Below are 72089 nucleotides of genomic sequence, written 5' to 3'. Positions count from 1 at the left end.
TCAGATAGAATCTGACCTTTTGGAAATAGAGTTGATGTGTTCACGCATTTTCAGGTTGCTGTTCAAGGTTACAGCGAGAGATTTCTCAGAATCCACTATGGTCAATGTGCAGTTGAGTGCTGATATCAGGAAGAACAAGAACCTGGAATAATGTTGCTGCTTGCCTAAGTGGGGAAAAGCTTCCATCTCAACCACACTGATGAATCAAACAAAACAGGAATGAACAACTATAGTTTTTCAGGCTAACAGAAATACTTTTATAACAAAATCATTAGTTTTGGAAACATCTAGCAAACCTTTTATCAACTAGTAGATAATCTCTCAGAGCCCCTTAATATTCCCCTAAATAGACAACCATCTCTTGATTTTTGTGACTATCTTTGTGAATAAAATTGAAACATTAAGGAATTAGATAGAGCAAAGTGATTATCCACTTACAGGCATTTACAGGTCCTTAGATGGTGCACTTTTTTACCTTTGGCAAAGGATCTACAGGGCTTAAACAATACTACTAATACCATCCGCCAGTAGACCCCTGTCTGGTTGTCACTTGTAAGAAACTCAGTCATGTAAAAAACCCTGTTTGCTATTCATTCTCAGATCATCATTGTTCTAAGGAAACATGCCTTCTCTGTTTAAAGATATGATCATTTTTCCACTGATTAAGAAAACAGAATAGGATATCACAGTATCAAAAAACTATAGAGCCATCTCACTCTTATCTTTTGCTGCCAATGTGCTGGCAGGACATAGTGAAACAAATGTGCAATGACCTGAAAAGCCCAACTTTCTTGCCAATTCAGAAACAGGTTTTCACCCAGCCCACAGCACCAAATTAGTTCTTTTCTCTGCACTAGAAGACCTGAGCGGTGAGCTAGACTCTGGCCAATTAAATGTTTTAATCCTTCTGGTTCACTTGGCATCCTTTGACACAATCAGTCATTTCATCTTATTCAACTGTGTCAAGGCATTCGGCACCGCAGTTTTGGGTCGACACTAAGCGTGGGCGTAAAATCCGTTTCGTGGGCGAATTTGCGGATTTTTGACGATTTCGCAATTCGCGAATCGCGCGATTTTACCCAATAATCTGCAAATTCTCAAGCTGCGAATCATTTTGCTTGGTCGCGCTTGAAAAATACAATATTGCGCGCGTGGCATTGACTCTGAGCCTGCCATGTTGTTTTCTCCCGGTTTTGCGTGTGCTGCGCCATTTTCGATGTTGCTGCGTGATCGCGCGAGAGTTTTTCGAACGCAATTACGTCATCGCGGCTTGCCATCTTGCACGGCGAGAGTTTGACAACGCGAGTACGTCATAAACACCCGCGACGGCGCACAGCTGACTTCCGGCGGGATGTTTGAACAGATCGCGTTCCCGAAATTGCAAAAATTGCTATTCTGCACAAGAAATCCACCACAGGTAGCATAAACCTTGTGAAAGTGATGATTTTGATCAGAATAACTCCTGAGATTGAAATTTGGCTGCACATTTTGGTGCAGGAGTCCAATTTTTGGGGGGGGGGTAGGAGGAAGGAAGTGCCCCAGAGTCTCCAACTTCCTGTTCCTGTCCAGCAGGCTCCTCCCAGTGCTTTTTCCATGTCCTGGTCACTTTTCATTTGGATCTTGAGCTGGAAGGATTACTCTTTGGGGCTGCTGCTGGATATTTGTATTTGAGGACTTTTTGGACTTTGTAGTTTGGATCACTTTTGGACTTGGGATTTTACAAGTAAGTTGCTGTTGTTTGTTTGGGGCATTGCAGTTGAGGCAACTCCAGTTCTAAAACTTTTTTCACAACTTTAAGAAAATATATATTGTGGTGGGTAACTAGCCACATTATCCAGTAGGCACAGGGTTAGTCATGGGTGCATGATACAACTGTTGCTGTGATTTTTTTTAAACTTAATTTTTATTTATGTCATGGAATTTTAGCTTACTGTTATATGTTGTTTTTTTGTTTTAATTTTGGGGTGCCTGTAAAGCGTCACTATCCAGTAGGCCCAGGGGTACTCAGTGGTGCATGGGCCTAGTCTTTCTCTGGGGTGTCTTGAATTTAAACATCATTGAGGGCATGGATGGCATAGGATTGTGGTGATTTTTGAGTGTTTTTCGATTTTTGGGGGTGTTGTTGGGGCCTGGCCATGTGGTGGGGTCAAGGGGCCATTTTGAAAGCAGGCAGTGTGCTCAGGCCTGCACCCACTTTGCCTTGCTTTCAACCATTATGCCCAAGGGCTACTCAATGGTGCATGGGCCTAGTCTTTCTCTGGGGTGTCTTGAATTTAAACATCATTGAGGGCATGGATGGCATGGGATTGTGGGGATTTTTGAGTGTTTTTCGACTTTTTGGGGGTGTTGTTGGGGCCTGGCCATGTGGGTGGGGGCCAACTTGAGGCCTGGTACAGGCAAGGCCTGGCAATGTGGTGGGGGTCAAGGGGCCATTTTGAAGGCAGGCAGTGTGCTCAGGCCTGTACCCACCCTTGCTTTCAACCATTATGCCCAAGGGCTTCTCAGTGGAGCATGGGCCTAGTCTTTCTCTGGGGTGTCTTGAATTTAAACATCATTGAGGGCATGGATGGCATGGGATTGTGCTGTTTTTCGAGTGTTCTTTTCGACTTTTTGGGGGTGTTGTTGGGGCCTGGCCATGTGGGTGGGGGCCATCTTGAGGCCTGGTACAGGCAGGGCCTGGCCATGTGGTGGGGGTCAAGTTGCCATTTTGAAGGCAGGCAGTGTGCTCAGGCCTGCACTCACTTTGCCTTGCTTTCAACCATTATGCCCAGGGGTACTCAGTGGTGCATGGGCCTAGTCTTTCTCTGGGGTGTCTTGAATTTAAACATCATTGAGGGCATGGATGGCATGGGATTGTGCTGATTTTTGAGTGTTTTTTTGGACCGACTTTTGGGGGGTGTTGTTAGGGCCTGTCCATGTGGGTGGGGGCCATCTTGAGGCCTGGTACAGGCAGGGCCTGGCCATGTGGTGGGGGTCAAGAGGCCATTTTGAAGGAAGGCAGTGTGCTCAGGCCTGCACCCACTTTGCCTTGCTTTCAACCATTATGCCCAAGGGCTACTCAGTGGTGCATGGGCCTAGTCTTTCTCTGGGGTGTCTTGAATTTAAACATCTTTGAGGGCATGGATGGCATGGGATTGTGGGGATTTTTGAGTGTTTTTTGACTTTTTGGGGGGGTTGTTGGGGCCTGGCCATGTGGGTGGGGGCCAACTTGAGGCCTGGTACAGGCAGGGCCTGGCCATGTGGTGGGGGTCAAGGGGCCATTTCGAAGGCAGGCAGTGTGCTCAGGTCTGTACCCACCCTTGCTTTCAATCATTATGCCCAAGGGCTTCTCAGTGGAGCATGTGCCTAGTCATTCTCTGGGGTGTCTTGAATTTAAACATCATTGAGGGCATGGATGGCATGGGATTGTGCTGTTTTTTGAGTGTTTTATTTCGACTTTTTGGGGGTGTTGTTGGGGCCTGGCCATGTGGGTGGGGGCCATCTTGAGGCCTGGTACAGGCAGGGCCTGGCCATGTGGTGGGGGTCAAGGGGCCATTTTGAAGGCAGGCAGTGTGCTCAGGCCTGCACTCACTTTGCCTTGCTTTCAACCATTATGCCCAGGGGTACTCAGTGATGCATGGCCTAGTCTTTCTCTGGGGTGTCTTGAATGTAAACATCATTGAGGGCATGGATGGCATGGGATTGTGCTGATTTTTGAGTGTTTTTTTGGACCGACTTTTGGGGGTGTTGTTAGGGCCTGTCCATGTGGGTGGGGGCCATCTTGAGGCCTGGTACAGGCAGGGCCTGGCCATGTGGTGGGGGTCAAGGGGCCATTTTGAAGGCAGGCAGTGTGCTCAGGCCTGCACCCACTTTGCCTTGCTTTCAACCATTATACCCAGGGGTACTCAGTGGTGCATGGGCCTAGTCTTTCTCTGGGGTGTCTAGAATTTACACATCATTGAGGGCATGGATGGCATGAGATTGTGGGGATTTCTGAGTGTTGTTCGACTTTTTGGGGTGGTGTTGGGGCCTGGCGATGTGGGTGGGGGACGTTTTGAGGCCTGGTCCAGGCAGGGCCTGGCCATGTGGTGGGGGTCAAGGGCCCATTTTTAAGCCATGCAGTGTGCTCAGGCCTGCACCCAGTTTGCCTTGCTTTCAACCATTATGCCCAGGGGTTCTCAGTGGTGCATGGACCTAGTCTTTCTCTGGGGTGTCTTAAATTTAAACATCATTGAGGGCATGGATGGCATGGGATTGTGGGGATTTTTGAGTGTTTTTTGACTTTTTGTGTTGTTGTTGGGGCCTGGCCATGTGGTGGGGGCCATCTTGAGGCTTGGTACAGGCAGGGCATGGCCATGTGGTGGGGGTCAAGGGGCCATTTTGAAGGCAGGCAGTGTGCTCAGGCCTGCACCCGCTTTGCCTTGCTTTCAACCATTATGCCCAAGGGCTACTCAGTGGTGCATGGGCCTAGTCTTTCTTTGGGGTGTCTTGGGTTTAAACATCATTGAGGGCATGGATGGCATGGGATTGTGGGGATATTTTAGTGTTTTTCGACTTTTTGGGGGTGTTGTTGGGGCCTGGCCATGTGGGTGGGGGCCATCTTGAGGCCTGGTACAGGCAGGGCCTGGCCATGTGATGGGGGTCAAGTGGCCATTTTGAATGTAGGCAGTGTGCTCAGGCCTGCACCCACTTTGCCTTGCTTTCAACCATTATGCCCAGGGGTATTCAGTTGTGCATGGGCCTAGTCTTTCTCTGGGGTGTCTTGAATTTAAACATCATTGAGGGCATGGATGGCATGGGATTGTGGGGATTTTTGAGTGTTTTTCGACTTTTTGGGGGTGTTGTTGGGACCTGGCCATGTGGGTGGGGGCCATCTTGAGGCCTGATCCAGGCAGGGCCTGGCCATGTGGTGGGGGTCAAGGGGCCATTTTGAAGGCAGGCAATGTGCTCAGGCTTGCACCCACTTTGCCTTGTGTGCAGCACAATGTCACGTGTGGCCACAGACAAGACAACTCAGCAACTCGTGCAACTGCGGCCTGCTGTTCTGACATCTCAAGAAGATGGCCCCAAAGAAAGTTGGCCGTAGCGCCTCAGCGAAAAAAGTCACCAGTGCCACTGCCAGTAAGAAGGAGCAGAAGAAGCAAGTGGCACCACCTACCAAGGAGACTGGTGTGCCCACCGACACCTTTTTTGGAGAAAAAAAACTGCGCCTGCAGCAGCAGCGGTGTCCGCCGGGGTCCAAGCTGGAAGCAGCACGTCCGCTTCATTGGGCTCAGTGCCACTACGCCAAGTTAGGTCCAAGACCACCATGAGTGCTGCTGTGGCAGCCACTTTGGTTGTTGAATCACCATCGACCAGTGATCTTGGCTCATCACAAGAAAATACCTTCCAACAACCACAGCCACAAACACAGGTGCAAGTAGCAAAAGCGCAAGTACATGGGCAAGGAGAGGCGCAAGTACAGCCGCAAGGAGAGGCGCGAGTACAGCAGCAAGGAGAGCTGCAAGGAGAGGCGCATGGACAGGTGCATGGAGAGGTGCCACTAGAGGTTCATGGAGCGGCACAACTGCCTACAACGCTTGTTCCTCCAGAAGTAGGGGCACATCAGGAAATTGCTATTCAAGAGGAGGTATCCGACGAAGCCACTCCTCCTGATGATGATTATCCATTGTCTCCCAGATCCCCAGGAAGAAAAATCTCAAGGAGGGATACTAGAAGTTCTTCTTCAAGCCCCTTTCCTTCTGATGATGCTGATGTTGATTGGAACCCACCAATGCAGGTCTGAGAGTGAGTCACCCCATGATGAGCCGACAAAGGTAGCTAAGCCTAAAAGGAAGGCTTCTGCAAAGCTTCCACTAATGGGTGATGACGACGAACAAGAAGTGGTATGTTCTGCTGCTGATGAACAGTCTGACGATGACCCAGTCATCACAGTCGTCACTCCAGCCCCAGCAGGCATGCAGTAGACAGTAGACAGACATTTTAACCCTAGCCCAGATGTCTGCTGAGCGGGATATGGATGGCATGGCACTGGTACCACCAGCGTTAACTACAACACCAACACGACCTACAGCTTCCATCTTTTTTAGTTGGAAGGGCCGGCATGGACCTCCATCCAGCTCGACCTCAAGTAGTGGTGCTGTAAGTGAACAACAGAAACAAATTCAGCCACGCCCATCCTCCACTTTATCTGGCATTGAAAGTCAAAGTAGCACCTCCATCACCAGCAGACATCACCAGTCCGCAGTTTGGGACTTCTTTACTGTTAGCGCAAAGGTGGAAAATGTGGTCATTTGTTCGATTTGTAAAGCATCAGTTAGTCGGGGTAAGCTTGGTACCAACTATGGTACCGGAGGCCAGAGAGGTCATCCCATGTTACACCACCCTATCCAGTGGGAAGCACACATGAGGAAGATCGAGGAAGCCAAAAGAAAAAAAAAATCCAAATGTATCCCTTGATATTGAATCTGTTGATGACGAGAATCTGATTGTGCAGGGGGGAAGTGAAGAAGCGACAGGCATTTTTTCTGGTACACCCAGTACCCCTGGCAGCAGCACTGCAGTGGTACCGCCCATACCCTCTACCCCTGCAACATCTATGAGGCACACTAAGAGTTCTGGAGGGACACCAATGCGAAAAACTCCATCAATGGGCCTAACTGGTTTGAAGAGGTCATCATCATCATCATCACGTAAAATGATCCAGCCTACCATTAGAAGCATGCTTTGGTCGGAGGCGCCATTTAAACGCAACCACCCAACGGTACGTCTGTATAACGCGAAGCTGGCTAAAATGCTAGCGCTGGACCTTCTCCCTTTTTCTTTCGTGGAAGGGGTGGGGTTTCTAGAATTAGTGGCAACAGTCTGCCCTAAATGGAACGTTCCTAGCCGGTCCCATTTTGCCACAGCTGCGGTTCCAGCACTACATCAAGATGTGCTGGAGGTGATTGGGGCAGCTTTGCAGAAGAGTGCTGTTCACACTATCCACTTGACAACAGACATGTGGACCAGTTGCCAAGCCCTTGATTACATGTGCATCACTGCACACTGGGTCTCTTTTGCAGGGTCGTTTGCAGGGGTTAGAGAGAAGTCAAGTGCAGTTGATGCTGACCTGGACACAGTTTTTCAAGCTTCTCGGAAACATGCAACATTAGCCATGTTTGCCATGGCGAAAAGTCATACTGCAAAAAAACATTTTGGATGAGTTTAAAAGTATGTTGCTTGTTTATCTAGGTTCCTGATCGATACTGTGACCTTATGCCCCTATTCGGCTATAAATCCATTTATTCCCTATATTGGCATAACCGTTCAAGTGCGATTTTCTGAAAAGTCATCTCTGGCCTCACACGAACAGAGCCACATTTCAGCATAGTTCCCTCTGCCACTTCCTTTGCGGCCAATTAGTGCAATGACAGAGCAGCAGTCACTATCTGATATTCCTAGATAACACTCCGAGTTCTTCAACAAGATAAAAACTTAGCAAACCTGGAAATCCCCGCTTGCTATGTTTTGATTAGTAATGGAACTCTAATGAGCAACTGATAACTATCACTTCCTAGTGACATCTTTAATTGACGTCTTATGTCCAGCAAACTTGCGTCAAACCCGGCACCTGTCAGGTATAAATATTACCAACGTTGCCTTAAGCAATGAGCTACTGTTGCTGATGCCAGCTGCCTGCATGACCCCGTGTTGGTAAATCTAGCACTCTGTCGCTGCAGCCTGCTATCCTGTGGTGGTGAAGCTGCTGATACCATTATCGCCGCTACAGCGCGAACTATGGTGCAGTACGCTTAAGGAGCTGAACAGTCGTCCCCCTGCGAAGACATCCAGCAGATTAAAGCTGCCCGTGGACGCTGTCCCCCCTCCTTCCTCGACGCGCTGAAGAGCAGCCGCTGCCTTTCTCGTGCAGAGAAATCCAGCTACAGCGTTTCCGGTTTACCCTCGCAGGTGACTGGGATATCGAGAGAGACCCCTGAAGGAGATACCAATCCTCCATCATTCTATTCAGAGGTATGGTGTTGACTAAACCCTTAGACGAGAATTCTTGAAACAAACCTTGGCAAAACCAACTTAACTTAAAGCTACTTACTTGCTCCCCTTTCACGTGTTAGGCTTAGGTCAGGCACACTGGGGTAGGCTTAGTTAGAAGCACCAGTTGAGTATGTTAGCCTAATGTATATATGACTGTATATATGTTTTATTACTTTTAAACCATTGTATGGCTAAGAAACCATATCAATGCTTTTACAGTTCTATTTCGCAATACTTATCTTACTGTACGTACTTTTTATAATAACAATTATTGCAATTGTGGCAATACATTTCTCTTGTACGAGAAGAAAGACTGTTCAATAAATGTTAACCCTTTATTGACAAACGCCCGTCTCTCTATTCTCTACATCTCGTGAAAGTAAACTGCACTAGACTGACTGAGTGAAATACATGTCTGTTGTTTCACACGACCCTAGAGATTGACTCTTGATCTGAGGAGCAAAGTTGTCATGTTGCACGGTTGTTGGAAAACTGAATCCCTTCTTGTCTGTGCCAGGGAAGCTGATCACTTCCCATGCAGAGAAGAAAGTTTCCAGTGACCTCTGAGCTAGTTGGTAACACAACCCAATTAAGTTTAGCATAGTCAGTGGAGGCCTGGAATATCCGCAGTTCCACGTCGATACTACTGTTTATGTTATTCCAATGGGCAGGGCCTAGTGGGAAACTAGGAACTACACTACATGGCGCCCAACGTTTGGTAAGGCGATAAACTAACGCAAGACTTATAGAGTAACTCAGTCGTGCATATTTCACACCCCTTTCTCCCGTAAATACTCCAATAGACGTCTGGAGTGGGTGAAAGGTTAAAATCCGCCCGACCTTAGTAGGAAGAGATTCCTATGTAAAGCTCTGGTTTATTCAACGTTGAAGGATACAGTGTTCCAAAATATTGTGCACCTAATCTTTGTCTCCTTGGAGACCTACTCTGCAAAAGCCTGCATTTATAAAAATGTCAGACAGTGAAGAACAAAGGGAAGCAGCTAGACTGGCAGCCCAACTAATAGAGGAAGACTCGAGTCTCCTACAGATTGACCCGGATGCTATCGACATCCCGGTCCACTTAAGAAGATCTATAACTTTAAAACTTATAGATAACGGACTGACACCACAAGGTGGTACAGTAATTTTCGTGATAGAGGCTCACGAGTATCGGCAGACAGAGGTATTCTATTCATGGATAAACTTTCCAGCGGTTAACGCTATAACAAAAGAGTTTCACTATTACAAAATAGAGAAACCTCCGGAAGAGTACGCTCCTTTCGAGGAGATTGAAATTCCACTTAAATTTCAAGAGCACCTGCTCTGGTTTAATGGCGCCCTAAAACACAATGATCACATAACTAGGCTCGGTCCACTAGGTAGACCAGGAGCAACGTGGCCGGTTCTAGCCAGCTACACACCACATCCTGACATTGTAAGAATATCTAAGGAAGAGCTGTTAGTACAGCTCAAAACACTAATTAAAATACATAGGCAATTAGTCCAATATGTAATGCGGACTGCAACAGTCCAGCCAGCTGTTAATATACCACAGCTGACCCCTCATCAGGGGAACACTAATAAAATTACACCACAGAACATACAGTCATGTCTTGGTAAAACACCCTTAAAACGGGAACAAATTCCTTTCTGGTTAGCACAGAAAATCACTCAAATAGAGGCAGTATTTCCTGATACTACCCCTATTGAGAAACACAGAATCTTGACCATCTGCCTTCCTATGGGAATCGCACCACACGTGGAGGACTGTGACACTTGGGGTACAGTCTTTGCTTCCATTTACACAAAAACACACGGTGTTCCGTCTATGGCGGTAATACCAGAAGTGCTAAAACAGATTCAAAATGAATTCGGTCCAGAGCCCGCTTTAAATCTAGGTATGAAATTACTGAAAGACTTCAAGCAGGTCTCGGCTATATTATTAGCCAATATAAGAGGAGAAGCAGCATCTGTGGCGATTCGCCAGAAGTTGAAGGAAACAGATATAAAAGATCCTGTTGAGCTTGCAAAAATCATAGAAAAATGCTATGAAGAATTAGGTAGAGACAGCTTGGGTGGGAAACCGGTAAAGCCCCAACTGCTCGAAAATCCTGAAAAATTATTTATTAAAAATAATTTAAACACTCCTAAAAAGAGCTGGGATGGAAATAAACAATCCACTCCAAAGGAAAAAGTTTTCCAGTCCAGAGGAAGGTCTCCTCGACGGAGGGAAAGAACTCCGACTCGAGAACGCCAGTCTCCCCAGAGGGAGCCCTCTGAGAAAAGATATAACCTTAGAAATAGGGATAATCTGAAAAAACCTGATAGATATCAAAGTATTGATACACGTCCCTCTCGATCTCTTCCACAGAATTCGGAAAGAAGAGGACGGTCAGAACCAGGAGAGCACACCAAGTCCAAAGACAAGGAACCTGCTCAAAATAAAAAATCTCAATTTCAGAAAAAGAAGGTAGCCAGTATTAGAGTAATCAACCATGCCGAGAATACTGAGGACACAGTTGAAAAACGGTGAGTGGGCATTGACAATGTTGGACAGTGCAGCAGAAATCAGTATAGCGCGCAAGATCTTGATGAGTCATCTGGAGACAGTGGACACGAATGAATACATTCAAGTTGAAACTGCCGACACCAGACTTAGCGAGCCCCATAAAATATACGAAATAACATTGCGTATAGAGGGTGATAAGACTAGGAAAATTAAGGGTCTATTTTGGGATAAGCTCTCAAAAGGCTATGATATTCTGTTAGCTGAAAAAGATTGGCCCCCAGAGTTTGTCAGGGAGTGCCCTCGTGGCGAAGAAGTGATTATGCCTGCCTTCTCGAATCACATTCCGATTCACAAAAAATATACATATGCAAGGAAATGGGCAGTAGCCCAGGCACCAGCATTGTATAAAAATCATGTAGGATGGGATGAGGAGTCTCCTTCTCACAAAATCCAATTAAAAAGTGAACCAACTGCCCAACGGCAGTATCCCATAAAGCAAGAAGCTAAAAAACAGGTCAGGGAGATCTTAGATCAACTTGAATACCAGGGGGTGATTGAAACATGCACCTCCCAAATGAACAATCCTTTGTTTCCTGTCTCCAAGCCAGACAATTCATATCGTCTAGTTTTGGACTACAGACATCTTAATACATGTTGCAAAACTTTTGCAGTACAAAACTCGCATAGTGCAGCCCTAATGAATAATATAGTTAGGAAAAAATACAAAACGACATTAGACATTTCTAATGGTTTCTTTTGTCAAAACATTGCACCGGAAAGCAGATATTTGACCGCTTTCTCCGCATTTGGGTCGCAGAAAAAATTCTGTCGACTCCCACAGGGGTTCAAGAAGAGCCCAGGACTATTCTCAGCTAGGGTAACAGAGTTACTACAAATCTATGATGATGAAGCATTATCTTACGTAGATGATATCTATCTCACAGACGACGACTTGGATACTCACTTGAAAAGAGTGAACACCATTATACTTGGGTTCGCAGCAGAGGGTTACAAATTCAACTTTAAAAAGTCTCGAATTGCCCATCTGACAGTACTATTTTTAGGGTACAAATTATCAAGTGAAGGGAAAAGCCTAGCGGATAACTTCTTAGAGAAGTGCGCTGTACTCCAAGCTCCAAAAACGCTGAAGAATTTACAATCCATTCTAGGTTTTCTGAATTTCGGAAGAACTTACATCCTAAATTACGCAGAGAGGGTTAAACCTCTCTACGAACTAATTAAACCTGATTTTAAACAAATCAATTGGACTCAAAAACACACAGAAATTTTGAGATCACTGCAAACAGACATGTTAGCAAAAACAAAATTAGATACACGTGACAACACACGCGATCTTGTAATCCGAGTCATCCCAGGACGATGCGGATTCACGTACCTAACCTCTAATGAGGGAGAAAAGGTACCTATTTCAATTAAATCTCACTTGTACACACAAGCAGAAAAAACATTCAGTCACACAGAAAGAACTGTGAACGCAGTGCAAATCGCATTAGCAAATGAACGAGAACTAGCACACGGCAAAAGGATTAATATCCTTACAGCGGAATCCACCTTCGAAGCGCTATTCAGCCCAGTAAACTTGCCTACAGTGTCACTGGATCCGAAATGGATACAGTGTATAGATTCTCTAGGAGCGGAAGATGTGAAATACTATTTCGCCCCGCAATACGAAGAACTGAATGATTTAGAATATGAAGAAGAATATCCTCTGCCAATCGAAATTCTGCCTCTCCCACAATACGCCTGTATAATCTATACAGATAGCTTTGTACAGCACTTCAACGTAGAGAAAAAATCCTACGATGCAGCATGTGCGATTATTAAAGGTCGTTGGCTGTGCGGTAGATTCAGACCGAAAGTAACAAAAACTGAATCTGTAAGAAAGTGTTTGGTTCAGAGAACTGAAATCAGATGTTTAAAGATGGCGCTCGAAAATGCAGAACGCGAATTCCCGACACTTATCGTGTGCGATTCTCATTTTTGCGTCAACTCTTACAACAACAAACTGCAGAGTTGGATCGAAAACGACTACAAAGATGACACAGGTGCCACAATAAAGCATAAATTGCTCTGGAACGAGGTAGCTCTTTTAAGTAAAGAACTACAAAAGACTCACGTGATTCACGCACAGAGTCTTCAACGTGATGGCGTTCACGTTGCAGGGAATTCATTGGCTAATACAGCCACCGCGGAAGCAACTAAACCGGCTTCCGTAGCCACAAAAAAGCGTACAGATAAATACATAGACGGGGAAACCATGCTGGCGGTAAAAACGACCGTAAAAGGCGACCGTGCAGCACTACCCGTAAACTATCCACTCAATTATGCATACATAATCGATGCAAACTCCGTTCCTTTTGCTCGAATCCCTGGAGTGGGGGACAGAGTAATTCCAAACAGGAGCAGGAGGGGCTTCCTACTACTGGAAGCACACATGGGGTTGGGTCTGAAACACCAAACAATCAAAGCCTCTCTGAAAGAATTACAATCAGAGTACTGGTGGCCAGGAATGAGTATAGATATTCAATGTTTTGCTCAAAATTGTGAAGACTGCAACAGAGATCGCAGTAATGAACAGGCCAGTGTAGTTTCAGGATCCCTTCTAGACAGCATAAGGCGGTCTATCTGCGCAATCAAAGAAGAGAAGCGCGTCCCAGTGTACACAGTTAAGACGAAAAGCACTTAAAAAATGAGGCCACCAGCGCTCGGCTGACGCTAGAACGGTTATAAAAGATTTGCGAGTCTTTATCGGCACATACGCAATTACCACGTTCCATTCTGACCAGGGTCCTGCTTTCAGCTCTCGAGCTTATAGGGAGGCCATGGCCAGCATGGGAATTGGGTTGCGGTATTCTTGTCCGTCGCACCCCGAAGGGAATAGTGTGGTAGAAAGAAAAAACCGTGACATAAAGCAATCTATAACAGCGAAGGTATTAGGTTCAGGCGCTGGGTGGGTCAAACATTTAATAAGTGTCCAGACTAGTCTTAACAACATGCCAAGAAATTCTCTAAAAGGTTTCAGCCCATACGAACTATTGTTCGGAATTAGAATGCGAGTTCAGGACCTCGATAGTCAGATGTCAGTGGTACAAGAAGAAACTACGCACTTTGATGTAAAGGATCGTTTGGCTGTTTTACAGGAACTTAATGAAACAAGAAAATCATTAAGCAACATAAAGTTAAAGCAACAGCCAAGTACCACTGACGAGGCACCACCCGCAACAGCCCCAGCAAGGCCTGTCTGGATTCCAAAGATTGGGGATCTAGTCAGAGAAAAGATCACGGTGAAGAAGGAATTTGGGCCTTCTTACAGAAAAGCAGTACCTGTCTTGGCAGTCACCGGAACAAGATCAGTTGTGCTACCGCCCCTTGCTGGTAAAAAGGAGAACAGAGTCGTGTCCATCGATCTGGTAAAACCACAAGCATGTGGCCTATAATCAACAGTAGGCCCAGTGGACTCCCAAGAAACAACAGAATACCCAAACTTGCAACAATCCAAGAGGTTCAAACTGAAAGACTAATCACATTCGATCAGCCTGCAGTGCACAATGAAGGACTATGCAATAATGCCATGGAACTCGTGCCTCTTGAAAGACAGATTGAAAGAACAATCCCATCAATTGACAGAACTGCCTCCGGTTATTTCATCAACTTCGACAACTTCTCTGAAGATGAAAACGACCCCGAAGTGATGCCAGAAACAAAAAAGTATTCTAAAGAAAATACAACAGGACTCCTTCAACAAATCAAAGAATTATATCTGGATTCACCGTTGATTGAGCATTGGATAATTTCAGGGGTATTCATACTCCTACTCTGCCTAATTTTAGTTTTAATTTTAGGAAAGTTCATTACAATTGAATGGACACAGCAAGTCAGAACATCAACCTAGTCCTGAAACCACACAGATCATCCCATGTGAAGAAAAGAGAACTGTCAACAGTAAACGTCACAGCAATTCCAATACCTGGTGGGGTAGTATGGGAGAAAACAGACTATGAGATCTATGGTCCGGTCGAAATCCTGAAGTATCCTCATCAACTAAAGGTTTCCTTAAGTGACTTTGTGACACCTAGTACATTCTCTGATGATTGGGACTTTAACAGTATTAATGACATGATGTCTGATTTAGTAATGTCAGCTAGATTCACAGATCATGATTATTTACAAGGTTCATCTAGTTATGAGCAATTATTCTGTTACACCCACTATGGTGATCATTACTTGCATAAATCTGCACAGCCTAGAAATGTTTTTATGTATAATCAATGGGAACATTGTTCTACACCACCTAAAAGCAGCTCTAAAGCATTTTTTGAGAAATTCAAATACTTCTCAGGGTTTAACACAAGTAATGCAGAAACATTTTATTACAAACTGTTAGATAAAACAGGAATGAAAACAATGCTGACAAATTCTAAATTGATATATTCAGAAGCATTTTATGACAAAATGATGACATTTGGTTTTGATTATTGGAAAAATAATATTGAAACGAAAACAATTTGGGGTACAAAAGATTGGCAGGTGCAAGGCATTGAAGCACTATTTAGAACCTGCATGATACCAGAACAAATGTTATTTTTAAATGACACAATACACCAAACATCTTGTCTTGGCCTAGCTAAGAACAAAGACCTTAAAACACCGTCTATACCAAAGCCAATACCTGAGAATACAACCACAGATATTGAGTTAGACGTGTCACAAATTTTACATTTCAACAGAACACATCCTGATTGGAAAAAGTGGTTAATCTGGCCTACAGACACAAATAGCTGTCAAGATAGATTCCTGAATAAAACACAGGGGTTAAAAATGACCAGATTAGACTCGAGATATTCCCAGAGACAACATCCAGGGATTATAACAACATACAGTGTAGGGAAACTCTGCCTAGAATGGCTAACCTCGTCCACACTGGCTGAAATTAAGCAACACTTGTCTTTACTAAAAGATGGTGCTGATTTGCGCGATTTCATTCTTGGACCACGCAAACAGCGTCAAAAGCGTTTCATAGCGACCAGCATCTATGCTGCTTACAACGAGGCTTGGAAAGTAAAGCAAATTGAAACTGCTGAAAAAATACGAGAAATTGATCGTATTAATTTGGAAAAATCACTTTCTGTAGTAGACAATGGGTTAATGACTCTGTCTTCCAGAATATATTCGTTGGACAATATTGTATCCTCTGCCTTTGATGTGATAGACAGAGATTTGCTGATGTTACAACAGGGCCAGTCTCAATTACGTTCTATTATAGAATTAGGCTGGACGCTGCAAAATCTTCGTTCAGGCTATGTGCCTTGGCGTTTAATCAACACAACGTCATTATTTTCCAGTTTTAACCTTACTGATAAACAGATCAGTTTGGCACAGAAAGGAGCAGACTATACAATCCTGAGCATCGAAAAACTCAAGAGATTACCATTGACAATGTCAGAGAGTCCTGTCATTGAATGGATAATACACGGAATTATCACAATTCCGATAACAACTTTCCGATTTAAAAAGTGCCTTGAATACATACCTGCTGGCCATTATGAACAATTGGGTAAAGGATATGTAAAATCAATATGGAAATTACCATACACTCATTCTTGCTATAGTGACAGCGACAAAAATGTATTTCTTAGTGGTGACAACTGTAAACATTCACTAAGCGGTATACTTTTGTGTCAGGGTATTAATTTACACGGAGCATGTGATGGAAATTCAAACAACCTTTCATGCCACCAGCTAGTCACACCTGCAACTCAGATAGAGCCCTTCTTTATGCAACTTTCGAATGGGAGTTACATTCTTAGAACGGATCACAGATGTTGTGGCCTCGTGCCAGGGAAAAGTTATCTAGTAGAAGTAACATCCATGGTCAAATGCTGTATGCAAGCATTGTTCCCGAGTGGGCCTCCAGACATAGTGACTCCCCTCTGGCCTCGTCTGAATCTCTATTCTATACGAATTGATACATTAAGCAAAATGAAATCTGTACTTTTACAGACAACAGTGCCTATAACGTCATCTAAAGAGACTTATGATCTTCTAGTTGCAAGGACAGCTACTGAAGTTCATGACCTTTTATCAACAAATTGCCCCGTGCATTTCGTAGAAATGTTCAGCCAACTCCTTAACATGTCTAGTGCAACAAGCATCCCAGGCATATTTAAGACAGTCTTTACGGGACTGCTAACACCCTTCCAGGCAACTTTGGGAATCTTTCCTAATTTTGTGCACTCCATTTTTGGCGGCATACCATTATTTTTGGGACTCGTCGCAGGGATTCTATTTTTGACCCTCCTGCTACGTTATGGCAAGCCTCGGCTCAGACATAGTTCCGATGGGAATGGAAGAGACAATCCTAGCAATGCGCTACCGGGACAGGATAACTAACGTCCTTGGATTGGCCAGGCTGAGAGATCTAAACATGACCTGGTTCCTTTCATTCAGACCGATATGGCAAAATTGCATTTTACCTGTGCTACGGTGTATGCTTTGCGGCGATGAATGCGTGTTGGACATCTGTCTTTCACTTCCATCAGCAGTACCAATGGACGTCGATACTTTGCTCAGTCCAATAACGGCTCACGCATTGTGTTGTCCCCAGCGGCTACCAATCCTGATGACGGCATTCGTGGAAAATCCTGTACTACAGCCAAGTGGTAACAGTGGAGCGAGTGACAAAAGCAACATCATCCAGGTACAACGTTCTGTGAGCATTGCTGGTCCTGCCTTCGATGACAGCAATCATTCTCACACCTGCCAAGTTACAGCGCTATCTAATTTGGTTGAACTATCACCTGAATTTGTAGACCAATTCTTTGAGAGCCTGTCTGATACGATGTTCTCACCCATAGAGAAACAATAACTTTTGAGAAGCTTTCCGACACACAGTGTTCCCATGAACTCTGAATTCGGCCTTCAGTTTTGATCAACAAAAACTGCCAAGAGCTTTGGAAATCTATTTTCTTTGAATTGGACAATTTTTTCTAAATATTGACCTTTTTTGGCACGAACAATTCTTTGCTTAACGTAAAAACTATTCTTAGAGAACAGAAGCTTCACACTTCTATTTCTAAACACATCTAGAGACATAACAACATTACACCAGCCTCTAGCACATATGTTATTACAATGCATTTTTATGTGATGATTTATCTCGCCTTTCTTCTGTCAGAGATACTTCATGTGTAATTCCTTAATCGTAATCGTTCATTGGTTTCATATGCAATAATTTTTGAATGATTACTATGCTTTAAAAAACGTACAGTACCTATATTTCATGTATTACAAGTACGCCTATTTCGAATGCATTTATGTATTTTGGGGTGGGCAATGTTACACATGCATCTAATTGCTTAGTTTTAGTAATTTTGATGGACATTAACCCGTGGAGTGGGTGTTGCGTGTTTATCTAGGTTCCTGATCGATACTGTGACCTTATGCCCCTATTCGGCTATAAATCCATTTATTCCCTATATTGGCATAACCGTTCAAGTGCGATTTTCTGAAAAGTCATCTCTGGCCTCACACGAACAGAGCCACATTTCAGCATAGTTCCCTCTGCCACTTCCTTTGCGACCAATTAGTGCAATGACAGAGCAGCAGTCACTATCTGATATTCCTAGATAACACTCCGAGTTCTTCAACAAGATAAAAACTTAGCAAACCTGGAAATCCCCACTTGCTATGTTTTGATTAGTAATGGAACTCTAATGAGCAACTGATAACTATCACTTCCTAGTGACATCTTTAATTGACGTCTTCTGTCCAGCAAACTTGCATTAAACCCGGCACCTGTCAGGTATAAATATTACCAACGTTGCCTTAAGCAATGAGCTACTGTTGCTGATGCCAGCTGCCTGCATGACCCCGTGTTGGTAAATCTAGCACTCTGTCGCTGCAGCCTGCTATCCTGTGGTGGTGAAGCTGCTGATACCATTATCGCCGCTACAGCGCGAACTATGGTGCAGTACGCTTAAGGAGCTGAACAGTCGTCCCCCTGCGAAGACATCCAGCAGATTCCAGCTGCCCGCGGACGCTGTCCCCCCTCCTTCCTCGACGCGCTGAAGAGCAGCCACTGCCTTTCTCGTGCAGAGAAATCCAGCTACAGCGTTTCCGGTTTACCCTCGCAGGTGACTGGGATATCGAGAGAGACCCCTGAAGGAGATACCAATCCTCCATCATTCTATTCAGAGGTATGGTGTTGACTAAACCCTTAGACGAGAATTCTTGAAACAAACCTTGGCAAAACCAACTTAACTTAAAGCTACTTACTTGTTCCCCTTTCACGTGTTAGGCTTAGGTCAGGCACACTGGGGTAGGCTTAGTTAGAAGCACCAGTTGAGTATGTTAGCCTAATGTATATATGACTGTATATATGTTTTATTACTTTTAAACCATTGTATGGCTAAGAAACCATATCAATGCTTTTACAGTTCTATTTCGCAATACTTATCTTACTGTACGTACTTTTTATAATAACAATTATTGCAATTGTGGCAATACATTTCTCTTGTACGAGAAGAAAGACTGTTCAATAAATGTTAACCCTTTATTGACAAACGCCCGTCTCTCTATTCTCTACATCTCGTGAAAGTAAACTGCACTAGACTGACTGAGTGAAATACATGTCTATTGTTTCACACGACCCTAGAGATTGACTCTTGATCTGAGGAGCAAAGTTGTCATGTTGCACGGTTGTTGGAAAACTGAATCCCTTCTTGTCTGTGCCAGGGAAGCTGATCACTTCCCATGCAGAGAAGAAAGTTTCCAGTGACCTCTGAGCTAGTTGGTAACACAACCCAATTAAGTTTAGCATAGTCAGTGGAGGCCTGGAATATCCGCAGTTCCACGTCGATACTACTGTTTATGTTATTCCAATGCGCAGGGCCTAGTGGGAAACTAGGAACTACACTACAAGTAAGGTCTCTGAATGCCTGGAACCAAGAAATCGCATAGTTGGTTATGGCAGTAATATAGTTAGGGCCATGCAGGACGGTGACTATTTCAGAGGGCCTTGTTTGACGCACTGTATAAAACTGGTTGATTTCTTGAATACTGAACCCCAAGTCAAGAAGTTACTGTCTATTTGCCGAAGAATCTGCACATATTTCAGCCATTCATTTAAGGCCCGGAAGCAGCTGAGGACCATTCAACATGCACGTAAAGTGCCAGTCAAAGGACTCATCCAGGAGGTGGCAACACGTTGGAACTCAACCTTTTACATGCTTGAGTGTCTGTATGAGCAGTGCATGGTAATCAATGACTATATCTTTACAGTAGGTTCTATTGACCTGAGGCTAGAGTTGGAGAAATGGCAGCTAGTTAAAAGCCTGACAGACATGCTTCGTCCTTTTGAGGTCTTCACGCATGAAGTCAGCAGGGAGGACTGTTGTTTGAGCAAAGCTATCCCATTGTTGCACATGCTAGAGCACCAACTGAAGGCGGTGTCTTCAACGTTGAGAGATGATGGTGGAAAGCAAGCTGCATATCTGTTGGCGGAGAACTTATTAAGCAGCCTAGTTGCCAATAAAAGGCTTTAAAAGATACATACAGAACAACATTACATTTGTGCCACTATTCTGGATCCATGGTACAAAAAGGCAGTGGCCAGAAAAGCATTCATTCCTTTTGATGAGGCAGATGTTTCAAAGTACAAACATTGGATAGCTGTGTCAGCCAGACGGTTCGAAAAAGATCGGCAGAGAATTCAAGGAGCCGTCAGAAGTCCAACTGAATCAGCAGGCGATCCAGCGACAAGTTCCACTTCTGAATCTGTGGCCGAAGGGAGTCACTTTCCCTCACAGCCGTTAACGACACCAGCAGCAACCCTATCATCATCCTCACCTGCACCAGGCCCTGCCATAATATTGTCAGAAGCGGATTGGCTAACTCGTCAAGGGTTTGTTCGTTCCAGTGCTGAGAAGGCCACAGATGGTACCCAAAGTGGAGCAACCGTGGAGAACCTTGAGTTGATGGTGCAGGCCTATCTGGATGAGCCAACACAGGTCTTTGTTCATACAAACCCATTGCTGTATTGGTACAGGAAAATGGCTCTATGGCCACTGATCACCAACCTGGCTCTAAATTATTTGTCTTGCCCACTCACAAGCGTGTCTTCTGAACGTGTTTTCAGTGCTGCTGGTGCCATTGTAACTTCAAAAAGGCCCCGGCTCTCGGCCAAAAATGTGGAGAGGTTAACACTGGTCAAGATGAATCAGCACTTGATACCACCAGATTACAAAGTACGTGAATGCACGTAGGAAGAAAAGGACACCGACTTAGGTGACAGAAGTTCTTCTCTGTTACCTGACCTACTCCTGTCTCAAATCATGGAGTTGGAGGACGAGCTCTACTTCCCTGACAACGAGCCCTGAAAATGACTTCCTTTTTTTCGTCCTTATTCACTTTTATTCCTGTGTGTCTTTCTTTGTTTAGCAACTTTTACCACAACAAAACTATAATCACCTAATCACAACAAGTCCATCAGCAGCACTGTCTTCATCTTATATTCCTTATTGATTTGATTTGAAGGTGCCTCAGTCTGCATTCCTGAGGTTCACAAATTCATAACTCAATCATGCTCCTTTATACTCCTCCTCCAGACTCCCCCTATCCATTTCCCTCAGCGTTTAGGCCCTGTTCTGTCCATGTTCTCAGCTGCCCAGCAAGTAGTGGCCAGCTGCTACGTTTAGGTTTTGGTGCAGTGGCGCAACCTGGACTTTGATGTCAGTTCTGTGCTAAGGTAATTTCTGCGAATTCTCCTGTGCTGCACCTCTGAATGTGTTGATGCAACATGTGTCTTGTTCTTACACATCTGAATGTGTTGTTTATGCATCATGTGTTCTCCTGTGCTGCACCTCTGAATGTGTTTTATGCATCATGTCCCTTGTTCTTACACCGCTGAATGTATGTTTATGCATCATGTGTTTTCGTTCCAAGGCCTATACCCCAAAATGTACGGTCATATTTAGTTGGTTGTTTTCTCCTACTACAGGTGTTCCCTGTGAGGTCCTGGTTCCCTGCCTAATATTCTCCTAAGGATGGTTAGGGTTGAGTAGTTGGTACTTACCAGTTACCAGTAGTTACTGGTTGTGTGCTAAAGTGATTTATGCTCTATGCTCTAAGTGCTAATTCTAACAGTATTTCTAGTTAGAAAAGTGATGATTCCTGACAGTGGTACAGGTGGCCCTGTCTTGTACATATCCCCTGTAAATTCTGCCCGTGCCTGTTGGCACATTGTGAAGTGTGTGTTTTTATCTAATGTGTTTTGGTGTAATACAAAGGCTATTTTTTTTATACATTACCTTGTGTGGAGTTTCCTTTGTGGTGGGCATTGGGTGTTGTTGCTGGGGGTGCATGCGCAAACACTTAACTCACATTGCCTCCGAGTTTAGCCTTACTGCTCGTGCTACGTTACCAAGGGGGTGAGCAGGGGTTATCTTGGCGCGTAACTCCCTTGTCCTGACGTGTCGCAAGCCCTGGCCGGCCAGGGATCCCATTTCTAACATTGGCTGGTTCATAATGATGTTGGCAATGTTTTAGGGGGGTTTGGTGTTCTTTGGTCCAGAATTGACAGAATTATGGCCTTTTTGGGTGTTTTGCGGGTGCGTGCGTTTGGGTGAAAACTAAGTGAAAACTAGTCATAGACCTTCCTTCTTCTTCTTCTTCTTCTTCAAAGAGCGCAGTGGTTCGATTTTGTTTTGCCTTGCTGAGATTCTTGTGAATCGCTGGAACAAGTGAATGTCCAGGTGAGTTTCAAGAGGATCAAAGTAGTGGAAGTGCTGAAAACAGCAATGTTTTGTGAACAGCGCAATTTGCCATGTTTTGAATATACCAGTATTGCATGTTTTTGGGGAGCTGTTTGGGGGGCTTCTAAGTTTCTGTGGGTGGGTTTTGGGGTCTGGGAGCACTGCTGGCACAGTCTAATGTTGATTGCATTTGTTTTTCAGGAAATCCATGGTGGAAAAGGAGAGTTAGGGCCTAGCTGCAGAGCGTATTTGGACTGAATTGAAGGTAGGCCCATTTTTGCTTTTTTCCTGTTTGGGGGTGTTCTGCTTTTGGGCAGGTGGCTGCAGGGGTCTGGGGGCATAGCTCGGAAGGTCTAATATCGGAATGAAATTTTGGACCAAATCGGAGGTGAAAAAGTTTTTGCGTTTTTGCTCACTTGCCTGTCTTTGGGGTGCTGTTTGGGGGGCTTTTAGGTTTTTGTGGGTGGGTTTTGGGGTCTGGCAACACTGCTGGCACAGTCTAATGTTGATTGCATTTGTTTTTCAGGAAATCCATGGTGGAAAAGTGGAGTTATGACCTAGCTGCACAGCTTATTTGGACTGAATTGAAGGTAGGCCCATTTTTGCTCTTTGCCTGTTTGGGGGTGTTCTACTTTTGGGCGGGTGGCTGCAGGGGTCTGGGGGTATAGCTCGGAAGGTCTAATATCGGAATCAAGTGTTTAGGACCAAATCGGAGGTGAATACGTTTTTCCATTTTCAGGCAATTCGCTCACTTTAGCGCTTTCGGGGGCTACTGCTACCGGCACAACATTGATATTGCATCCGTCGAGGATTCAAGTCAACAACCAACCTTATTCCCCAACCGTGATTCACAAATAACAGGTAAGATAAGCATATTAGAGAGGTAGTAGAATAATGGGCTAGGACTAAGTTGGGAGGAGAGCAGAGACTGACAGTACTACTAGTAAAGTACAGTAGTAGGGCTACTGAATTGACTAACTCAGTTACTTGCATTTTGGTACATTTCAGGACAAGATGTTTCATTCATGCTGGTAAGTTTGAAAAACCAAACGTCCAGTAACCACCGCCAACCCCCACACAAAATAATATGAGCGCGTATACTGTGTTTTGGAATGAAAAATATAATTATTAAGAAATATATATTATGGATGTTGTTGGCACAAAAATAAAATAAGTTACCCCAACTCACCCCCCTCCCTAACCAAACCAATGTCCAAAAATCAAAAAGTCCCCTTTCCCACAAACCCAATTCCCACCCCTCAACAGTCTTTAAAAAAGGGGCAAGGGACAGTCACTTCCTCCGGTGGCGTAGTTTGGCAAGCTGTTGCTGCATGTCCCGCTGCTCTTTGCGGAGGTCTCGGAGCTGGCGCTGGTGTTTTTCGCACAACCGCTCCAGATAGTCCACTCGCTTTCGGAGGTGGCGCACACATGTCATCCAGGCTCTAGGGGTGGCAGCTGTTGTTTTTGCTGCTGTGCGGCGGCGGCAGGAGGCTGTCGGGCCATGGCTCCGTTTGGCTGGAGGCTTGTGGCTGGTGGACCCGGGGGCACTGGAGAAGGATGTACTGGTGGTTGTTGTAGTGTCCTCATGCTCCCGAGCCCACAACCGGCGATACTCTACACAAATAGCCTCCAGCTTACGGGCCCTAGCCCGGACAGCCATCTCCTTATGGGTGAGCTTTTTTGGAGTAGCATCTATGAAGAAAGAAAGAAAAAATACTGTAGCCAATAGTCTTTAACATAAAGTCAAAATAATTCAACAGAAAGATGACACTCAGTAACACCAGCATCAGTAACACCAGCAAGTAGGAAACACAGTATAACATTTTGAAGATAACGGACCAGGTTTTTTAAAATTGTCGATCCACAACTGGCGCCTCCCGTGTGTGACGTTATTTATAATTTCTAACCACTATTTCGAGGTTGCCCCAGATAGGAGGAAGAACCTAAACCTCCAATTAGGACCAAGATCCAAACATAATTGATACAACAGGTATCTGTGCACACGTCGCCTTTTACAGAGTAAATGCTGTAGGTAATCAAACAACACAACCAATAGACAAACAATGTGGAAGTAGTCTTGATCGAAGGTTTTCTTCAATTCAGGTTTTATTCACCACGCCCAGCCAACACGTGTTTCGTCAGGGCTAGTAGCCCACGACTTCATCAGGGCTCCAGCGGGCAGCGGTTCCAAAGCTATTGCCACAATGGCTAGGTGCTCTCTGCCGCTTCTAATTCCGACCCGGCTACCGGGTACTGTGGAGGTTCTCGCTGATTCGTCTCAGCCGTCTCAGCTTTCCAGCGTCTCCGCGTGTAAATGACTTCCACATTTACACGCAGAGACGCTGGAAAGCAGTACGGCTTAACCTGCCGCTCACACGGATACTCCTATGGTGTGTCGCATCTTTGGTATTAACCATCACACGGACGGCTGAGGTGAACCAGAGGGTGGCAGTGATGAACCAGAGGGTGGCAGTGGCAAACCAGAGGGTGGCAGTGATGAAACAGTGGGTGGCAGTGATGATCCAGAGGGTGGCAGTGGCGAACCAGAGGGTGCTGTGTGTGAGAAGTTGGCCTGGTATATGATGATCACTGTTCTAGTGAGCACCTTGCACCAGTCCGAATGACCCTTATGGTGATTGGTTGTAATTCGACCTTATAGACCAGCTATCCTAGTGGTAGCATGGACAAAAGCAGTCTTAGGCTAAACTCAAGAGGGCATGTGAAGCCAGCTGATTTACCATACGCAATCCTTTAAATACCAAATGAAAGGACACCACACAAATTATATATTATAAAATATATGTATTTATTTCTAGAATAATCCCCTTGACTCTTTATGAGCACAGGAGCACAAGCGTTGAACAAAGAACATAGTGTAACATACAATTAGATGCACAGTTATGGATAGGCCGGGTGGCCACACAAATCATATATTAAGAAAGTGGTATAAGTACCACGTCACGAACAATGAATAGGCCTAGGGCCTAGGGAATCACTGGGCCCACACTGGACTAACGAAGGTTAGGACATAGGAGGCCCACAGGATGCGGGTGCAGTGTCTATAGGCAACCGCGTTTACCATACAAGTCAATGGTGCGTAAAAATCAGAAAGTTATAGGTTTAGTAGTCTTCCGACTGGACTAGAACTTAGCCACTAAAAAGTAGGACACTAGAGGTGTAAACCACTATAGGAGCACCGGTGTAATCTCGTTACCTCACCCACAGGAAGCGGGTGCATAGGTGCCAAAGTGCGTCGGGTTTCTTCATGGAGTTCAGTACTATGGAGCATGGAGGTAAAGATGCTGCAGGCGGCCTGGAGAGAAGAGTCCGGTTCGATCCAAGGGTGGATCGAAGATGTAGAGTACTTGAAAGCAGAGGGGACAGAGTCTAGGTCACTAGCCAGTGACCAGGATGGAACCAGGACGGAACCAACCAGGCAGTGTCGGGTTGTGATCAGGTGCTGTCGAGTAGTTTGTCTCCGCTGCCACGTGGACCAGGAAGGATCGAAGATGACCAGCTGGTGGACACGAGCTGTCCCACAAAGGCTCGTGCTGTCGGCGGTGTTGGATCTCAAATTGGAGTCACCAAACCTTGGCAAATGCAACCCAAGCAGGACTCGAAGATGTCTTCTGGATCGGACCGGGAAGGTCAGATCGATGGCTCCTTTTCAGGGGAGCTAGGGCCAGTCTGGAGAAACCAGACAAGCAGTGTAGTTTCGATGGATTGTTGTCACAGAGGCCACTAGCCAACAGGCAAGCGACCGGACAACGCGGCAAGCAGGGAAAGTGCAAAAGGGCCCCACGCAGCACTCAGTGAGTGTGGAGGGGTGATCTTTGGAGCACAGGCTGCTTGGGGCTGGGGCTTCTCAAACCCAAAAGCACAGCATCGAGGGTGCCTCGGGAGCTGCACAGGAAGCCCTTTGTCGACTCTTCAAGATGGCTGGTCCCACGTCTCTCGTCGCCTCTACGGGTCTCAGCTTTGCCAGGACTGTGGATCGGGCTGTTGGATGTCTGGAAGTCTGGGTCTTGTTGATCTCTGTCATTCGAGCTCCGGCGGGAGCAACAGAAAAGAAAGTCTTGATGCACTGATGGTGCCTGCTTGCACAGGGTGGCCACTCCTTGACCACAAAGGAGATTCTTCAGTCTTCCACGTCGAGTGGGATGTCGAAGGGTCCAGAGTTTCATTTCAAAGTTTCAGTCAGGATGATCTGGTTTGCATTTGCAAAGCTCCTACCTTTATTCCAAATCTAGGGGCTGGATCTCCTGCTAGGTCCCTCCTATGGGTGGGACCCAGGAAGGGGGTGGTTACACCCCTTTCCCTTTGTCCAGTTTCGCGCCCCCCAGCACCGGTTTGAACTGGACTTTGCATGGGACACCTTGTGTGCCCCCAGGCAGTGTCTAGTTTCATTCAGCCCTCCCTGCCCCAATCCACAACCTTGAACCAGAGGGTGGCAGTGATCACCCAGAGGGTGGCAGTGATGAACCAGAGGGTGGCACTGGTGAAGCAGAGGGTGGCAGTGATGATCCAGAGGGTGGCAGTGGCAAACCAGAGGGTGGCAGTGATGAACCAGAGGGTGGCAGGGATGAACCAGGGGATGGCAGTGATCAACCAGAGGGTGGCAGTGATGAACCAGAGGGTGCTGTGATAAACCAGAGGGGGACAATGATGATCCAGAGGGTGGCAGTGGCAAACCAGAGGGTGGCAGTGATGAACCAGAGGGTGGCAGGGGTGAACCAGAGGATGGCAGTGATCAACCAGAGGGTGGCAGTGATGATCCAGAGGGTGGCAGTGATGATCCAGAGGGTGGCAGTGGTGAACCAGAGGGTGGCAGTAATGAACCAGAGGGTGGCAGTGGCAAACCAGAGGGTGGCAGTGATGATCCAGAGGGTGGCAGGGATTAACCAGAGGATGGCTGTGATCGACCAGAGGGTGGCAGTGATGAACCAGAGGGTGCTGTGATAAACCAGAGGGGGCCAGTGGTGATCCAGAGGGTGGCATTTGGTGAACCAGAGGGCGAATTTTGCGAATTGCGAGTTCGCTTTCGCACCAATTTGCGGATCGCGAATTCGCAAATTTCGCCCATACTTAGTCGACACCAAGCAGTAAAGTTTGGCAATTGTACATCTAATAAGTCTTTAGTAACTTGCCCAGTCCTACAAGGCTCTTTTCACTCCCCATTTGTTTAACAAATACTCTGTGCCTTTAGCGAAAGCTTTATTTGATTTGGGGGTGACAGTCAACATTACACAGATGACACCCACCTATTACTGTGCCTAACCAGTAATTGTGCTTTTCAGCAAAAAATGTTCTTCCTTTGATAGTGGATCAGAGCAGCAAAGTTAAACTAATGCACGCTTGATAGAGGTAGTAATATTAAATAGTCGTAGTGACTGTTGACTTGATGCTTATTGGCCCAATGAAATAGGCTCCACATCCACTGGGGTCCATTGTGAGAAAAGCATTGGAGTCAAGATTCATTTGGCTACATCATTAAATGCCCAAAGCCGGGTGGTAGTTTCCTCATGTTCTTAACCTATCAACATTCAGAGAAAGATTATTCCTTATATCTCCCTAGAAAGCAAACTTTTGGCAGTATTAGAACTAATCGGATCATGATTCACTATGCCAGTTCATTTTATATGGAGCTACTTCAAGCTACAAATGGTTCAAAATAGAGCTGTGAGGCATAAGATGGGTACTCCAGGCTTTCCCAAAGCTAATTCAATATTGCAAAACGTCATTGGTTTCCAATTAAGCCGATAATCTATTTAATGTTTTTATGCATAGTACATGAAGGCTCAGAAGGAGTCATGACTGAATGCTCCAAAACAACACTTGCAAATCTATCAACCTATAAGAAGTCTCTCTGCAAGAGTTAACCAATAAATTGTGCCTAGATTTTTAAAAAAACTAAAGTTGGAGCCTGATGCTTTTCAATGTTTTCCACTAAATTATGGAACACTCTTCAGTCTAACCAGTGCTTTGAAAAATCTCTCCTAACTTTTACTTGTTACCTGCAAACCAAGCTGTTTAAGCAGACATTTATCAAAACCTCTTGAACTGGTCGCTGTGATACTAGCAATTACCCTCCCTACAATGCTGTTACTAGAGAACTAATGGTCAATGTGTTCTATGGAAATAAAAACTAACATAATATAACATTCACAGTCCCACTTACCCCGTGTATCGCTTTCCTCTCTTCTTCTTCTTGGTGGGCTCATCTGAGTTTCTCACTATCAATCTTACCTTTCTGCTATCCTTAGCCTGCTCCAGAGCTAGCTCAAGTTTCAGAGTCTCAGTTAAATCTAACCCTCCCTAAGAGTGTGATCCCTGGAGCAGGGGACATGGATACCCTAGTGATTGGCTGTGGAGGCTGACTGGGGCAAACACTAAACCATTCTTAAGCATATTGTGCTGGGTCAATCTGGGGAATCCTGCACTCTGAGTCTCAGAGAGGCTGTATTCATAGCACTCACCCTTATAGTATCTTCCACTGCACCCTCCCTTTAGTTTGCTGTAGAGTTATTTTTTTCTTCATAGTCCTGTTTCTACCATTAGCCCATCAAGACATCTACAATGATCTCCTTGTCCTTAGAATCATCATTCTAACACATTTCCTTCAATTCATCATGGAAGGGGTTTCTCATGATTGCTCTTTCCCCTTTGCTATCTGCCATCTTTATGTAAAGGTTATGTGTGAAGATAATAGGTTTATTAACCTCTATTAACATCTGGAGTTTAGTGACCCTCACCACTTCCAACAAATGTGAGTAGGTAGGGAGGAGTTAAAAGCTAAGATTTTAAGATTGTGTCAATGAAACCTATAACAGAAAGACAAATACTAAAGAAATATTATTGGTGCTTAGCCTTGGGTCCAGCAGAAAGGTTCTGTCCCAGTACACCAGTAGGTTGGGACTGAAAGTTATGCATTACCTCCTGTGACACTTCTGGAGTGATATCTTTTGCAATTGCCAATTTATTTTTGCTTTGTTTGCATGTGGATCTGTGTTTAGGGGTGTGTAAAGTTGTGAAGCGAAGTCCAATTTCAATTTTCTTTTTAAACCTATCAAGTTGTGGAAAATGCAAATTTATTTATTTATTTATTTATACAGGATTTGTAATGCGCATGGCTGCCTCAGCGACGAGGAGTCCCAGCGCGATAAGAGACCAGACAAGAGACAGGGAGACACAGCGAGGGTCAAATATCAGATCAGATAGTGGGGAACAGCCACGTTTTTAAGGACTTCCGAAATGTCAGAAGATTGGGGGTGGCTCGAATGCTTACTGGAAGGGAATTCCACAGTTTGGCTGCCTGAAGGCCAAACGAACGACCTCCTGCCCTTGCTTTCATAACTCGAGGGACACAGACCAGGCCCTGGTTAGCCAAACGCAATGCTCGTCTGGGCAAATAGGGCTTCAGTAACCCTGATAATCCCATAGGGGCTTGAAGCCACAGAATTTTATGCGCAATGCATAATACCTTAAACTGAATGCGGGCTTCGATTGGCCGCCAGTGCAGCTTCAAAAGCACCCGGGCCACTGAGTGAGATCTTGGGAGTGCTACCAGCATACGCGCCGCTGCGTTCTGGACCCTCTGCAGACGCTTGATGCTAGCTTTATTGGCTCCTAAATATAAGGCGTTGCCATAATAAAGCCTCACAAGGATGGAAGCCTGCAAGATGGTTTGGCGTACCTTGGGAGAAAAGAAGCCAAGCAAGGGCCTCGGTCCTCTCAAAAGCCCAAAGCACACTGCGGCTACAGCTCTTGTCTGCTTATCGAATGTTAGTCCAGTATCAAACCAAACACCCAAGTTTTTTACCGTCTCCTTCGGTGATGGCGCAGGTTTCAGTTGATCAGGGCACCATTGCTCTGACCAGAGCTCCTGGTCCTTCCCAAACAATAAAATCTCGGATTTGCTGGCATTTAGTTGAAGGCAATTAGCCTTCGTCCAGTCCGAGATAGTCCAGGTCAGGTCCAGGTCAAGTGATGGCTTCTTCAGCAATGGACGAAGGCTGATTTCAGAGAAAGGTTGACCAGTTCTAGAGCCACCGGGGAGATGAGAGGTTGGAGCTGGTGAAAATAACTTGCCGCCAGCGGGTCAGCTGGTGAGCCCGACTTGATTTTAGCACTTAAGATCTCAAACTCCTCAGGCGACAACAATGGCAGGGATAACAAGCCATTATTCACCCCATTGTCTGACCCTGCTAGCACAGCGTTTTCAGTGGGGGTGTTCCCTGTAGAGAGGCCCTGGTAAATCAACTCCACTTTTTCCACAAAGTGGAGAGCTAAAGCCTCGCAATGATGATTTGACACTACAGGGGAGATACTGGTCAGACCTGCACTCTTCATATTTTTAAGCAATTTAAAGATGGTTTTGGTAGGGTTGGAGCTTGTCACGATTTTATCGGCAACAAACTCTGCCCGTGTTTTGCGGATAAGCTTGTGATAATCCTTGACTGCCCCTCGATATACAGCTTTGGCCGACGGCTCATAAGAGCGACGCCAGGCACGTTCCAATTGCTTGCACCCCTTCTTTGCCTACGTTAGTAGATCTGTGAACCAAGGATTAGATGACACCCGTCCCTTACCTCCCAGCTTTGCTGAAATGCAGCTATCCAGACCAGCTACCAGCCAGTCCTGAAAGCACGCAAGCGCCTCCTCGATATCTGTAGGAAGCTGCGGTCTATGTTCCGCTAACCGCGCGGCAAGCAAGTCCCGGTCTAGCTTATGCCATGGCCGTTTTGCCACCACAGCAGGACGAACCACATCAGCTCTACTCTGCCACAGTAGAGAGAATGGAATTACTGAATGGTCAGTCCATGTCAGCGGGACCGGTGAAAGGGTTTTTAAGCATCCAAGAATGGAAAAGATGGGGTCAAGCAGATACATGAGTGCCCTCCGAGACCTGCTGCAGCAGCTGAAAAGCTTCTAGATCTGCTAAAATATTAGAGATCTCAGCCTTTTCTTCCAGCTCGAGGTGCAGTTAAGATGATACTATTCTTCAAAGAAGCTAAAACAAACTTGAACTCATATTCTTACTGATGTGAAGCGTGAGATGTTGGGGTCACCATTTCATAACTAATAGCCTTCAGCTCAGGCATGTGGTGTAATCTTTCCAGGGCTCTTGTTAGGGTTACTTATCCACAATAAGTGTGCCAGGGGAGGGGGTCACACCCTTTGAACTGGAGCAGTGTAGGAACAGCAGGCTCATGGTGGGTGCTCATCAGATTTCATCTCAATTCTGTTGATATACCCTTCCCAGGATGTGAACTATTCCCCCTTCTGCCTCTGACTGTGGGGCTCAATAGCCCCACCATCTCTGCATAGGCCCACTTCAAGACGGTCTGCCTCCAGTTTCGAACTGTATGTGCCATTGCAACCCTCCAGGCCACAGCGATGCGTCTTTTTGCGAGAATGAGATTTAAGTTTTTAAAGGTGCATCTGTACCTCTTTTTTGTGTGTGGGTGAGCACTCCTAGGAAACATGTGATGGGATCTTTGGTGTCACCCATCCATTCACTTCTGTCAAATCACATATCACGGTGTCCCAGACAAACGATATCACCGAACATTGCCATCCCATGTGGAGAAAGTCTACTTCAGTCTTGGTACATCTGGGGCAGGTCGTTCTGGCGCCTGGATACATTTTACCTATATGTTTTGGGGTCATGATTGTGTAGTATATGTAATTGAATTGCGTATTAGGAAACCTTAAGTTTCTAAACAGTGATTTAACCGAGTTAAGGCAGAATAGCTATGTGGTGTTGCTAAGCTCCTCTCCCAATAATTGCTCTCATATGCGCCAAAGCCATGCCCAGCATCTGTAGAGGCACCGTGTGGAGGCACATGACCGCCTTTCTTCATGTACCATGTGTCCGTGTCACTTGCACGACTTGTGACACAACAGGTTCTATATTACCACTCTGCCATTTCCTGTGTGCTAACTGGATCACAGCTGTGTAAAGCAGGAGCTGACCAGGACCTAGTCCAAATATCTCACATATATTGTCAAAGGACCCCAGCAGTCAGTCTTTGTACATATCTTTTCAAGTTAGTATGCATGCCTCGACCCATGAACATGTATTTGATGTCCAAGATAATGTTGCGCACCGTGGCATTGAACATAGGGGCAGGGGGAGCACTTTGCACCCTAATTTTGTATTTCTGCAAATACCATCTTTCAACCCTTAATAGAAGGGTATTGGGCATGCGTGCACAGCTTCTGCCCATCAGCCATACGTGCATCGGAATGTCCCAGACTTGTTGTGTGACATCACTGGTCTATGCATCCTGCATGTTTGCCAACCATCTTGTCAGCCATTGGAGTCAGGACACACCATAATATAATTTACAATTAGGTGCCCCAAATCCACTGCTTGCCAATGGGTCATACAGTTGGGAGAGGGCCACGTGACACCTACTGTGTCCACATATACCAGTGGTCAAGAGAGACTGCAGTGCTCCGAAGAATGATTTCTTAAGTATAACAGGTAATGTTGAGAAGAAATGAAATTATCTCTGTAGGTTACACATCTTAGAAATGGCTATTCTGCCAATTGTGTGTAGTGGAAGTACGTTCCAGAATGGAATTTAATTCCTAATGAAAGTGATTACCTTCCCAAGATTACCATCCACCAGATCATGTTCCACATGATATATTTGAACTCCTACCTATTTCATGGTATTTAGTGTGAGACATACAGTTGGGAGAGGGCCACCCGACGCCTACTGCCTCCACATATACCAGTGGTCAACAAAGACTGCAGTGCTCCGAAGAATTATTTCTTAAGTATAACAGGTAATGCTGAAAAAAATGTATAATCTCGGTAGGATCCACATCTAAGAAATAGCTATTCTGCCAATTGTGGGTAGTGGGAGTGCTTTCCAGAATGGAATTAAATTCCAAATGGAAGTGATTACCTTTTCAAGATTACTATCCACCAGATCATGTTCCAAATGATATATTTGAACATCTGCGTATTTCATGGTATCTAGTGTGAGACAAAGTTTCCTGCTCAGGACATGCCGGCGTTGTTCTGCTGCAGGTTTGGTCAATGGGAACAGACAAGACCTGACTCAGTTGACTTTTGGTCCTGGTAAAGTGGCATAATTGTCTAACAGTTCCACCACAGAGGGGAGAGCTTGTCGACCATCTCTCAGGTATGTCAATGCATGTTTGCATATAGCAAAATAATGTGATGGTCATCATCAATGGTGATGCCCTGCTCAGGGCCCCATAGTCAGGGTGTGCAAGCAAGTGGCTCAATGGCCAGTGCAAAGAGCAATGGGGACAATGGGAAACTTGGTCTGGTTCCCCTGTTGATGATGATTGGTTCTGATATTTCCTGTCTGGTGCAGACCCGGGCTGTCGGGTGGCATATATTATTTGTATCCAGCTCAACAGTTGTTTGCCTAGGCTAATTCAGTGCAAAACTGTCAGCAGAAAGCTCCAACTCAACGAGTCGAAAGCCTTCTCTGTATTAATGGATATCACCCAAAGATCCACTACCCGTCGCCTGGTCCAGTCCATTATTCAAAACAGCCTAGAGAGATTCATAAATGTGTTCCTGCCAAGAATTAAGCCATTTTGATCATGGCACACTAGAACCTGTGCCAACGGCAGCAGACGATTAGCAACTAATTCCCTAAAATGTTATACTTAAATTCAAAAGTGAAAGGGCCTATAGGAGCCCCCTGTCTTTTTTGCTTCTGGCCTCCCATTTTTGATTTTATGCTGAACTCCGTTTTTCCTGTTGTTTGGACTCAGGGCACTTTATCACTGCTGACTAGTGTTAAAGTGCATGTGTTCTGTGTCTAAAATGTAATTATATTTGGTTTCTCCAATGATTGGCGTATTTGATTTACTAGGAAGTCCTTTGTACAGTGCACTATATGTGCCCAGGGCCTGTAAACCAAATGTTATTAGTGGTCCTGCAGCACTGATTGTGCCACCCACATACCACCCACATGAGCAGCCTTCCAAATGTGTCTCAAATCTGCCACTGCAAAGCTTTTGTGCGCAGTTTTTAACTGCCATATTGACCTGGCAAGTGCACCTATTTGCCGGGCCCAAACCTTCCCTTTTACTACATGTAAGGCACCCCTAGGGTAGGTCCTATGAAGCCTGAAGGAAAAGGACAGGAATGCACCGTATTTCATAAATATGGTGCATTCCTACCCATTCACGTTGGTCTAGGGCAGTGCAGTAGGAAGACTTACGGTGCTGCCCTACGCCATAAATGAGGCCCTTTATTTTTAGCTACACCTTTGATTACACCCCGATGCTCACTGACTTTTTGGTTTGCTAAAGACTGTTTAATATTAATTTTCCACCCTAAAATGTATTTGCTGTTGTAATTTAGGGCGTTTATGGTTTTCAATCGTTGTCAATGATGAGGATTACCAGGTTCCAGAAATGTTTGTTAGAAGGGGGTCATTACGGCCTTAAAGCTTTGACAAGGGGGTCTCGGTGGTGGGACCAGCCTGAATGGTGGAAGCACTCCCTCCAGAACAGCAGTAGTTTTTCATCTAAAAGCCTGTCTGCAGCCGAGTTAAGAGACAGGTGGGAACAAAGGAAGCTCAATGGGGAGCTGGCAACACTGAATATGGATGTGGAAAAGCAGACATTGGATGTGGAGGAAAGGAAGATACTTTTAGTTCAAGAGCTGAGTTTGAAGGAGCTGAATTTGAAAGCGAAGTTCAGCACAAATGGTGGCAACATTTTGTCAGTACACTCAGGAGGAAAGGTACACATACCCAAATGTCTGGTGACTGATTATGGAGCAGGAGATGACATAGATTGGTGATTTAAGGCTTATTGGATTGCTTTGCAGGTGTATAGGATTCCAGAGAGACTTTGAGGCACCGGTTTATGGAAATATTTCACAGGGGGCGGGAGGGACACCTTATTGGCCCTGGGAGTTGAGGATCAGACAAGGCACCCTGTCATGACGGAAGCCCAGGTCAGGAGATGTGGTCTGACCCCAGAAAACTATAGGAAAAAGTTTAGGGAAAGTGTGCAACTTGGTCCTCGGACTTGGGTAGACTGTACTGATTATTTCTGCAGAGCACTGGACGGCTGAGTGGTAGTGGTTGTTCAATTTGAATGCAAGGGAGCACATGTTTAGTCTTTGTTTTCCAGAGCTGCAACAGCATTTGAATGATAGTAAGCTGACTGACCCCAGGAAGCTTGCTAAGAAGGTGAACATCTGACTCAGCAACAGGGTCTACAAGAAGTTGTGTTTGGGAGGCTCTGCCAAAGGTGGGCAGGCTCCCCAACAGAAGAAGGAGGTGGGACAAAAATTAAAGTAAGGAGTTCTTGAAAGGACCCCAAACTAGTTTCCAGGGTAAATACTCCCAACCCCCTGTAGAGAAGAAGTGTTAGTTCCTTTAAGGAAAGCCTGCAGGTAAGGGACCCCTGAAATTTTTCACCTGTAATCAGGAAGGGCACTTCAAGGGGGATCCCAAGTGTCCCAAGCAGGCACAGTGCCCCAGCGGTGGGCAGTCACTGGGGATGGTGAGTGTAGCGCTTGGGGAGGAGTTGGTCTCAGCTCGTGGTTGGAGGCCAGCGGAGCTGACCCTAGTTTTCCTTGGTGACAATGAAATGGTCCATAGAACCATCATGCATGATAACACTAGGAAGTACAGGCAGTTGGTAACCATCAATGGGAGGAGGGTGGAGGCTCTGAAAGACACAGGAGCCAGCATGACAACCATTGGAGTTACCTGCTTTCTTCAGAGCAGGCAGTCCCTAATGTGGTCCACTAAGTAGCTGCTGTAAACGACAGTGATCGCAAATGGTTTGTTGCTCAGGTTACCTTTGTATGGGGGGGCTCAGGTTCCTTGAGGGTAGCTGTGAGTCCATCCATGCCTGTGGATTGTCTGCTGGGCAATGACCTGGAGCACACCCCCTGGAAGGAGGTGGAGCTCAGGTCACACTTTGAGATATTGGGATTGCCTGAGTGCGTGTGCCTGACCACACAATCCATGGCAGCACATGAGGATGGTTAGAAGGACCAGGAGTCTTTAAGAGTGGCCCAGGTTTCTGTCGGGAAGCAAAAGGGCAAGGGGCATCGGAAAACCACCCCTGAACTTCCCATGGTCCAGGAGGAGGCTGAACCTGAGGGGGATGCCCCAGAGTCTACAGGGGAAAATGTGGCCAGACTGAGGAGCCTGCCTGAGCTGTCCCAGTGGCAGTAGGTCAGAGGTACCTCCAGGGAGGAGTTGTGCCCAGCGGTGGGCAGTCACTGGGGATGGCGAGTGTAGCGCTTGGGGAGGAGTTGGTCTCAGCTCGTGGTTGGGGGCCAGTGGAGCTGACCCCAGTATCCCTTGGTGACAATGAAATGGTCCAGAGAACCATCATGCATGATAACACTAGGACACGCAGGCAGTTGGTAACCATCAATGGGAGGAGAGTGGAGCCCCTGAAACACACAGGAGCCAGCATGACAACCATCCGGAGTCACCTGCTGTCTTCAGAGCAGGCAGTCCCTAATGTGGTCCACTAACTAGGTGCTGTAAACGACAGTGATCACAAATGTTTAGTTGCTCAGGTTACCTTTGTATGGGGGAGCTCAGGTTCCTTGAGGATAGCTGTGAGTCCATCCATACCTGTGGATTGTCTGCTGGGCAATGACCTGGAGCACACCCCCTGGAAGGAGGTGGAGCTCAGGTAACACTTGGAGATGTTGGGATTGCCTGAGTGGGTGTGCCTGACCACACAATCCATGGCAGCACGTGAGGATGGTCAGAAGGACCAGGAGCCTTTAAGAGTGGCCCAGGTTTCTGTCGGGAAGCAAAAGGGCATGGGGCATGGGAAAACCGCCCCTGAACTTCCCATGGTCCAGGAGGAGGCTGAACCGGAGGGGGATGCCCCAGAGACTACAGGGGAAGATGTGGCCAGACTGAGGAGCCTTCCTGAGCTGTGGCAGTAGGTCAGAGGTACCTCCAGGGAGGAGTTGTGCGCAGCAAAGAAGGAGTGCCCTACTCTTGTGTGTCTTCGGTAGCAGGCCAAGGCCCAGGCAGCTGGTGACACTTCTTGAACACACCTGATTTATTGGGCGAATGGTATCTTGTATAGTGAGCCTAAGGTTGCCGAACCAGGGCTGACCAAGTGCTGGTGGTGTCTCAGTGCTTCAGAGCCTTCCTATTGGGTCTGGCCCATGAAATGCCTCTGGCAGGTCATTTGGGGCAATATAGGACCTTTGACAGGCTTGTTACCCACTTTTATTTTCCCCAAATAAGGAAGGCCTCAGATGCGTTCTGCAGGTCCTGTCCTAACTGCCAGGCATTTGGCAAGACGGGGGAGATTCAACATAACCCTCTAACTGTTTCCTGTGGTGAGCAACCCTTTTGAGCAGGTGGGCATCAACATTGTGAGGCCTCTGGATTCCAAGACAGCCATAGGCAACATGTTCATCCTGGTCTTGGTGGACCATGCCTCCCTGTACCCAGAAGATATCCCTCTAAGGACGGTGACTGTACTTGCCGTGGTGATCTTTACCTGTGTTGATTTCCCAAAGGAGGCTGCATCTGACTGCCGTATCAACTTCATGTCTTTGTACATAAAGCCATATGGAAGGTATGTAGAGTAACCTAAAAGTTCTCCACGCCTTACCACCCCCAAACAAATGGGTTGGTTGAAAGATTCAACCAAACCCTAAAAGGCATGATTATGGATCTCTCAGAGTCCATGAGGTATACCTGGGACATCCTCTTGCCATGCCTTCTGTTTCATTATAAGGAGGTACTGCAGAAGGGGGTTGGCTTCAGCCCTTTTGAACTTCTATATGGGCACCCTGTGAGAGGACCTTCAGTTTGGTGAAAGAGAGTTGGGAGCAAGATCTCAAGAAGCCACCCCAGGATGTATTCAGCTACATGCTGGCCTTTGTATATCAGACAGCCTGCATCCAGAATCTCACCCAGGAGAATCTGGAAACTAGCCAGGAGGACATGAAACATTGGTACAACCACAATACTACTCTTCTTGAGTTTCAGCCTGGTCAAAAGGTATGGTGCCAGATTAGCCCTATACCCTGCAAGACCACTTAAGGTTAAGGAGCGCAAGAGTGATGTCACCTAATTGGTTGACTTGCAGAGTCTCAGGTGACCATGCTCTTGGTCACGGATGATGGGTGGAAGAGGAGAGTGAATCTCTCCCAGATCTCCTGTTGGCCAAAGAGGAGGATGTTACACCTGGCATATTTTGCTGTGGTTTCCTCTGTCTTTCTGCTTTTGGCTTCCTGTTTTTGGTTCAGACTCTGGGCACTTTACCACTGCTGACCAGTGCTAACGTTCAGGTGCTCTGTGTTTAAAATGTAATGGCATTAGGTTTCTCCATTATTGGCATATTTGATTTACTAGTAAGTCCCTCGTACAGTGCACTACATGTGCCCAGGGCCTGTACACCAAGTGCTACTAGTGGGCCTGCAGTACTGATTCTGCCACCCACATGAAGAGCCATCCAAATGTTTCTCAGGCCTGCCACTGCACTGCCTGTGTTCACAGTCTTTAACTGCTGTGTCGACCTGGCAAGTACACCTACTTGCCGGGTACAACTCTTTTATTTTACTGTATGTAAGGCACCCCTAATTTAAGCCTCATTTAGCCCCAGGGGCTGGGTATAAGGTGGGACATGTGCTTTTAAGTTTTACATGGCTTGGCTTTTTACTTCAGCAAGACCTATTTCTGCCATGGGTTAGCATTGGAGCTGCCCTGTAGCATTTTACACAGGTATCTTCCAGTTGGGAACTGATCGAAAATTGGATTTTTGTGTCTCCCGACTCACAATTTAAAAACACATCTTTTAGTGAAGTTGTTTTTTAAATTGCAGGTCTAAAAATGCCACTTTCAGAATGTTCAATGATCAAACAACACAATTGCCAGTGCTGAGAACCTAAATTGTAAGCTCCTAATCTGAAAAAAGGTTATTATGAATGTAACATAAACACCTGCTTTATAAATTGCAACAAATTAATTTTTATTGCTTCTTTTTCAAATATTGTTCAATTTTTTTTAGACACAAACTTATTTCGTGCATGGAAATACAAAAACACTATATACATATTATATACAAAAATGACAAATGGCTTAAACAACAATTACACACGTTAACAATTCAGACACTCTTGGCCGTGCAATCATCCAACATAGCTCATACATACACACACATATACTGGTCTCGGTGTCAATAACACTGTGAACATATCACATGGAAATAAATCAAACCCGTTTTCGGGGCCTGCTGAAACCCCGATGGTCCCCTCAGCCCCTCCAACTCACTTAATGTTCCCGGGGCATCCGACTGGGCTTCACTAGTGCTTAAGGCCCCTGCCATCAGGCCATCTGCTGCATATCCCAGGCACCATGGGAGGTCCAGCATTCCCAGAGGCCCCTTTTCCAGCAGCCACGTCTCCTGTGGGTCAGGGGCCTGATGTACCACCTCACCCACAATGGCAGGCTTCTTTGGCCCCGGGGGTGCATCCCGGCCGGCTGCAAGGGGAATCATTCAATGGCCTAATGTGACCTCCCTCAGGTCCTCGGGGATCAGACGGGGGTTCTAATTGCTTGTCCACCACCCCTCTGCATCTCTTGTGGCTCAGCGGTTCCACAGCCTTCCCTCAGGCTCCTGCACCAGGGCACTTTACTCCCATTCTGGTGTGGGCTGATTCACTCCTCTGAGCTGCTATATCTCTGAGGGCTGTAGGAGTAGTCTTCAGCTCAACTGCTGTTGTGCACTTCCCCTAGGCCTCCAGGGTTACTCGTTCCACTGCCCAATGTTTTTCCACCAATTTCAACCAGGGGAATCCAAAGGATGACTGAAGTAGTAGTAGTTTAGTTTATTAGTCAATTAAAACCATAAACACAATTCAATCATACAATACAAAAAGATTAAAGATGAATACAAAAGAATCTAAAAAATGTGTCATGCATCTACTTTAGCTATTGATCATCTTGTTACTAAACCTCCACATTCTTTGACTTCCCTTCCTTTACTATATAGATAAAAATACCAAATATAGATGTAAAATAGGTCAAGATAGATGGTCAAGGACTTATCTTTTCCCTAACTGTTAAAGTGTAAATTTGCAGTGCTGCCAGTTGGAATTCTCATAGATTAATCACTATAGGTAATTAAAGTGCTTGTGTGCTGGTCCAAAACGGGTATATACACAATACTAGATAGGCAGCGTTTTCCCCCTAAAAGAGTGCAACACTATGCATCAATAAAGTGCCAATGTGCCAAAATAAAAAAACGTCAAGTTAGACAGGTTTTTACCTTAGCCTTGCGAGATAGGGAAGAGCTACTATAGCAGTTCCTAGCAACCTGTCCTTGGCATTTACCTGCTCACGTAGGTTTTACCTTAAAACTAGAGGGATAGGGAACAGCTACTAGAGTGGTCCCTAGCTGCCCGTCCTTGGGGTTTACCTACTCCTGTGGGATTTACCATAAAACTACAATTTTGTCACAGCCTAATATCAGATTCCAGGCCCCCCTCAGGTTTACTCAACACTCGACCTATATGCTAATCAATTTTTTTAAATTGATCAAAAACTGGACTCGTCTAATATTAAACATTGTGTTACTTGGGTCTATTGAATCCAAAAGTATGGTCCTACAAGACCTGATTCCCCTCTTAAGAAACTCTCGTCTTAATAGACTCCTTCATTGCTCAATCAGTCCTGGACAGATACATAAAATGTGAAGCAAAGTTCCAATCCCCTGATGGCATAGACAACAGGTACGATCTTCAGTTCGGCCATTCATCCTCCATTTTGGTATGAGGTCTAGTGTGGGTACCTCACCAAATCTTAGAGCCAAAAATAAATATTTAACCTTCCTGTGAAAAGTTGCTGCAAGCAGAAGTGATTCTCTTGAGGTAGAATATGATTTCAACACCAGCCACCCATGATGACGTTTGGACAAGCTTTCTTTGTCTGCTATCCAGCTTTGCAATCTGGACGATTTATTTTCCAATTTCTTAAAAGTTTGCCCAGAAATTTTGGAGTTCCACAAGTCACCCAGTTTCAGCATCCTAATACTATTCTTGAAACGTTTCTTGTAGATGCAATTTCCCCATTGTAGATTGATCTCAGACCAGACTAGCTTAGCCAGAGTGTTTTCGGCTGCTGCATGCAGGTTGTAACAGAGCTTTACAAATGCGGCCGGCCTAGAGAGTGTCTGTTTTGTAAGTAGAAATTCTAGCCGATTTTGTGCAGGCGAGTTCAGCTTGAGAAGTCCAAATGTTTGTTTATAGGTTCTTATCAACAGTTTGTCAAGCAGATAGGCCTCATCCCCTAACATTATCTCTGATCCATATGCTAGAGTTGACATCAATTTGGCTTTCATAACTGCTCCTGTGAGTTTCAGGTCGTGACCTTGGATGGATCTGGCCAGTGACGAGAATCCATAATTGATAGTCTGTGCTTTCTCCCTCATTGCCTTTTTCTGGGATGCAAAAGTGCCCTTTGTGTCTAATTTGACCCCTAAGTATAGTTAGGTGGTAGCCTTATCATTTTTATTTCCACAAGAAGCCATTTTCGACTTTGTTTAGAGGCATCATTGCATGCCATCACACTTGTTTTTATAAAGTTTACTTCCATGCCATTCTTTTCTGTATAAGTACCAAGGGAATTGAGCAGCCTTTGAAGGCCTATCCGAGTGTTACCAAACAGTAGTAATTCATCCGCATATAAAATGTGTGACATTTGTTGTCCTCCAACGCTCGGTGCGTGAGCTGTCAGCAAACCTAGCTCTGTCACGAGACCGGGCCAAATACAAATTAAAAAGAAGAGGGGCTAACACACAGCCCTGTTTTACACCAGTTGTTGTTTGCACTTTCTTTGAAACGCACGTGCCATCTCCAATTTTTATCTTGACCCATGTGTCCGAGTATACCAGGATAACTGAAGAACAGGTACTGTGGAGCGAGAGCAACAGTGGCACATCATACATGGCTTCCTGCTTGGCCACACACCCCCAAGTTGATCCTATTCTTAAACAAACATTTGCTAAGCCCGGCGTTCTAGACTTTATAATAATAATTTATAATACACATGCCATGTTGTTGGCTTGCAGTGCTTGTTTGAAAAGGATTCGTTAAACAAGTAATAATATGGACACCAGTGGTTAGAAACAAATAGGCATGCACTCAAAGCCATCTTGGGATGCTTTTTGGTTGAAAAAATCCATAGCAGGATGCCATTCGGAGTGTCACAGACCCGTAACCAGAATTTGGTAGTTTGTGATCTACATTAAAAAATGTACGTTTATGCATACCTACTTTCAACTGCAATCATATCTTTAAAGTCAAATCTCATCTACACTCTATGCGTATGTGTGTTCGCTAAAAGGACATTGATCGATTAAGTAAGAATGATGCATTTCTAAACCTGCGACTTAGCTTCCATCTTTTTGAAGAAGACCATGAAAGAAGTTAGCAGGGCTACAACGTATCATCAATTGCTATAGGTCATGATTTATTTGTGTTTAGTTTTTATTTTGCAGATTTCCAGCTCACAAACCATAATTTTTAAAGATGTTATCAGTACAATCCCCCACACTTATATAATGACCAATTGTGAAAGTCACCAAATCCCCCTAATTAAGTGGCTACGTAGCATGAACCGACTGTAAGCTCATAAAAATAGGATGACAAATAATAACCCTAATGATATACTAGTGATAACATCATAAGAAAAAATTTTGAGCATTTTTGAATGTGATCCCCCTAACTATCTACTTTCTAATGGCCTGTGTCATTTCTCCAAGATTACCATTGGCATTGATCCAGAATGAAAGCGCCAAGTAAGGCATGTAACTTATTTTGTAAAAAACTCCCTGTCCACTTTTACTTTCCTTCAAGTATATGAGTAATTCATAGGGCTTGCAACTGCAAAATGTTTTTTTCTTATGTATTAAACTCATTTTTTAGAATTGCAGAATCCGTTTAGAAATCCTTAATTCCTTATTTGGTAGGGCGTTTTAGGGCATCCTTCCAAATAGGAATGCAGTAAGGTTTTACAGCTGAAACCCTGTCTCAAAGCATTGATATTTGATCAGCTCATCAAAGGAGGTAGTAACCTATTCGCACATGGGAAAGGGCCCCCTTTGGACCTATTTCAATTTATGAATGTTAGGAAAAGTTTATTGGAGATTTGCTGCTACCCATATGGCCACTGCTAACTCTCAAACAAATGAAAAAAACATTTACTTTTCAAATGCTGCCCCCTTTCCTTTAAGAAAAAGAGACTGTGTTGCAAAAAAGATGACTTTATTCAAAATGTGATCACAGACATGAAGGACTGTTAATCCCATAAGAGGCAAACCCAGCGATGGCATCCAAACATAGTGAGTCACAATTTACAAAGGTAGGTCGGATTAAGTAAAACCTAGTATGAGTCCAAATGTTGCGACCCAACCTTTTAGTACATAGTTTGCTTCACAATATTCCTTTCATTTGCAAAAGGTCGGTGCTCAAGCAGCAACTGTTCTTTATAAATTAAAATTTCGTACATCAGGCCCAAAGCCTCTTACCAATTATGGTTCATTAGCGTCTGATATTTTCTAGGTTTAGTAACTCCTTACTGTGTCACAAAGCTTGCTGCAATACCAGTGCTTAATTTGTAACAAAAACAATTGCAGGAACCCTACGTTTTTATTAACACATCAGGGCCAGTGCTGCTGAGTAAGGGTCACTAGTGATGCCAAGTCTTCTTTCCACCTCATTCATCTTTCTTACATCGCCCTACACTATATAGCTCTTTTCCTAACTCTTGCATTCTCCCGTTGTCACGGTTTTTTTTATTTTCCCTTTTTCCTGTTTGTCTCTTGATTTGGGTAAATGTCTTAAGAAGAAAAAGTAATCTTAGTCCCTAAAAGTGAGTGCTGATACTCACCACGTTCCATCACCCACCGGAGCAAATTACGCAGTGATTTCAGCTCCTTGGGCACCCAGTGCGGATTAATTTCTTCACAGGACTGCGGCCACCATTCAGAAGCTTACGTAAATAGACTGATGGCCCACTGACTAAAAGGCCTAGTTTACAATTCAGTGACTAGTTATGGCACTGCACAGTATGACACCTTGCAAGAATACATGCCTGGTAACACAATACCCCCCGAATAGATTTTAAGGTCTGAACTAACCTATGCATTGAAGATTTGTCTGAAGTATAGCCTACCTCCCCACGATCGGTTGGGGTGAGGCAGGAGTTTTTACTTATTTGTAAATATTAGTAATATTTATTAATGGCAAATAGACATCTGGTACGATTAGAGGTTTCAGGTATTGAAGAAGAGATGTCTAGAAGGTGTGTCAAAGGGGTTTACGTGGAAGGCACACTAATGCCAAAGTGTTTGCAGAGTGCCTTAGAATGTAACTGGGGGGACACGAGCAACTTAGGTCTGTATGTCTAGAGTATATTGGAGCCAGAAGTGTGCGAATGGTAGCTCCTCGAGCATGTTGAGGGCAAACAGTTGTAAAATGTATCAATGAAAACTACATGGCAGTCAGGCATGTGGTAGGTGGTAAGTGTGAGATTGAAAAGAGTCAGTTCAGCCGCTGCACTACTTTGGAAATGATTTCATCATGCGTGCAATGCTAATCTGATTTTACGGTTAATGTTAGAAATGATATGCCATCATTAATTTGATTTTTGAGGTCATGTCTGAGGTCATGAGGACTGCTTTTGGAAACTTGACAACTATTGAACAGATGGATGATTAATGAAGACTGCACTAGATAATAAATGAAACAGAAATCGAATTAATCTCATGGTTTAAATTTGAGGTACATATTTTTATTGAAAAAGGGAAAGATACAGAAATTCTTGGAGGAGATCAGGAATTGAAAGCAGCTGAAAGCAGCTGAAAGAAAAAATGGCCATCAACATTGGTCAAATCGGTACTATACGTATGAGGTAATGTTGATATGAAGGGGGAAAATCAATTGAAATAACACTACAGATTGAAAGTATGTTGGTATTGGGATAACCAAGGTTAAATACAATTAAAAAGAATACTGAAAGATAAAACAGAGCGATATAGATGAAGAACAAAAATTAGATATGAAAGAAGAGAGAGAGTTGTGGAAGAATATGATGCAAGTATAAAAGCAAGGGTGGCTCCTCTCCTATATTAGGTTATGTTAGGCTGGTTTGCGGGCGGACGGGTTGGTGGGGCTGCTCTTTGTGCAGGGCAGTAGAGAAGTTGTTTGCCCACTCCTAAAAGTGTGCAGTGACTGTTTGGTCGGCCCTCATGGACAAGCCAAACCAGTCATGTACACTTTCCCACTACTCCATGTAGGCTGCATTACAGCCTGCATGGAAAATATGCCCACCCCTCCAGCCCTGGCTGAGCACCGTGCCATGGCGCTCAGACCAATTGCAACACTGCAATTGCAGCATTGTGATTGGCTTAGGGGAGGGAGCCTGGCTGCCTGCTTCCTGAAATCGGAAGCAGGAGAGCAGGAGCAGCGATGCGAGACCTGGCGGTGGCAAGGTAAGGGTTTTTTTTCCCTCCCTCCAGCAATCACGACCCCCACACGATCCCCCTCCCCCCGCAACCTCCATCCCACCCACCCCACTACCTGTAGAGTCATGCAGGCCGCTGCTACATAAAAGAGTAAGGGAACATAGAAGTGGGGTGGATTATAGTTAGAAGCAGAGCAGAAAATGAGATCAGTAGTTGGTTATTTCTTTTTTTTTTTTTTTTGATTTAGAGATTTTATTGAAAAATAAAAGTGGCATATACATTGGCAGTTGTACAACAGTGCATTTGTGTTATCTCTTTTTTCTTGGCTTGTTGAATGGAGATATAAACTAGGGGTAGACATACAAGTTCAAGATTCAATTTCGTTTTCAATGTCAAGTCTCTATTTTGGTTAACGAATTTTCAGCCTTACAAATATTTAAAGCAGTGAAACATTTAAAGTATAACAATTATTTAAAAAAGTAAATCTATCTCCAAAACTATCTGAAAAAAAACAACCAGCTATATTAGCCCTTAAACTGATGGCAGATAGTATAAACTTACCTTCAAAATAACAGATGAAGGGATTCAATAAGATCTGTTAATGAAGAAAGGAAAGTCTGCACTATTAAAACCAGCCTTTATAAATAGAGACACAATATACCATACCGAACATCAGTTGCACCAAACTACCAAACAATTGACTTCAAAGGGCTTTCCAGGTAATTGTGAGCGCACTGTGTGATATCAACTCCTCACCACATGACCGTGCAATGGTGGCTAATATCACGGTACTGTGGGAGCTGGATGGTCTGTCTCAAAGCATGAGGAGGGAAGGGCAGTCAAGTTATAGAGGAATTTAGGCAAAAATACCATCTTAGAGATGGAGACTCTCCCACCTACATACAAGTTATTCAGTCTGTCCACCTTCTTTTCCAATTCGGCAATGACGTGAACATAGGTATGCAATATACAATTGCTTCCACCACAATTCTAATATGGGTACCAAGACACCTAACTACATCTGGACAGCATCAGAAGTGCTTGCAGTAAGCAGAAACAGCCCTGAATTGCATCAGTTCACCCGCAACTCATAAACATTGCCATGCTCCATGATATCTGGCATAATAAGGTGGAGATGGACATCAGTGTTCCCTAATAACATAAAGCATGTCTCCCACATAGGAGGTCAAGGTAGATTGACAGCCAAAAATAAAACCTATCCTACTGATCCTGTCTCAATGTGACCACTATTGGTTTGATGTCTAGCACAAATAGTAGATGGGAAAGCTGACAGTTCAGTCAGCGGAGAGAATAGTATTTTGAGGACATGACAAGGAATAAAAATACATATGCTATAATTATCAGCCAGAAATGCAACTTCTTGATTAGCCTCTAACAATACTTCTACTCTAGAGAATCCTAAACATTTATTACATCTAATAGGGCAGTGATGCATTTTGGCTGGGATCAATTTAGTCAAAACACAAAATTTACGGAGGGTCAAAGGGGTAATAGTTTAACAACCTGTCACCTCATGCCCCTGCACTTGAGATAAACCACACAAAAGAGAAGACCAGGTCTTGAATGGTGTGCTGTCCTGACTGGTGCAAAAGGATCACACGTATCTGTTGTGTGGGAAAGTGTGTTGCGTTACACAGGGCTAGAAAAGTCCCATCAGACCGCCCTCGTGGCGGCATATCATCATGTGGGAGACGGGCAATAGCTCCGTATACCGCCCGTGCCATCAAGAGAAGGTGCCTGTAGTCACAATTGTGCGCAACCTACAATATAGAGAAAGGGTGTGCAGTGCTTAAAGAAAAAAGTGCATGATTAAAAATGACTACCTAAACTGAAAAATTTTCCTTTAAGGATAAGTGTAGGTGTCAAGATTAAAAACCAGCGCCTGGTAGTCAAAATGAAAGAGTACATTATGGCGCTGTGCAGTATGGTCGGTCGTCCTTCTCTTGATGGCACGGGCGGTATACGGAGCTATTGCCCGTCTTCTCTTTTTGTTGGGATCAATTTAGGACATGGACTCAACGTCTGGCACAAGCTGAGGTGAGTTGATCTATCTTGGACAAAATCAGACTGATCACACAGAGCACACCCCACATTGTGAGGCAGTAGCTCTGAGAAATCACCTTAGCTGGATTTTTCTGTTGGTATTCAGCATAGATAGAAGCATGTACGAAATGCATTTGCTGGGTGTCTCAAGCAGAATGAATATATTGTATGTATATATATATATATATATATGTATATATATGTATATATATATATATATATATATATATATATATATATATATATTCACTGAAAAAACAATAGGTTTTACACACGTTATAGTTAGGAAGTAGCATTTGAAAAACCTATGAAATTCACTGAAAAAACCATAGGTTTGACACCAGTTATAGTTAACTGGAAATTTTACTGACATAAAACCAATGAAATTCCACGTTATAGTTAGTTGGACTCACTATAACTTGCGCGTGTAATGCACTGCTGATGACATTACATATTACATCACTCATGACATGGTCAGTGACATCACTTATGACATCACTGATGACAGACCTCCTTTAAGTGTAATGTAACCCTTAAAACACATATTGGAAAATAGAAATTAACATTTTCAAAAAAATGGAGATACCCATACCAGTTACAACAACCAATTCAGTAATTCCACCATCTATATACACATTCTCTCATTTACCAACAGTTCTATATAGTCACTCATACATATACTCACTCATCATATGTAGTGATACACCTATACATCCTGTAACACACCGACAATCATCCAAAAGTTACTCACACACATACTCACACATGCAAATAAACTATTGAACATCCATTTATTTGCATATAAAACTATACACACTCAACCACCCATACAGTCCTGCACATATGGTGTCTTCTAAACACATACAAAAAGAGAGTTAGTCATTCATGCATCTATGTGATTAGTAATACCCCCATAAAACCATAGAAACACTCATACTGATACTAAAAAAACATCTAAGAACCCAAATACCTACACATGTAGGTACTCATCAATCCATGCAACCAGTTATTCACAAAGTGAAACACTGATACATATAATCAAATATTTAAACATTACTCGCTAATATATGTATTCACTAAGGTACACTTAATAAGCCAGTTATCCAATCATTTCTTTTTGAAAAAAACATTCATTAAGACAATTATTTAAACATTTATTCTTCCCTCGACCTTTACATATACATATATAAAACATATTTATTTTTTAGAAAGACACACATTCACTGGATGGTATCATAAGTGATGTCACTGACCATGTCATGAGTGATGTAATATGTAATGTCATCAGCAGTGCATTACACGCGCAAGTTATAGTGAGTCCAACTAACTATAACGTGGAATTTCATTGGTTTTATGTCAGTAAAATTTCCAGCTAACTATAACTGGTGTCAAACCTATGGTTTTTTCAGTGAATTTCATAGGTTTTTCAAATGCTACTTCCTAACTATAACGTGTGTAAAACCTATGGTTTTTTCAGTGAATTTCATAGTTTTTTTGAATGCTAGTTCCTAAGTATGTAATCACGTTCGTAACTACATAGTGTCACCGCCTACACGTCCTGAGAAGCGCATGTAAAGTCACGTGACTTGAAAACAAAACTTCCAATTGGTTATTAGTAGTTTCTGTTCTGGAATATACACGAAGCACTCCACCCACTTTCCTTACAATCTTTTCTACTCTCAAGAGACAACAACGTCGAGCATCTTCCGGAAGACTTTGCTGAAATGGCTTCCCTACCAGATTCATCTTCCGAATCTGAAGGAAATGAGCGACCACCGTTAAGAAGAAAAAAGGAATCTTTCATTTGGCAATTTTTCACTTATCCTGAAGATCAAAAGAAAGTGAATGTGCCAAAAGTAACCTGCACGATATGCAATTCGGAGCTCTCAAGGGGAAATCCAAATAAAAAATATTCCTTTTCTGCACACACCATGCAGCGGCATGTTAAACAAAGGCATCCTGAGCATTATGCAAAAGCATCGACAAGAGCCCTGGCCACGCTATTACCATCAGAGGTGGCCAGCACATCTTCTGGTGTACGACCTGTATCTCCATCGAGTGCTGAGATGGACTTGAGACCATATCTTGCGAAGGTGCATATGAAATGCAACAAGTGTGGAGAAATTCTTTTGTATGGAGAGCAGAGCCTCGTTCTTATTAAACTCAAAATTGACAGTCACAAATGCCCCAAGAAAAGATACATTTCTTCACTTCACTTTCAAACTATTACATACTGAAAACTGTAGTAGCAACTTTAAGAAATTGAAGGCATTATAACACTTCTTCCCCCCCCCAAAAAAAAAAAAAAAAAAAGTTCTTTTCAGAACTAACTCTTTCTACCAAAACGTGCTCCAAGAGCATATTATGAGATATTTTTTCACCGCTTTATTTTAGTGCGAGACCGGGTGCGCGCACCCTCCTATCGCGTACAGGACCTGACACTCCCATGTGAAGTCATGTGACTTCTAAACAACACTTCTAATTGGTTCTTGGTAGTTTCTATTCTGCAATTTACACGCAGCACTCCACCCACTACCATCACTTTCTTTTCTACTCTCAAGAGACAACAACGTCGAACATCTTCCCGAAGACTTCGGTACAATGGCTACCGTTCCGCATTCATCTTCCGAATCTGATGAAAATGAGCGACCACCTTTGACAAGAAAAACGGAGGCCAGGCTATTACCATCAGAAGTAATCAACACATCTTCCGGTGGACGACCTGTATCTCCATCGAGTGCTGAGATGGACTTGAGACCATATCTGGCGAACGTGCACATGAAATGCACGAACTGTGGAGAACTTCTTGTATACGGAGAGCAAAGCTTTACTCTAATTAAACAAATAATTGAGAGTCATAAATGCTCCAAGAAAAGTTAAATTTCTTCACTTTATTTGGATAGTATGACATACTGAAAAATGTCGTCGCAACTTTAAGAAAGCAAAAGCATCATAACACTTGTTTCCAAAAAAAAAGTTCTTTTCAGAACTAACTCTTTGTACCAAAACAAGCTTGAAGAGCATATTAGCTGATATTTTCTCGCCGCTTTCTTATAGTGCGCGACCGGGTGCGCGCACCCAACTATCGCGTCGAGACACGCATGTGCAGTCATTTGACTTTAAAACAACACTTCCAATTGGTTCTTACTAGTTTCTATTCTGCAATTTACACAGAACACTCCACCCACTTCCCTAGAAAACCAGTTTATCGTAAATCTTTTAAAGCCTCCTCTTATGAAATATTCGACATCAATCACATAGCAGAGTACTAAATAGCACTATATACACTCCGTCCCTTAATTATAAGAGACTTATTGCTATGTAAAATCAACTTTTGTTTTCCAAGATAATGTAAAATGCTGAGCCTATTACATAATTTTATTTCACATATATGTTACTAGTCTCCTTCGAGTACTAACACCGTAGAAAATACCACCAATAGCGGTGATATTTTTTACACCGAGAACGGGCGATTTCTATCGCTTACAGCCCTTACAATTATAAAGTTTTATTTCCTAAGTCTCTGATCTCCAACTGTGCAACGTAGATCCCCTGTGTGTCGCAATAAGGTCCATAAACAAAAACTAGAGCCAGCATTATAAACATACACAGAACAACAAAATGACAAGAGCCACCATGCTAATATATATCCTTAATATAATAAACCTCTGAGAATAAATACATATTTCCGTGGCAGCCCTTAACACAAATGTGGCGTCCTCTGACTCTGCTCCATTACCAAACACAGTAACTCCCCGCCCCCTCACTTTTCACTAAACTCAGCACTCCACCCCAGCCGAACCCCCTATTACAAACCCCCAACCTACCCTCCCTGCCCAAACCCACCATGAACCTCAAACCGCCCATAGAAAACTTATAAGACACAGGATTACTAAAACTCAAAGAATACGCAACAGGCACATAATGTAAATAGTACATAAAGGCACATATTTTTTCCAAAATACTATTTAAAAACATGTTCTATTTTTAATAAATCTATCATGCATCTGACCCTCTAGAACTGCTTTCATAACGTGAACTATAAAACTCTACTTTTCATTTTCAAACCATACACTTTCTTCTGACCCTCTAGAACTGCTTTCAAAACATGAACTATAAACCTCTACTTTTCATTTTCAAACCATACACTTTCAATTACATTATTTTTTTTCCACAATTCATGTAATGTTACAAACCTTTTCTAAAATACACCAGTCCGTATCATTTATAAGGATTTATTTTCAGTCTTCATCAGTGACACTTTCTTCACATATAATAGAAATCACTATAACTTTTTAAACGACAATGCTAACGCGGTAAAAATAACCCTTCATTTACTTTCCTTTAAGAATGCACACTATGTACCCCACGCATGCGTTTCTTAATCTTTGTATTTGGCAGTGAATACCGACCTTGAATCGGAAGACATGAACAAGACCGCCATTGTCACATTTAAAACTGAACGTTGCATCTGCTCACACACATATCTTTCACTAAGCTAACATTCACAGAAAACAGCATTGATGTAAAAAAAATTGACCTTGCTTTACAACTCCCTCAAATCACTCCCTTATTTTTTAACGCATCCTCCAGTTCAAAAAAGCTACTTTTTTAATAACCACTAAGCAATATATAAGTGACTAGACTCCTAGAAAATGTATCAAGTCATTCTGCTCCTCTCCACTGCATAGCCGGCGACCTAATTCTGTGGAGTTGCTATACAACCAGCGGTGCTGCGCCGTTTCCTGTACCATCTTGGGAAATTCAAAATGGATGTCCCTCCTGCCTTCGCAAACGAGCCGGGCCACTTAGAACTATTTCGCCAGAGTATGCTTGACTACTACGGCATCTTACCACTCTCGACTTTGAATGCATCATATCGATTATCATTTCGATATTCGTATTTCACCTGTGTGCAGCCTGTATTTCATTGCCTGAGCTGTGATTTCACGTGGGCCCTGGATTTATGTCTCTGCAATTTGGTACCTCCTGAACCGAATTACAATCACCTCATGAATCTGTTACTTGATCATGAACAGCTTTGTTACAACGGAGGGTTTATGGCCTTTGCAGCGATACAAGGAGTTCTGGGTCATTGGAATATATTCGCAGCGGCGCAAGATTTCCTAACAGAGAGCTACATCAAAAACCCACCGAGCTGCCCTATGATGGTAAAAGACGCTCCAATAATGACAGATCATGAATGCTCCTTTCATCTTCTCAATTGGATGGCTGACATGTTCTCAGATGATAACAGTGATTTCATGTTAGAGGCACTTGCTGCATACTTTGCCTACACAATGGACGGTTAACACTTTCCTAACAGCGAGCTACATCGAAAACCCACCGAGCTGCCCACTGATGGTAAAAGAGGCTCCGATTATAACAGATCATCAGTACTGCTTTACTCTTTTCCATTGGATAGCTGACATACTTTCAAATGATAAAACTGATTTCCTGTTACAAGCAGAAGCTACCTATTTTGCCTAAACAATGCTTCAATAACTCTCAAACAAGCCATTGACGTCCTCATTTCCTTTTGGTTTTCTATATTCTTCACGTTCTTTTCCATATTTTCTTTTGAAGAACAGACCTATTTGCTTTACTAACAGTGGACATTATGATTTCGTGTTGTTTGACAGCTGATTCATAAAGTAATGATGTATAACCACTTGCATTTTCATATATCGTTCCTAAACTGAAAGGCCAGAGACCTTCTTCCATTTATTAAAATATAATATACTTCCTTATAAGAGTGTACAATGTTTTTTTCCAACTATATTCATTTTTCTTTCACTATAGCGTTTGTATTCCATGTACTACTGACAATACCAATTACTGTGTTTTTTGCAATTTCTGTACTCATATTACATAATGATTTGCCTTTAAAACAGTACATTTCTAAATAAACATTTCAAATATTCACGGTTTCTCTTTTAATCCATAATCTCAACTGAAATGATTTCATATTGAAAAACTATTCATGGGTTCCACATAACCTTAACTGTAGTCACTGAGGACCTTATTTATGAAGACCTTCCGCCGCCAGTGCCTCATTTTTTAAAATGGGAAAAAGTAATGCACCGGTGGCGCAAGGCCTTCATAAATAAAGTCCTGAATGTTTTCTTTTATCGACCTCACTTACTGATACTAGAACCTGCAAGCCAATTACGGCCCGTGAACTCTTTCTTAGTAGGTCGCGCACCGTAAAGACAGTTATACCACTGTTAACATTTTTTTTTACTGTTACTAAGCACCGACACAGTTCCGCTTCACTCAGAGTTAATCACTGCTCCCACGCTTCTACAGGCCAGACGCTATGTCGTATTTCTCTCCTTATCACCCTTTCATCTCCACAATAACAAACAGTTGTCCGCCAGCCACCAGAGAACAGACTCAGATGCAGAGGCACCAAAGAGTGAACCCATCACCAACTGCCATCTCCGGCTGTTTCCATGGTTACACCTCATTCTGCACCTTGCTGAAGGCACAGGTCAAAAGTTCATCTCTCAACGTTCTACAGCTAACTAAGAACACTATTTTCCCTCCAGAAACACCTGCCAATCCACAACTCTGTTACATGTCTTGTTTTTTCACACCCAGTAGTACTTTTCGTTTAACATAAACATTGACCTGTTCACTCTCCACTTGTTACAATCAACCAATCATTTTTATTTTTTTAACCACACCCAGCCTCTTCCTTTTTCTTTCTTTAAAATTTCAACTTCTAACTACCATTCCACTTCCAGAACCGATCGGAGGACGACTACAAATCCCTTGAAAATGAAGGTCTGGCTAATAGGACACAGTTATATTCACTGGAGTGAAAAATATGCAGTAAGCAGACGAATTTGCAACCTCAGCTTACCAAATGTACACATAACATGGATTTCCAAAAGAGGATTGAAATGTCACCAATTAATTCCATTGGTGAAAACTTTTATGCATCTCCCAGAACCAGACCTTATAATTGTGCACTGTGGTGGGAACGATCTAGGCACAATCACTGGGGTAGGTCTGGAAATGCTTCTAAAAGACACCTTTTGACAATTGATGACACTTTTTCCTCGATCTGCCTTGGTATATTCCAATATATGCCAAAGACAGAAATGGAATTGGTCCAATCACCATTGTGCACAATTTGAGAAAGCAAGGAGACATGTAAATAAGTCTGTTTCTGCGTTCCTCAGAGATTATAGCATGGGTTCTATTTACCACAACAACTTGCGCTACCACATGCAAAACGTTTATAGGAGAGACGGTGTTCATTTCACGAATGAGGGAAACAGAATCTTCCTCTGCAACATCAGGCTCTGCATCGGTACTTACTTATAAATGCAGAAAACACTCAATTAACACAAGGGCTCTTTTCAGAGCCACTTTATATCTAAGCACTCAAACTTCTGATTTACCTCCATTTTCACACTCTTGTAAATAGGTGTGCGCGACCGGGTGCGCGCACCCCGTATTTTTTTCGGAGAAAAATGATATCTTTTCGCGTTTAAGGGCCTTACTGCACGCCCTGAGAAAACCTACGCAGGAAGACAATCTCTACCTTCTCCCCTTTCCATGTTTCAACGCTTTGAAATGAACAATATATTTACTCGCAGTGACAAAATGGCGGACAAAACTTCCTGATTTCCTTCGAATCGAACGTTAACAGACATCACGCAGCCAAAAAAAATACCGCTCACGCGCAGCCGCTTGGGTGCGCGCAAATGTGCGCGCCTATAGATATATAATTGAATTTAACTTTAATTTTCTCAACAACTACTGAACGGATTTACACCATTCCAAAAAAAGCGTAATCTGCGAACAAGACTCTACAGTTTTGGCAAATTTCTTATAAATTCATTCACCCGTTCGAACTGTAGCTGAGTCTAAAGGTCCTATGGTAAAATAACATGGAGAAAACACGTTTTGGGACCCCCCTTATATCCCAGCCCCCACTTGACCAATCCCCCCCAAACTTTCAGGGAAGGAGTGCAGCGAACCTAGCCATCTTCTTTGAGAAATTCGCAAAGACTCATCCACCAGGGCCAAAGTTATTCCAAATAGAATGTTGAGGATTTCCTATGGAAAACAATCCTAACTATAACTACCTACTGGCGACCGCCAGTAGGTAATATATATATAGGGCACAACTTGCCAGAAACGCGTAGCTGCTTTCTGTTGTTCAAATAAAACAACTCTGCTGATGTGCTGTGGTCCGTCTCCTTCCTGTTTGCTGGTGTGCTGCGTGATTGCTGAGACACCGAGAGATCAGAGGAGTCACGTGCTGGATATATATATATATATATATATATATATATATATATATATATATATATATATATATATATATATATATATATATATATATATATATTGCCACAGATAGTTTCCCTTTCCAAGAAAGTAAAACTCGGGCGCACTCCGGATGCAAAATCAACCATCTTTATTTGCGGGGGATCAGCATGATGCGTTTCAGCATTTCGCCTTCATCAGATGCACTCCGCTGCCAAGTGCCACCGCCACTGCGGTCTCATTTATAAAAGTGATTTGGCTCTCTGAAGTAGAAAGGTGCACACCTGTGTTTCGTTGGGGGAGGAGTCGCTTCCGTAGTCCAGCGCATCAAACTGCAACTCCCAGAGTGCAGTAGTAGTCCTCAATGCGCTGCAAGCGACGTTCCTGTTTACCAGATTTTTCAAACCCCACAATTGAGGCTAGTCGACAACGATTTCAGGTGAGGGGTCACAGTGTTTATTCTGGGCATGCAGTCTGTTTTGATCCGTACTTCCCACCTTCTACACCGCCGTAGAACACAGTCCGGGACATCACTCAAGTAGCGGTGTCTCTCCATGTGGTCATGGACTTCCTTTGAAAGCGGCGTAATGTTCTTGAGCGATGTTAGGCTGTACCAGTGTATCCCCTTTACACCGGTCGTTTCGGAAGGTGCGTCACGTGCACGGCTCTCACTCCGCGCCAATATTGCCACAGATAGTTTCCCTTTCCAAGAAAGTAAAACTCGGGCGCACTCCGGATGCAAAATATATATATATATATATATATATATATATATATATATATATATATATATATATATATATATATATATATATATATATATATATATATATATATATATATATATATATATATATATATATATATATATGGTGCATGATCTCTCAACAGCCATGAAGAAATGGGGGTTCCAGTAAATTAACAAACTGTTTATTAAAATCCAGCACAATTCTATTCCAGCCTGGACATGTACTGCTTGAAAGACCTTCTTTCATCATCCTAATCCATGCCAGTGTCATGTAAGAACACTCACAGAGCTTTGACCAAGACTACAAATACACACCTCACACTGGAAGCTATCAATCAGTGACTGAGAGGACCAAACTGTAGACCTATATAAAAATCAAAAATCGAAATAGAAGCTATGAAATTCAAAATTAATGCTGCTTCATCATTAACAAATTCCCTAAGATTGTTATGTAGGTGGTCTATCCTGTTGTTACTCTACTTCTTGCTAACCAAACAAGCAAGTATTCAGCCAGGGTACTCCAGCTCGCCATGCCTCCTAGTTTAGGGGTCTCTGTCCAGAGAGTTGAGCTCCAGGTCTGCAGTATCACTGGAGGACTAGAGGGCGGCCGAGATCAGTTCCAACACAATTAGTCAGGGGTTATGGTCATATCAATTTTAAGGGCTTTAAACTGTCTAATGGGTCCTGGTAAACGTCCAGCCTCTTTGAAGAAGCACACCTATACATTCAGGTGTTACAGCCTTTTCTAAACAACTCAAACCCAGTGAAGCAAAAGAAAGTGTTCTCCATGAAAGTTGTTATTCTGCAAGGAGTCCCTCTTAAACTTCACAGACATACTCCAACTCTTAGTTGGACTTTAGCTCACAAGGCTAAATGGATGATGCAGAATTGAACCAACTGGCTTCTTTTGACCTGTTCAATGTGTGTTTAATGGTCAACCTGAGGCCCTCACCAAAAATGATGAGGTAGTCCATGAACCTTCAACTAACCACTTTAATAAATTCATAGGACTATGTTTTGAGGATGTAGTCATTAACCGTTGGACCCCGGACAACTGAGGACCTCCGGGACATTTCAATGCTGGAGCATGATTTTGACTATTTTCTTTTTACTTCTCTGTGTTGCTCTCTGGGGACTTGAGGGCCTAAAGGGAAAATTTAATGAACAAGTAGGCAGGTATAACACACAAGCATCTCCCTTGGGCAATCTTCATTCCAGATCATGGGACCTCCCCATGGAGATTTAAAAATATTAGGAGCGTTTTTGCCTCTTGTGGCATGATCCAGCCACTGGAAGTGTTCTTCTCAGTATTATTTGCATCTAAAATTGTTACATCTTTTAGAAACAGATTTTTTAACTACTCTCCCTCTGATGACTTGGCTCCTCACTCCTGAAGACATATGGGTAGAAGTAGCTAAAATGGCCTTGCCCGCTTCCCTTTAGCTCCTCAGCTAAATGGAACAGTCCTCTTTCTGGACTCTTGGTGCTCCCTCCAGCCCTGGCTCATGTCCATCAGTACCCTCCATCCCTGAAGCTGAGTACCATCGCTGCCTGCACCCTGAGTCTCATGGGCTCTCTTTAGCTACTTCCACCCTTGTATCAGCAGGGCACTCCTTTCGAAGGTCACACACCTACAGGACCAGTCCACAGAAGATCCATGGATAACGTCCAGAGTACTCTCCAGCAGATTCATCCCAATACTGCTCCCCAAAGTGTCTGGAGGCAACTCCAATAGACCCAGAGAAGCACATTTTAGTCTCTGTGTGTTGCCTGAAGTCAGACAAAGTTGAGTCCTCTTTTCCACTAGAAGTCAGAAGGAGTTATTGAGTCCCTTTTAGCAGGAGTCAGGTTTTTTCTCTCTTCCATCTGGGTCAGCGTAGTTTCCCCAGGTCCTGATGTTCTCAAAAGACTCTCCCTTGTGAAGGAGTCCTTAAGTGTTGGTGGAAAATTCCAGAAGGTAGACACCTCTACCCAATCCTAGGACAGCACGTCATCAATCCATCCCTTTCCCAACCCTTCTGTACAGAACTTTTGGACCTCCTCTGAAAGCCGAAACCACGCCCAAACTTCCACAGCTGCCTGATCCCTTTCCATCAAAATTTCAAATTTCAAAGGGGAGCCGTTCCTGTGGCCCTTCCTCCAGATGTCTAACTACCCTCCTTGGTTCCTCTGAGCACAGAAAACAACATTATATTCATGTGTGCGCACCCATGGGCAGAGATTCTTAACCCAGTTGTGCATGGGTGAACCTTATCTTAAAGGTGGAACCTCTTGGTTAGCACTTCCAATCCATTTAATAAAAGATTACAGCGAGTGAGACTCAGTTAATGAGACTAACTCACAGCAGAAGTCCAAAAGAGGGTAGTCCAAAAAGCAAAAATCCAGGGAGTGTTGTTAAATGTGGTCAAAGCTCCTTTCTCATATATAACACAAAGTAATACAGTAATCTGATTAAAAGAAAATCCCAACCAACCCAAATGCCATTGCACACCAAAGTCCTCACTTGTCAATGGAACACCCTCCCCGAACCCATCAACAAACGAACAGCACAAGCCAAAAGACAGAGAAATTGCAGAGGTCAGGTTGGTAAGGGCAAACCAACTATACATGGCGTATTTCAACTGTTTGCAAAAGAATAATAACCAGGCCATTCAGACATCATAAGCATGCAAATAATCCCCTAAAGAATACTGATCTCACTAACATGAACCAGTGCCGGGTAGTAGAGTGTCAGCTCAACATAATTGCAGCACAGTGAGTGGTTTATCTTCAAGCAATGTCAGTACATGATCTTGTACCCAATAACTGGACTAATACCCTTAGACCAAACAAGTAAGGGCTAGTGCTCCAAAAGGGGCAAGAGTTCAGCACTTTCTGCAGTACCTTTGGGGTCTGCATAGATGTATGGGTTGTCTTTAGTGAATGAAGCCACATTTTGCAGGTAACACTATTGGATCCCTCTTTCTTTTCTCCAATGTCTGGCATTCACTTAATTGTAATTAAGTAGCTGGTATTTCAAGTAGAACCACAGCTCATTTAATGACCTGTTTACCTGATGCTTATGCCTAGCATTCACCTTCAGAGAGTTTGATTAAAGTAAAAAAACCTTGTTTGGAACAGATGGGAATGTAACTGACCCTGATCTCAGACAGGATTTTTTAAAGTGCCAACTCACACTCTGATCCCCCTTCAATGGATATGTCTCCTCAACCAGCATTGACACCAGGGGCCTCTAGAATGTTGAAAGGTATAGAACTAGCAATTCAATTATGCATCTTTTAAGACTTCAAATACTAAGTTCATCTCATCCTGGCTCCGTGGAATAGACTGCTCCAGAGTGAATTAGAAGCAAGCACCTACATGGTTACAGTAGATCCAGAAACATGGACAGGAACTGCCTTGGATGGGCACACAGGGAGGAAGAAAGGTGAAGTAGTTGTCTACCATGGATTTCACAATGATCAACACCAATATCCAGTGTCCTAGCAGAAGGCGAGGAGAGAGATAATCACTCTGAGTCAGAGGCCACAGTAGCTATACCAGAACAGCAGCATTTGAACAATAGAGGCAGGCCATGGCACAGAGCAGCCCAAGACTTTCCCCACTTTCTAGGATCTGGCAAAAACCCAGAATTTTCCACCTCTGAACCACAGCAAATGGCCTAACAAGGCCAATATCATGGGTGTACACATCAAATAGGAACTTGTCTGGTTGGTTGAAGGCAAATAATCTGACTAAAGCAACATTCAGAGTAGGCCAGCAGCAGACACCCTTACCACAGACCAGTTGAGCATCAACCAATCCAGAATCCATATCTCATCTGAGCCTTTTACAGGCAACATTTTATCAGTCTGGCTATGAAAGAATCCTATGTTAGGCAGAACTACAGTTTGGGAAGGAAGACCCACCAACAGCCAAAAGACCCAAGTAAGCACGGCATATTACAACATCCTGACACAAGAGGGTCTTCATATGGCCTCCTGGTAGTTAGGCCTCAGGAGACAAGAAAAGTACAAAAGCACTCAGTGCATCGAACTGAGAGACTGTCAGACCAAACGCTAAGACTAGTGTGGTATCTTCCATACATAGCTGTCCAAACTTCAGAGGCAGCACAGAGTGACTTAAAAGAACAAATAATTTGGAAATTAAGTCGGGATGTCTTCCAAGGACTAAACAATGCGCAGTCCATCACTTGGTGCCAACATTCAGCCTAGAGCCTCTCTCCATGTGGTGGCAGTGACAAGAAAGAGCAGAGCCTACAGGGAGGATAAGTGCCCAAGTGCTACAGTTCAGTAGAGCACGATCAATTGCAGAGCTCATGTCAGCTCTCTTGAGGCACAATGGACGTCATTACCATCTTGATGGAGGAGGGTTGGAGCAGGTATGAAGCTAGTCCAACAACTTATGGTCACCAGCACTCGCAACAGGGAAGTCTCCCACGTCCAAGGCAACAGGTATATAGGTAGCCAAATCACAATGCAACTAGTCAGGACGGGCGAAAAGCTGCAACTCAGAGAGCTCCATTCTCTTGCTCCCTTTTCAGGTGCCCCATCATATAACACTAGAAATTAAAGTCAAAGGGGTCCGATTCACAAAGGTAAAATGAGATTAAAGTCTAACTTTACGACTTTGGTATTAAAAAGGAGCATTTACTACTCGTAAATGCCCTTTGTGATTACCAAAAGTGGTAAAGTTAGACTTTCCTCACACTTTAACTTTGTGAACCAGGCCCAAAGGGAATAGAGAGATATTACAATAAAATGAGAAGTGAGGGGCAAATAAATAAAGATAACTAAAGATAAAAGGTAATATACTCGTTCAGGAGAGCACGTCTGTGAAGCATAAATGCCATTACAAAATATAAACTGACATTGCTGGATAGCAGCACTTTCCCTCCCTTTAATATAGCCTTCATCTATCTCTTAAAATAGATACTGCGACAACAGCAACTCACTAGCTAGATGTCTTTAATTCGTTAGGATCAGACACTATGATATTCTCTACCAACAAACCATCAAATTAACAAAAATAAGAATATATTGAACACTTTTTTTTACCAAACAGCCCAGAATCCTGCTGAAATCGCTGCTTTATAGTAATGAATGTTAAACCACAACCTTCTCACTTCACACTGCAGACATCTTAACGCGGCAAGCCACATTCTTCCTACTCTTTTCAGTATCCAAATATTTCCAGTCGCAATAAGCCCTCCATAGTCAAACAAAATTCAAATCACGTTAAACTCTCTTTAAACAGAAAAAAATTGGAACATGACGATCAAAGCAAATAATGGCAGCTTGAAATCTTTTGATCAACTATTTCAGCTGTTCAAACGATCTACAGAAGCACACACAGTTTTCATACGAACCAAATGCAAAAAATGCACACAGTAGATGTGAAACTGAGTCAGTCTTTCCCATATTTTCTCTGATGTTCTCACCATTGCTTAGAGAAAGTAAGCCACAAGCTGCAAAGCAACTGCTCCTGGCAGTAAAACATTTCACTGATAATCAGAAAAATCCATAACCAGTACAACATGGCCCTGAAAGAGTGCGCAGGGCTTTATTTATAAATGCCAGTGGCAAACACTGAATTTATATACATACAGCCAGTGCTGAAAACCACAAAATCACCCTTCATAGTATAAATACATCATGTGTGGTATAAAATATTCCCAAACTCAACAACAAGGCGGTCCTATTTCACAATGGGATTATAATACAAAAATTACTTCTTATTTGGAATTTTTGTTTGACTCATTTTAGAATCATTTGATCTGATTTTGTACCTGTTCTAATTTACTAACCATTTTATGTAGGATAAATAGAAAAGACAAAACATACATATAAAAATGCATAACCTATACCTGTTGATACTGGTTGTGGAACTGATAATACATTTTTTTTAAATGAAGTAATTAGAGCACAGCAAAATTTGTATAGATACGTAACCCCTCATTTATCCATTGTATTCTTTGGACATTTTGTTATAGATTTATTTTGTCATAAGATTCAGTGCTTGCTTAATTTGATTATTCTTTGCTTACTTTGTGCTCCATGTTCTTCCACTTCGTGTATTCTACCCTCAAGTTTTGTTGATTTTCCCTCTAATAATGTGATACAGTCATGTGGCCCTAAGGAACGGGACCAAACATCACCAGTGATCCAGCGCAAGGCCAATTCCTGATCAGGGATCAATACTCGATAACATCACAGAATAATGGCCCATTCACATATACCCCAATCCCTGATGTGCTGGGGTCAATTTATATACATTCAATTCTTTTACTCCTAAAATCCATGTGTGACATCACAAAACACTTATCTAATTTGTACATCAACTTTCCTTCTACTTGGTTGATGAACCAATTAGTTGAATATTTGATGGTAATGATAATACTATCTAACTAACTATTCATTCAGCTAAATAATCACAGACTCTCAGTAAAGGTAATAAAGCTTTATCTCAAATGCAATGATAAAAATGCTCATTGCATAAGGTCACAAATGCAAACAATGAAATCCACAAAAAGAGAGATAACATCAGCAACTTCAAATGAATACAAACTCATCATACCAGCAATGGCATTGGGCATAAAGGAGTGGATAGTTTAAGAGGCATGAGTTTCAACAAAATTAAATGCAAAACAAAATACATTTAACAGAGGAGATAGATAAAGCGCCAATAGTTTCATTTAAATAATACATGTCAACAAAAATAATGACTGAGTGGATAGGTGGAGAGACAAAAGTTTCAGAGACAAAATATATTTGCAAGTAATTTTGCAAGATTGAGTCAGAATAATACAAACCCAAAGGATCTGTAGAAAACCACCCCTCTGGCCTAAGTGATGGTGGGGTCCCCTGAAATAGAGTCAGGGGACAAAGATTAAAGGGACAGGAACGGGACAGGACAGGAACCTCTAGGCCTCTCTGCAAACCGACAGACAGTGATGCACCCCCCCTCTCTGTAGCCAGCCTAACGCAACCACCCCCCCCAAAGGTACCCTGGTTATACCCTAAAACCTACATGTCGGTCCCACATCAGTTGAAACATTTCACGTAGCTCAACAGTTCATTGGTGGAAATGGAAGGTGGTGTGTCACACCACTATGACTTCATTCAAACTTTAGGCATATTCATTGTGCTACACCTGTTCCCATGATTTCATAATTGTTCCGTTCACACGATTTAATACATGTTACAATTGCACATAATTGTAAGCAATGTCCGCGGAAGGAGTCTTTTTGTCCCACGGTCAGTCACATCCCCTGGCAGGCGATCATCACATTGGCCTTCAACTTTTGTTCTTTCTTTGCAGCATTCAGCTCTTCGGGCTGCTCTGTCATGACATTCTCGTTCTTATTACAGCCCCTCTTAGTATTCTCCTTTCATATCTTCTCATTCTATCTCTTCTCTTTTGCTCTTCGTTGATTCTTTTATTCTGTCACTTCTTTTCTTCCACTCTTCCACTTACAACATTTATATGTTGTTATTATCACTAAGGCTATTGTAGCTACTGAAACCATTGATATTATTATTTTTCCTACTAAGCTACTTCCAAATGTAGAAAACCATTTACCTACAGAGGAGAAACTCCTAGCAAGTCTCTCTCAAACAACGTCAACCTCCAGTTGGGTCATTTCTTCAGGTAATGTTGTAATATTCTTTATATATCCATCAATTCCTTTACTCTTATCAGGGATATATGTACAGCAGTGTTGAGTTTTCAACATGCCACAGACTCCACCCTCCTTTTCCAATAAGATATCAAGGGCAAGTTGACTTTGCAAAACCATTGATCTGATTGCGCCATATTTGCATCAATCATAAAGAACCCACCAGCAGTATCTGTTGATAATCAATCAACCACTGTGGACAATTGTTGAATTTTGTGTGAATTCAGAAAGACTCCAACTGAGGGTATCAGTTTACCAAAAATATCACCTACTATCTCTGAGAAACTTGCTCTTTTGTTACGTGTTAGTCCTTGTTTTATTTCACTTAGTTTTTATTATTTCTGTCTACATGATAGACTTTGGGGCAAACTATTGCAAAATACCAACTACCATACCAATGTGCAAGCAACCTATAATAGGCTTTCTTGCCACACATATAACAGACTCCTGGAAAGACAGGATCAGTTCCACCCTTCAATCCCCAACCTCCAGTAATTTGGAAAGTATGCTCACATTCACCAGTGCCAATGAAATAATTGGTATAGCTAGTTTTCATTCTAAGCAAACATATTTTTCCCTTTTGAGACCAGTCCAGTGACATGGCAGCGTATATCTTGCCCTTCTCATAATTTCTTTCTCTAAAAGCCCATGGTGGTACCTGTGACTTATGTTCAGCAGCCTTTCTTTGGAAACTTTCTCTTCTATCTTCTACTATTTCTATAAATATCTTTTCTTCAACCCGTAAACTACATGTTAGGTTATTTTTATAAGCATATTCTATATCTAAAGTTTTAGTAATATGGAAGAACTCTCCCATATAATGTGTATTATTATTATTTAAAACCTTATTCAGCTCCTTAATAACAGGTATTTACAAAAATGCTAAGGGCCCGATTCACAGAACTAACTTAAGACAAAATCCTAAACTTACTACCATTTTGGTATTCACAGAATGCACTTACTCATTTTGGTATTCTTAGAAGGCACTTACTCATTTCGGTATTCACAGAAGTTTGGACTCCTAACTTTAGGACTCCTAATTGCCTTCTGTGAATATCGAAAGTCTTAAAGTTAGGTATTTTACAGTGCCATTAATCTGCTTGACCACTCCAGATGCTTCTGGTTGACAGGCACAATGCAGCTTCTGCTCAATTTTAAATGCTGCACAAATCATCCGCATTATCTCATTGTTAAAGTGAGTTAGTCTATCTGTCTCTAAAGTGACTGGAAATCCAAACCTAGGAATCAGCTCTCTCAAAAGCAGTTTCTCTACTGTAAGGCTATCATTTCTTCTCGTGGGATAGGCTTCCACCCTGCGAGAGAACAAGCATACGACAACCAACACATACTTCAACCCATTACATGGGGAAAGTTCGATAAAATCCAATTGGAGTTGGGTAAATGTTCCTCTAGCTCTTCCAATTCATCCCTAACTAACAACTGTCTTTCTGTCTGGATTTTGCTCCTGTCCGGTGATGCAGCTCTGGCAAAGGCTCTCTGCAATTACCCGGAACTTTGGGTTATACCATGTCTGCTTGAAGAGTCTGATCATTGCATCTCTTCCAATATGCGCAATTCCATGGTACACCTGGCCATATGGGAAAGTAAAGAAACTGGCAAGACTGGTCTTTTGTCAAAATAGACCCACTATTCATCTTCAGCTCTTTTTCTACAGCCTGAATGACTCCAATTTTCCTTTGCCTCTTCTTGCATATGCCTAACTACATCCCAAGTTTCAAATGTGGTTGTAAACATAAGATGGCATTCAGTATTTCCCCTTTCAATTGATCTGTTTAACCCCTTCCCCGCGGATGACAAAGCCAGCTCGTCATGGGCGTTACCTGCGCTGCGCGGATGACGAGCTGGCTTTGTCACGTTACGCGGGATTTTTAAAAATGCCGCGCACAGCGGGAAAAGCCGCTGCGGCGAAGCGGTTAAGGCCATTATATTTCATGCTCAGAAACGTGCTATTTCGGTTGGCGTATCTGTGCCCTTCGGCACATAATCATCTCCTGATTTATGTGCTGCACATTTGACCACTGCAATTATTTTGGGCAATTGCAAAGCATCCAATAATTCTTTTACAGTTTTGCTGTTTTTGATAGGGGAAACTGAAGAAGTCAGAAATCCTCTTTGCATCCATAGCTGACCAAAATCATGGACAACCCCAAACCTGTATTGGCTATCCGTAAATATGGTCACCCTCAGGCTTTTGGTAATTTTGCACGCTCTTATCAGAGCTATCAATTCAGCAATTTGAGTGGAGTTTACCCCTTTTAGACAGGATGCTTCAAGAACTCCCGCTATGGTGCAAACAGCATAGGGAGGGCATAATTCACCTTTCTCATTTCTTGGACATGACCCATCCACAAATATCTTACAGTCTGAATCTTCCAATGGAACATCCTCTATATCAGGTCTGGGTTTGGTGCACATTTCTATCACATCCAAAGAATCGTGATCCGCTTCCTCTTTCACTTCCCCACAATGAGAATTCGGCAATAGAGTTGCCGGATTTACAGTTGTGCTGGACAAACACTGCTTCTCAATTTAGTAAAAGCTTTGATACTGTCGTCATCCAGAACAATCTGATCTTTCACATGTTTTCGGGTCAGCCTCTGTAGAGCGTTTGCAATCAGTGAGACACCCCTGATCCACTGCCTACAGTATCCAGACATTCCCAAAAATATATACTTCTTTCTGAGTTTTGGGCGGGTTCATTTATTTGATCACATGAATTCTTTCTGGTGTCACTTTTCTAACTCCTTTTTCTATTTTGTGTCCCAGGTACTGGACTTCCTGTTTATAAAATTGCAATTTTGCTGGGGACACTTTGTGTCCTCCTCCTGCCAAATGGTTCAATAGGGCAACTGTGTCTGTCACACATGCCTCTCGTGTCTTTGATGCCACTAACATGTCATCAATATATTGAACCAAAACTGAATTTCCTCGCAAGACTAAAGTCTCCAGACATTTCTTCAAGATCTAATTAAAGATTAAGGGACTTTAGGTGTACCCTTGAGAAGCTCGGCACCATGCTAAAACAGGGTCTCCGAACTGGAATGCAAATAAATGTTGGCTTTCTGGATGTAAAGGAATTGAGAAAAATGCTTGGCACAAATCAATCACGCTTTATCATTCAGAATCACAGTGAATTTGGTGAAGGATCACTGCTGAATTTGGCACTACTGGACAAAAGGGTACTACAATTATATTAATCTTTCTCAAATTCTGCACTATTCTGTATTTTCTACTGGGATTTTTATTTCCTATAATAGGTAAATTACAAGGACTGCTCAGTATTTCTTTCAGAGGAGCAGTGGCAGCTTGAGAAAAGAGGGGTAAGTGGGGGCTGAAAATAAATGTGATTGATTTTGACTGGCAGGATGGCTGAAGAAGGTTGGGCAGAGTAGGACAGGCACAAATATGGAGACAATCACATAGAAATGCTGCAACATGCACTTTCAGACAACAAATGGCATCAGATTTCATGCGATACATACAGATGAGGTGAGTTGCTACGATAGCTGGGTAGGGCATGTGAGTAGGTAGTGGAGAACTCTGGTTAGCCTCAGAGAGGTTTAGACTGTGGGATTGGTGGTGCCACAGAGATACGTATTCGTGGCCATGGTCACCCCCCCAGCCTAGTGCACCTATGAAATCTTATGATTCAGGGTAATCTATTTGCCAGTGACAGTAAAATTTGCACACCAGCAGTACTGCAGAGGGCAGGTGTTTTGGGCATTTGTGGGAGATGGTAAAGCCAGCAAAACAACCCTGTGGGAGCACTGCAATGTAAGCAGAAATAGTGATTGACTCAGGTGCAGCGAACCCCCTACTACACCACTCAGGCTGCAGCACCCTGAACCACAGTCTGCTATGGAGTCACTAAAGGTCACCTGAAATCATGCTCTAAAGATTTTCATGTATTCTGCTTGCCTTCAATATTCAGGTTGGGCCAAGATAGCTGAAGCTAAAGCTGCAGACTGCCACAAGGGAAGAAGGGATCAACACATGCAGCTAATCATCTTGGAGAGAGAGTGGGATTGTGTATACCACACATGGAGCTCATTGTGTGACAGGCCACAGATCAGTTTATAGCTGCATAGAGAGAACAGAGCATGATCAGCCAAAATGTCTAATGAAGGGTACATTGTGGGAGGAGAGAGTGATTCTTTGACAGACTTTTAGGTGGTGATGTGGGAAGGCAGCAGCCCTGTCAGGAAGATCTGGGCGGCACAGAGGGAGGGTAGGGGCCAGCGGCACTAAGAACACTGGATGGTGTGAAAGGACATCCAGGGATGTATGGAGGTGTGTTGCAGTGCAGTTTCCTACAATACAAACATTGGTTGGCACACTGCTGGCCATTTGTCAACTGTTAATGTGCACTGGTTCTTGGTTTGTACCATATTGATTTTTTTTAAGCGGCTCTGTACAGCTACCAGTGCCCTACACCTCCACTGCTTCCACGCTATAATTAAATAAATGTGTATTTGTTTTTACCTAACATCCAAGTACTAGACCAAAATGTAAACATATGCAAAATTTCATTCAGTGGTCCTGAAATATGATTGACTATCTAGAAAGCCAAAACCTGAACAGGACTCCACCAAACAAGCTTGTGGCTGAACTGGACAGAACCAAAGCCCATGTACTCTGCCAGAGAGATAAAGCTGTCGGTAATCAGATCTAAAAATAGGAATGGTGAAGTTTATATAATCGTTTATAAAAACAATAGATTAACTGGTCTGCCAACCAATCTGGAATGAAATAAAGAGAGTACATCCAGGCTAGCATTGTTTAGAGCTACATGGGAGCACCCATTGCAACCACCTGTGAGATGCTGGCCTGCCAATGGGGACAGGGTACAAAGTAAATCAATATATTATTGATTTACCACCCACTGCATACTTGAGTGGGACCACCACATCACTAATGGATATTAGTAGTTTTACTTTAAGTCACAAATATGCAAAAATAATGGGTGATTTTACCTTTTGGCTAGAATCCTCAGACCTGGAGGCAATCCATGTCCTCAAGGATATTGGGATATTTAATTTAACTCTGTGGAATACATTTCCCACTCATAATAAAGGTTATAATTTGTATGGTGTTTTAACATCTCAGAAGGTCCAATGTTGCTGTGGTCCCTATTTGTCACTTACCTGGACAAACCATATCACCATTTCCTTTGCTATCAGATACTGTAAGCAACATCACAATTCCATGGTCTCTGGTCAATGTAAATGGTGGAAAGACTTCTCAGCTATTCATTTTTCAAGTAGTTTCTCATAAAATATTCTGTTGTACCAACTAGAAGCAATAGACGATTCCCTTGGGGCTTTTAACAAATGCAGAACACAGGTTAAGAAATCAAGGCTAGTAAGAAACCTTAAAAAAAAAATCCCTGATTCTCTGCCAAATTGCAAACTTTAATATCTAATACTAGACATGCTGAACGCCTATGGCAAGCCATTTACTGTTCAGAAGCCAGGAAAGTTTATATCAACAAGATGTCCAATTATTACTTGGAACTTAGAGAGGCCAGATAGAGGGAGCAGTTAATATCCCATGGAACCAGTTGAGGGTAGTAACACTGCTCTCTAAACCCCAAATCTCCCAGGCATGTTCACTGTTGTTACCCATGTGATTCATCTGTATGTAAAAAGGAAGAATGTCATAAAGAAGAAAGACAACAGTAAGTGATGCCGTCTCCTCGTCGTGCTTCAACATCCTGCACATGTTACGAAAGATCTTCCGGTGGATCCCCACCGAAACCAGGAAGACGGTCACCCAGGCCCTCGTCACCAGCCGTCTGGACTACGGCAACTCCCTCTACGCCGGAACCACCGCCAAACTCCAGAAAAGACTTCAGCAGATCCAGAACGCCTCAGCACGACTCATCCTGGACATCCCCCGTCGCAGCCACATCTCCGGACACCTGAGAGACCTGCACTGGCTCCCGATCACCAAGAGAATCACCTTGCGACTCCTCACCCACGCACACAAAGCCCTACACAACCAAGGCCCAGGATACCTCAACAGCCTCCTCAACTTCTACGCTCCCAAACGCCAGCTTCGATCGACCGGCCACGCCCTCGCCACCGTCCCCCGCATCCGATGAGCCACCACAGGGGGGCGGTCCTTCTCCTACCTCGCTGCCAAGACATGGAACTCCCTCCCGACCCACCTCCGTCTGACCCAGGACCACCTCGCCTTCAGGAAGCAACTCAAGACCTGGCTGTTCGAGCAGTAGCGGACCCCCCTCCCCTAGCGCCTTGAAACCCTCTGGGTGAGTAGTGCGCTATATAAATGCTTTGATTGATTGATTGATTGATGCAAAGTGTAACAACATTAGTCACAATGCAGGCACTTTAAAAGTGTGAATGCTGAGATGGTGGTCCACTGTCCAATAAAGGCCTCCAGCACACCATGCTCTACTTTTCGCAAGAAGTGACACTGTGATTCCTGTTTTATTAAAGCTCAGAAGTTTGGCAGTTCACCTTTTTTGGCAAAAAGACCATTTGCAGAGCAAGGGTTTTAAGAATCATTTGCATAACAAAGGGTGCAACGCCCTGCAATGCAAAGGGTGTTTCAAATTATATCAATGTGTCAAAAGTCCTCAGTTTCTTGAACAATTTAAATAAGCTTTTCGCACACTGTGGGTTTTAACCCACTGGTGTGTCACCAGCCAATTTCTGGTGGGCCACGAAAGACCAATAACAAATATTTTTTTTATTTATGGTGCCATGTATGGGATGCTTCAAAAACAGAGGTCAAATTTCAGGCATTGGCATCTGACAAATTACTGCTTATTCTTTCGACATTGAGATTGGTATTTACTTTTTGTTCTCTGATGAAAAGTGAGAGGAGCTTTTAAAGTAAGCTTTGTGACAATCTTGCTGATTCACGAGGAGTGTGAAAGAAAAGGCTGCTGGATGGAATTTTCTTTTGAAACACACAACAAAATGTCGATACCTGTAAATGAACTAAACACACATTTCAAAATATATCAGCAGTTAGGAAAAAATGCAGCACAATTTTTTTTGTAATTCTGAAGTCTGATGGAAACAAAGACTTTAATTGGATAAAAACAAATCAAGACACTTTTACTTGGTGATGAACAAATGATAAATATTCACTGTAACTCGATTTCCACTCATTATCATTTGTGTGCTATATAGTATGTTTTTAAAAAATTTGTATTTGCTTTTCAAACATTGACAAAAAGAAACATCGCATGGCTTGCAGTGCTTATTTCCCGCCAACCCTCCCCATGCACATATAAACATTTTTGGCTTTGCACTGAGATGGTATATTACAAATCGGTGTTCAGTCAGAGCCATCCAGAGTCGTGCTGATTTTTTTGTCATAGATAATCCATAAGTGGTGCCCATATATCCTTGGCACGTGAGGTCGCCGGAAGTTCTTCAGCGTATGATACCAAGTTCTCTTTGCAGTGCACTAGGTCCTTAATCCAGAGCTCCAGTAGTTGGGACGTCCTTTCCCCCAATGCATTGACACTTTCGTTTCTCAATCAGCAATGCA

The sequence above is a fragment of the Lissotriton vulgaris genome, chromosome 11 (assembly GCF_964263255.1).
Source record: "Lissotriton vulgaris chromosome 11, aLisVul1.2, whole genome shotgun sequence".
Taxonomy (NCBI): Eukaryota; Metazoa; Chordata; class Amphibia; order Caudata; family Salamandridae; genus Lissotriton; species Lissotriton vulgaris.
The sequence above is the reverse complement of the archived record's forward strand: the minus strand, read 5'-3'. Positions refer to the sequence as shown.